Here is a 72089-nt window from a genome sequence, read left to right as displayed (position 1 = left end):
CACACATAGAGACACTAGGATTGGTCGGAGACCAAGGCAAAACCCACTGTGGGGAAAACTCTTTCAAATTCTTCTTCTTATTAGATTGTCATTAAATGATTCAGCAAAGAAAGAGTACAATTATCCATACCTTCAACCATAAAAAAATCAACTAAACAATATCTATGAGATGAAACCAACCATGCCAATAATCAAAACCATGATTTAGGAGCTTGTAATCAACTACCATTGTCTATGGTCAACTGTCAAACTCTGTAGTCAACTCACAAAGACTTTGATCAACTGAAACATCAAACTTTAGATTCCAGTTGCATGGAGGAAGAGATATGCGTGTGACTGAGAGAGTCAAGTTGTTACCTTGAGCTTGTAGGCATGTGACTATAGTAAAAAATTACTTTTGACAAGCCTGTGACTATGTCCCAAAACCCTAGAAACAGGCATGAGCTTCGGACCCTGTAATCTCGAACCTGTACCAACCAATATCCATGAACTTTCCTTAGACCAGTGTGATCCAAAACAAAGAAGAGAATAAAATAATGTCTCATGATGTTATCCAAATGAGGTTGAGGTCACTTGTATTTATAGCCTTCCAAGGGTGTCCAATTTTCTTTAGGGCCAACTTGATCAAATATGCACATGTGGGATTTTAATTCAAAAATACACTTTCCCTTATCCAAATTGAGTGCTTCAATAGTCAAAATTGGTCCTCTAAAAAAGAGGAATATAGTCCCATGATGGAATTTATCACTCAAATGCCAAATTAACACTCCCTATCAACTAGGGAGAAATTCCAACTACAACATGTAATTATCACAAGTATCCTATCATCAAATCATATCTAATATCAAGTATCTAAATTTCGTCACTTTTCATCTCTGCTCATATTTTGCTTATTCTTGCTTATCTCTTGATTGTCCCTACACATATGTTGAAAATTCTCAAATCTAAAAGAATACTAATTCGATATTGGATGGGAGTTGATTCTACGACCTTTTATTCATCGGGGAGACACTACCAGTGGGGAGCCCAATGGTACTACCTAGGAAACATCATTGGGGAGCCAATTCTATGACCTGCATCAACATTGGAGAGCCTAGCTCAAGTTAGAACAACATAAGGGAGCACATATCAACATAAAACCACATCAAGGAGCTTAGTCTCAACCCGAAACTGAATAGGGGAGAAAATATCAACCCAAAAATTACATCGGGGAGCACATCTCAACCCATCCTACTGCCCACTGATATTGCAAACAACAACCCTCAAGATTCATGTGGTAGAACACCTGCATCATAATCAGCTTGGGTTGTACACCCCCAAGTACACTCTCAACTCGTTGGCCAGATGGGGAGAAATATTCCCAACAAACCCAACATGTGGGTATGATGCCAACTGGGGTATACTCTACAAAGGCCAATATAGGGGAGCAACATCTCCAACCATATGGGTAACAGATAGGGGAGCAACATCTATGACCCTATTTTCCAGAGATCCCTCAACCCTAGGATCCCTCCATATTAATTCCTCACGCTGGTAGATTAGACAGGGGGGAAATGCTAACATAGTGTTCTCGATCAGTCTTGTTCTCTGTAGATTAGAAACATATTATCGTGTTGATATATGGTAATCATCATGTCTCAATAACAGTGTCCTATTCATGCAGGTCAACAAATCAAATATCATATTAGGACAAATATATATATATATATATATATATATATATATATATATATATATATATATATATATATATATATATATATATATATGATCTAGGTGGATATTGGTGGAAACCCGTCTATTCCACTTGGACCCCCATCATTGTTTCTTTTAGTTTCCTTAATTGTAGCACAATTTACTATTTTTGGCATTGTTTTGAGTCGTGAACTTCCAGAGGCGTTTTGAGGCCCTAAAACGACATGTTTTTAGAAAATGGGAAAATTTAAGACTTAGATTGATGTTTGTAGTCGAAAGTTGTATTCCTCAGATAGATATTTCTAATGAGGCATTGTTCATGTCAAATGTAGATCATATGTGAAATTTACGACCCCTGGAAGTTGATGTACCAATTTACCCCAACGACGCCAACAATTTTGGCGCTTCATCTCCTAAGGTTAGGTTTTTGGATGTTTAGGGTTTTCCCTTGTTTCTCAATAATAAGTAGGCCTTCGAGCCTCATTATAACATAGTTCAAAAGGCATGTAGCCACCACATTTCTTCTTAGAGATAATTTATCATTGCCTGAGCTACTTTATTTCCAGTCTCCATGTAAACAATTTTCAATATTTTTTATTAATGAATTGAAGTTTTGTTTTCACTGTATCTTTGTGTTCCTATTTATATATGTATTTAATTTTGTTACATCATAAATCTGGATCACTGGTATCAGAGGTCTTCTATTTCTTTGTCTTTCTATGCATGTCCCCATCAAGTTCAGGCTATAAAGAGTTAGGGCTCAAACTGGTTGAACCTTTCCAAGACGGGCCTTACTGACCTTGATGGCCTCCCATGGTGGAAGAAAATAAATATGAGGGAGCATGAGATCCTTTCAAATTACTGATCGAAGTCAAGAAAAATGGGATGCAATGATTGACAAATTTACCCAGATCCTTCGGCAAATTCCCACAGACGATGCATCTTCATATGGCAGTCACTCTAAAGGTGCCACTCCCTTTAAGGTATAAATCAACTTTTACATTCCCATATTTGAAGGGTATATATATGTAGATATCATAGATAGATGGTTAAATATGTTGGAAGGATATTTTTTGGTTCATGATTTTTTCAATAGGGAAAATACTACTTTTTCACTCCTCAAAGCCGCCTCCCATGTCAAGGACTGGTAGGAAACCTATTGTGAGAAGAAGGAAAAGAAGGAACCCTCACTATTTTTAGCTGCACCCACTTGGAATTATTTTCGAGATTCCATCAAGGAACATTATTACCCTATCAAGAGTTATGAATATAAGTACATAAAGTGGACCACACTGTGGCAAGGAAGGGACTAAGATGTTCTAGAGTTCACAATTATTTTTCATACGCTTCACACAAAGTTGGGTATCAAGGATTCTGAGTGGCATATGTTACTCAAATAGCATGACTGTCTACACTAATACGTCAAGGAAAAGATGGAATTCTTGGGCATATTCTCACCTAGCCCCGCATATAGATACATTGTCAAGATCGAGTAGAAATTTAAACAGAAGAAGATAGACTTTGCATCTGTGAATCCGAAGCAAGGGAAAGGTGCCCCCAAACCACAAAAGAAAATACAAAGCCAAGGTGTGGTGACCCATGATAACACACCAAAGCTGAAATCAAATATTAACACCATGAAGACAAAGAAGGACATAAGAAAGTGGTGTTAGTTCTATAAGAGCCCCACTCAAAACACAAGTGAGTGTCAAGCCAAGTAATCGTTGGTGGTCGTGTTGGAGGCTTCAGAGTCAAATGCATGTTTTGAAATTGATTTGGAACCTGAAAAGGTGAATGACAAAGGAATTAAAATTATTTATGTGGATCCTACTGCCATTGTTGCCACCACCAAGGTCCAAAATATTGAGCCTAAAGATCCAGAGGAGGGGGCGCATATCTTCCACTCACAGATGTAGGTGAAGGGTTCTCTATTTCAATTCATTTTCAATAGAGGAAACCAAAAGAAACTCATTTAAGCAGAGGTCATGAAGTGGTTAGGACTACTAACCACACCACACCCACAGTCGTACACCATTGGGTGGCTTCACCAAGGATGAGATCTTCGCGTTAGCCAATAGTTTCACCTTCTCTACAACATCAAGCCCTTCATAGATGAGGTACTGTGTGATGTTTCTCCTCTTGAAGTTTGTGATGTATTATTAGGCCAACCATACTTGTGGAAGCATCATGTTGTGTATGAGTCTAGGCCTCGCATTGTTATTATTACTTTAGGCAATAAGTTATACAAAATACTGGAGGTAGCCCCACCTACCACCATCTCTTTGATATCTGCTAAGAAATGCATTAAGATCATCTCCCAGATCAGGAAATTGGTTTTCTTTTTTATTCGCTCTCAAAGTAAGGGGAAGATCGTGGCCGCATCCATGGAACTTAGGAAGGGTTCCTCCATGCAACAAAAGTAGGTGGATAAGGTCATGGAATATTACAGGGACATCTTCCCCTCACCCATAGGGGTACCCTTGCACTATCAGGTCAAGCATTCAAACGATCTGACTCCTAGAGCACCTTTACCCAATTTGTTGATATACCACCACTCTTTTCTAGAAAATGAAGAGATCAAGCGACATATCTAGGATTTGCTACAAAAAGGGCACATCTAACCAAGTTCCTCACTTTGTGGGAGCCTAATTTTACTGGTATAGAATAAGGATGAGCCTTGGAGGCTATACATTGATTATAGGGAACTAAAAAAAATCAATGTTAGGAATAGGTGCCCAATCCCATGTATTGATGAACTTCTAGACCAACTCAAGGGGCAAAGCATTTTGGCAAGATCGATCTAAAGTCTGGCTATCACCAGGTTTGAATAGAACCCATTGATGTATGGAAGACTGTATTCAAATCCAAGGAAGGCCTTTTTGAATGGCTAGTCGTTCCCTTGAGGTTAAAAACTTCCCTTGATACTTTTATGAGGTTGATGGATGACATATTGCAGCCCTTCACCAACTCGTTCATGGTTTTTTATCTAGACAACATCCTCATCTTGAGCAAGAGTCGGGACGAGCACTTGCAACACATTTGGCAGGCCCTTTAGACCATGCGACAACACAAAATGTGTGCCAACTTAAATAAGAACACTTTTGGAATGAGCCAGATCTAGTATATGGGTTACATCATATATGAGCAAGGCATGCATGTGGATCCGGCTAAGATCCAAATCATTTAGGATTGGCCAACCTCGACCACTCTAACAGAGTTTTGTAACTTTCTCGGCCTTGTAAATTTTTATCAGAGGTCTGTGTTGGTATTCTCCCATATCACTTGGTATTTGAGTCATATTACCAAGGGTGGAGTGAAAGAAAAGTTTTCCTGGTTCAAATCCCAACAGAAGGAATTCATTAAACTAAAGCACCACCTCTACTCTACACCTATACTCACATTTCTAGACCTTCAACAACCATTTGAAATTGAGACAGATTCCTCTGACTATGCTCTTGGTGTAGTCCTCACCAAGCATGGGCATCCAGTGGCCTATCATAGTGATACACTTTCTGATACAATTTAGAAGTACCCCACCTATGATAAAGAGATGTATTGTATCATGTAGGCTTATCGACAATGGAAATAGTACATTCTGGGGAAGGAGACAGACATTCACACCAATCATTGACCTCTTCATTTTATACAGACACAAGGGAAGTTGAAAAATGATTTCCATCAAAAGTGGTCCACATATCTGCAACAATTTGACTTAAAACAGAAAACACCAACTGTGTTGTTGATTCCCTTAGTTGGCCCCCATTTGTAGCACTGACTATTATTCTCAACTCCTATGGCTACGAGATCTCTGGGTGGTCGCAACCTTATGAAAATGGTCCATGTTTTGCCACTGCATAATAGATGCTAGTGGATGGAAATCATCTTCTCGATTTCCACCTCTAGGATGCATTACTATGCTACCTGGGCCATGTATGTGTTCCTGCAAGTGAGTGTGCCAAGATTATTTTGGATGTTTGTTGAGATTTTTAGCTTGGGAGGTACTCCAAACCCTAGTCTTGAGGGTTGTGGGCTTGAAACCCAAGCTTGGGTTTTTGTACCCATCAATGTTGGGGCAAAAACGATGAGGCAGTTTCTACATGTGAAGGATGGAGATGATAGAGGACACCAAGACAAATCATACATAATGAAAATATTCAAAATCTGAGTTGTAGAAATGAAGATATTAATTTTGGAAGTTAATACGTGCGTTTGGTTAAGGTTGGATAGGTGTTTAGAGACCTTGTGACAAGTTGTCAAGCCCACACATGTGACTTGATGGAGCCCTTGTATTATGTATAAATATAAGGTGGAGGAGAGTCATTTAACACTTTCAAGAAGAACATTTAATAGTCTACACATCAAGAAAGGAATGCGTGAGTGCGGGAACATGTGAATTTAGGAATGTGCTAATGCAAGAACACACAAGTGGAGGAACATGTGAGTGAAGGAATGCACGGGTGCAGGAACATGTGAGTGCAGGAATGCATGAGTGGAGGAATGCATGAGTGCATGAACGAACCAATGTAGGGACATGCGAGTCACAGGGGCTTCACTCAATGAACCTTCGTCCTATCACGTGCATTCATGGCATATTAAACAATACCCTTAATTTGACTACACATTGGAAAATGCTCTTAAAAATCACATTATTTAACCCCCTACCAATACGGACCCAATACACCTTTCGAATTTAAAATACCCCTACTTCCACTAGATATTGTATGTATCCATTTTTTCATTAACATTTTTTATACCCCTTTATATTTTTTCATTAACTTTAAACTCCATTTTTAATCCATGCCAATATAAAAACCCTTTACCCCTTATATATCCCCCAATATATTATGTCATTTTTTCCTCAATATATATCCCCCAATATGAACCCACGTGGTATCCCCCAGTGAAGCCCCCCATGGTGCGAGTGCAGGAATGCAAGTGCAGGAACGTGAGTTCCAGAGGCACAGGTGCACACAATGTGAGTGACGGTTGAACGTGTAGTAGAATGCACCAAGGTGACGCAGAAGCTGAGCAGGGCTAGGTATGTATTGTATTGATGTGTTAAGGTTGAATTGATGCTAGTGGATGGTGTCCTAGGAGATGACAGTTTGGAATTCGGTTAGGAGCAGATGCTATGGGACCCTCCTTAAATTTACTCTCCAACTTTTAGTTTTCACGTTTGGATCTTACTTTATATAACTAGAATGGTTTTGACGTGCAATTTTCTTTTAATTTTAAAATTGTGATATGGCATATACTTGGTTGTTTTGACTAGTGTGTTATTAAACTTTACTACATTTGAAAGACCTACTTTTGATGGTTTCTTGATGAAACTTTCTCCCATTCAGTAGCAATATAAAAACCTTATCTCTTTGTGATATTCCAATAATTTATTGAGAGGTTATGACTCTATACAACATATGAATGTCAAAGTGAAAAAGGGTCGCTACAGAATCCCTGATTCTATAGCAAACTTATCTTATTTCTATTTTTATATTATAAGGTCTTCATAAGACTCTATTCATATGCTAGATTGAATTATATATAATCCCTAATATCTGCGTGCGGTTTAAGTCGATGAATAGTTATTACCTAATGTATTATAAACTATGTGATAATCTAAGCAGATTGAGAGGGACAATGAGTGAGAGGTAAAGGTAGAGGGAAGGATAAGATGAGAGGGAGATAGAGGGAGGGAGGTACAGGGAAAGTGAGAGAGAGGATGAGGGATATAAAAATATAGATACTTAAAGTGAGATAAGAAGTTGGCAATAGAGAAAGAGGAAAATGCGGGGAGGGAGATGGAGATGGATGTAGGGAGGTAGAGAGAGAGAGAGAGGGAGATGGACTGGGAGAGGGAGAGGGAGAGGGAGAGGGAAGGGGATGGTAGGTGGGAGAAGGGTAGAGAGAGTGGGATAGGAAGAGGGAGAGGTAGAAACAGTGAGAGAGCAAGGGAAGGATAGAAGGTATGGAGGGAGAGGTAGGGAGGGAGGAGAAAGAGCGAGATATATGTGGGGAGAGATATGGAGATGGAGGATGAGAGAGAGAGAGAGAGAGAGAGAGAGAGAGAGAGAACGATAGGGTAGATAAATAGAGGGAGAGGGGAGGAGAGGTAGAATAGAGAGAGGGAGTGAGTGAGAGGGAAAGAAAAAGAGGGAGAGGTAGAGTAATGGACAAAGGGAGGGAGAAGAGAAATGGATGGATGAAGAGGTGGCGAGGGTGGGATGAATAAGGACTAGGAGAGGAAAAGGGACAAGGAGAGGGACGGAGTGAGAGATCATGGGAAGGAGGGAGACAAGGAAAGTGAGCAAGATAGAGAGAGAATGAGAGGAGCATAGAGTGAAATGGGGATAGGGAGAGATGAAGCAAGAGCAAAGAGGGGAGAGGCAGCAAGGGAGGGGAGAGATAGAGTAAGACCCAAAGAAAGGGAGACAGACAGGTAGAGATATGGATAGATAGAGAGGGATAGAGATATGGAGGAAGTGAGGGAGGAATATGGTGGGAGGATGGGATCTAGTGGGATATGGAGAGGAATACAAAGACTGGAAGAAAGAGAGAGGGATAAGAAGGGTAGGAGGGAGAGGGCGAACGAGACAAAGAGCTCTAGTGAGGGAGAGGGATAGAGAGAGAGAGGGAAAGGGATAGAGAGAGAGGAAGTAGAAGTGAAGGATGGGGAGAAGTCATGGTGGGGAGAGAGAGTAGATACAAATAGAGGGAGAGGGAGAAGGAGAGGGTAATGAAGAGAGAGAGGGTGGGGTAGAGAGCTAACAAGGTGTGAGGGGGAGAAAAGCAGAGGAAGAGAAGAGGGAGGGGAAAATAGATACAAATATAGAGAGGGAGAGGGAGGGAGAGAGTGAGTAAGTGGGGAAAGGGTGGGAGGAAGTGAGTAAGAGGGGAGAAGGTTGGAGGAAGTGGGAGAGGAAGAGGGGGAGAGAGATGAAAATACAGAGAGAGATAGAGTGATAGTAAGGGAGGAAAGGAAATGGGGACAAAGAGAGAGAGAGAGAGAGACCTAGAGAACGGGAGAGTGATAGGGGAGAGAGAGGAATAATGAGGGAAAGAGGTAGAGGTAGAAAATGAAGGGAGAGGGAGAGAGGGATATGGGAAATGAGAGGGTGGAGAGAGAGTGGGAGAGATAGAGATAGGGAGGGATGGAGCGTGGGATGGAGAGAGAGATATATATGGAGAGGGAGAGAGGGAGAAATAATGAAAAGATAGAGTGGGAGAGAGAGAGGTGGGAAGAGAGATGGATAAAGAGGGAGTGAGGGAGAGGGTGAGAGAGAGGGGGAAGAGGTAAGAGGGGAATCAAGGGGAATCAATGGTGACATACAGAGCAAGGAGAGAGTGGGAGAGTGATAGGCAGAGGGAAAGGGTTGGGAGGAGAGAGAGAGAGAGGGAGAGAGAGTGTGATGTAGATTGAGGGTGGGAGGGAGTCGGAGATAGAGAGATATAAAGAGAAAGAGAAAGATATATGGATGGAGAGTGTGAGAGAAAGGAAGAGGTATAAATAGGGAGAGATATATGGATAGAGAGAGAGAGAGAGAGGAAGGGACAAAGATAGGAAGAGGGAGAGGGAGAGAGTGATATGGGGGAGAGAGAGAGAAGTGTTTCTAGGAAAACTAGTGTCTTTTCGATTGACTAGCCCTCTAGGTTTGGCAACTACCCTAGAAACAACAGTTTAAAGCAATTCACGATTTCTTCTATGCACAATAGATAAGGGAAAGACGAGTGGACCAACTTGGAACTTCCTCTTAATCCTTTGTTCGATCTTTCTCCCCATTGACAGAGGTTGCAACTCCTCTCCATACTTATCCCACTTGAAGAGTACTTGTAGAAACACAATAGCAAAGAACCATCAAAGAATCTCGATCTATTGTAACATAAACACTACAAAATCAGATATATAATGAACATACAATGGCATTCACAAATAATAACATTCACGAGTGCACAATTATATGGAAGAAAACTTGAATAACTTTATTAAATAGAAGGGAGAATTACAACCCAGTTGTCTGATCCAACATCATCCTCCCAGCATCAATCCCTCTTCACCTCATGAAATAGCAATATCACACCAACAACATAATGCTCTTATCTCAAATACAAACTATCAGCACTTCCTTGCAATTCACGATATTCCAGCCTCTGGATCTCTTAGATGAGTGATCCATTTATAGATGTGTGCAAGGGTGTGAGTCATCTCTGGGGTTTTGATTAGTGTCATTTCACTTGTTGCATTTGGTTCCACTTGGAGATTTCTTGAATCTCTTACTCATCGCTCGGTGAGTTCAGATAGGCAAGTGTCATAAGAGAAGTTTCTAGAAGATTCCATGAGCATCCACTTAGCAAATTGTCTCGGACATTTGTCCATCCTCGCCCATTGCACCCTGCAGAAGGCCTAATCAGTATGCATCTCACCTAAGCAGTGTACCACTCAGTATGGATCGCACCTGGCCAGTGTAGTAGTCAGTATGGTTCAGTTTGGGCCATTTCTGGATTGTTTTTCAGGTGGAACTTTTGGGAAATGATGTAATCAGATGACCATGTTCCTTTAGGGTGTGAAAAAACTCTTTTTGGGGTTGATGATTCCTAGTTTATCGACATATAAGATTGGGGTTGAAGTGCCCAAATATGTCTATAACAGTTGCCCCCTAAAGTATGAAGTTGTAAATCTTGATGTCGAGTGAAATGATTTATCATGAGGATCCGAGGTTTCGAACTAGAAGGTGACCTGTCTAAGATACAACACAATACATCATCATAATATAGTTTTTCATGATCTAGCTGAGGTGGGCATTCCCATGCTTAGCGTTATAAATTCATTTCATGTACATAGATCAAATAGTCGTGTGATGATTCTTCAGATGTAGAGTCATCATCCTTGGTTCAGATGACCGTCTGTGCAGCTTCTTAGTACATTTGATGTATTTATATCCCTGAATATATCGCGGCCTGGATGGATGAAACTAGATCCGGGGTCTTCAAACTCATTCAATGTTCACCCGATGTACAAGTCAATCCATGTGAAGAGATGTTCTGAAGTCAAACATGGAAAGATATCGCCTGATTATCAACCAATAATGTGAGTTGTTAACAGGCGAGAGGAATCATGGATAATGATAATGACCCTCAAGTTACTGTAGTACAATTCACGTGGTGTGAATTTATGATCCAATGTCGAACAACACGCAAAATATTTCGGTCGAAGGCCATTCATGTCAACCTGTTGCCGGAAGTGAGAAACTTGCCATTGAGACATGCAAGCTTCAAAGCACTGAAAGGGGTGTCTCTATGTCAACTTCTTGGATAAAGAGTTGATGTCGACAATAAGCGACTTATCGTAGGACGGCCTTGATGTATCCCACATCTACGACACGAAACGAAGCAAATGATTTCTGGAGGTGAAAACGATCTGACGACACAAGGTTCAGGAATGGCGCTCATGAAAAGATGAAGGTTGGAGGTATTGCAATGGATAAGGCATTAACTGGATTGTGGTTTCTCAACTGAATGACTTCTCTTCAACATGTTTGCAACAATGAGATGGATTGGTAGCGTTAACCGTGAAAGATGGATGGTGTGGAAGATCAATGGTTAGATGATTGGTGAACGAAATAACCCAACCCGACTCAATAATGGTGATGGAGTGAAAGTGTCATGTTCAAGAGCGACTTGCTACCATAAATTTCTTCAAGTTTTTTCCCTTTTTCCCCAGTCATTGCTAACTAGTACCTATTTATTTTTTTCAAGCTTGAGGAGGATAACATATGCTTGTTGTATAATTTTCCCTTCAGGAAAACCTGTGGCTATGTTTTAACGAGTCTAGCGACAGTGGAACTTAGTCTTGTTTAGAATGGACAAGTTTGTCGCTATTGTTTTAACGAGTTTAACGACAAGGATAACTTGGTCCTTTTCATGTTTAGAGAGATTGAAAAGGGACGAAATAAAACTCCAGAAGTTATTTTTTGTATAATAATCCCTTAAGTCTGAAAAAGGATAAAATAATATAAAAGGGATGACTTTTCGATCACTTTAACGAGCCAAAAAAGACAAGCGCTTGAACTTTTTCGTGAGATAATCCCTCAAGTCCGAAAAATATTAAAATATACAGGAGGGATGACACTTCCAATCACTTTAACGAGCGGGAAAGGTCAATTGCTCGACAATCTTTTCATATTTAATGAGTCTGAAAATGGTTTAAAGGAGACTCGACTTTGAGGAACGAGTGGTGTTTGGGGTAGCAACTGGTTCTAGGTAATCTTGGAACTTCTCAAAACATGGTGATTTCTGTGAAGAGGTTGGCTAATAGGGCCACTCATCACAGACGTTCCTCAAAAATGGTAAACAACCAAGTGGAAGCATATGATCGACCAAAAGAATGGAGGTGGAGAGGTACACAAGCAAGGCTCAAAAGGCTGATAGAATGGCAGTCACAAAGGTTAATTACTGAAGGTGGGTTCATTTTTTAACGAGCTTGAACCATGGGGGAACTATGTGTTTCTGGGAAAACTAGTGTCTTTTCGATCTGCTAGTCCCACTAAGATTGGAAGCTATCTTAGAAACAAACAATCAAAGCAATTTGCGATTTCGTCAAAGGACCAACCTGGATCTTTCGCTTGACTCCCTGCTTGATTTCTCTCCCCCTTGATAGAGCTTGCAAGTCCTCTCCTACTTGTCCTGTTTAGAAAATACCTGTACAAACAAAGTAAGAAAACACCATCAAAGCATCTCGATCTATTATGTCATAAATAATGTTGAATCAGAAGTACATTGAACATACAATGGCATTCACAAATAACAAGATTCACAAGTACACGATTATATGGAGGAAAACTCAAAGAACTTTATTAAAATAGAAGGGAGAATTACAACCCCGTTGTCTGATCCAGCATCATCCTCCCAGCATCAAATCCCTCTTCACCTCATGAAAAGCAAGATCACCCAACAATGAAATGCTTCTTCTCAAAGACAAACTATCAGCACTTCCTTACAAATTACAAAATTCCAGCCTCCAGATCTCTCAGATGAGGGATCCATTTATAGATGTTTGCAAAGGTGTGAGTCATCTCTGGGTTTTTGATTAATGTCATTCCACTTGTAGTTCTTAGTTCCACTTTTATATTTATTGGATCTCTTACTCATCCCTAGGCGAATTCAGAGAGGCAAGTGTCCTAGGATAAGTTTCTAGAAGATTCCATGAGCATCCACTTAGCAAACTGTCTCAGACATTTGTCCATTCTCGCTCATCGCACCCTGACAGTGGAGCAGTCAGTATGGTCCAATTTTGGCTAGTTTTGAGTGGTTTTTCAAGTGGAACTTCTGGAGATTGATGTAATCAGTTGACTATGATCCTTTAGGGTATGAAGCAACACTTTTAGGGGTTAAAGAGTCCTTGGTTTATCGACATATAATATTGGGGTTGCAGTGCTCAAATATGTCTATAATAGTTGCCCCCTAAAGCATGAAGTCGTAAATCTTTTGATGTTAGGTGAAATGCTTTATCATGAGGATCTAAGGTATTCGAACTGGAAGTTGACCTGTATAAGATACAATACAATACATCATCATCATATTATTTTCATGATCTAGCTGAGGCAGGCATTCCCATGCTCAACTTTATAAATTCATTTTCATGTACTGTTGTGGTCACCAACAACCCCCCTCTTTGATTGGTATTAGCAATAACACCAAGCAAATGGGGACCCTTAACAAAAAATCCAAAAAAACATTTTATCAAAATTTTTGTATTTTGACTCCCTAAAGCTGTATCGCATCGCGAGAAGAGAGTGATACGTTTTCCTATGCGCATAATAAGTTGCGAACAAGCGACGCGAAATTCATCGCATCGCTTATATTGAGAAGCGCTCTTAAATGAAAAACTTAAGGAATCACCAACGGCCGATATGCGACGTCGCATATCGCAACATCACATAAGCAGCACACAATGATTGGATGATTAAGTGCGATCTGCGATTTGCGATCTGCGACGTTGTGATCTGCGATGAATGCGATCATCAATTCCTGCGATGACACATCTTGACGACGCAATCCTCGATACTGTGATGCGAGTCGCAGAAATCACTCATCGCAAAATTTCCTCGACACAGTGTTCAAGGAAAGCTGTCTGTAGACCAAAATTGGGCGCGCGCCTTAAAAGAATTTAATGATTGTATGCCAAAGTATCCGAGAAGGATTGTGTTGTGTTTTTCGAAGAGTCAGTTCATTATGAGTGTCATGATTATGCATTCATTAGAGCTAAAGCTTTCATGTCAATCTTTTCGTCATTACTCTTTTCCTTTGCGTAAACTGTAAGACAGCAACTAACATAAATCAATGTGCAGGAAACATCTAAGGAAAAGGGGAAAGCATCAATACTCGGAGAACAGAGAAGAGATGCCTTCGCAAACGGATGCCGCATGTAGCAGGACCGCGGATTCCAGAGTATCACTCAACAGATACTGATGGAAATAGACTATCCAAGACTCAGATTCAAAGGCGCACAAAAGCAACATGTTTACAAAATATCCTGAAGCTTAGACTGGGTAAAGCAAAAAGAAAAACGCTAAAGAGCGAAAATGCACCAGAAAAGCCTGGAACAAAGAACGGAAGCAGTTTTCAATACAGAGAATTGTTCAGAGAGCAAAGTCCCTAACTTATTCAGTCATTCGCAAGGCCGGAAACCTAAATAGCAACAACACAATCAGTTTGGGAGAAATTTGGGTTATTACCAAGTATACACATAGTGAATACACCAAGCCAGAGGAAAATATCTTCCAGTTTGTCAGAAAGCGGTGCCAGCTCTTGTTATTTCTATTTTCATAACTCAAACGAAAGGAGAAGACAACCAGCCGACTCTTCCCAGGCGAATGTTGCATTGCTTACAGCACTAAGGAGAAAATACAGAAACGGTTAGAAATTAGATTCAATTTTTAGAAATAAATTTGCTTTAGTAAAAGGGCGGTCATTTGAAACCGTGTCCTAAATTTATGTAATTAAGATTAATTAGTTAGCAGTATTTAAACCCTTCTCAGGCATTTGGAGAAGGGTCTGGAAATTTGTCAAAAAACTTGTCCTCAGAACATGCACTTTTGCACCCTCGGAGGGGGTTTTTGGTGAATGGATGGATCAAGATTTATCAATGTTTACATTTAATGTCTGCTACTAATGTTGCACTTTTGTACTCTTAGTAGATGTTAGAACAAGTAGAGATAAATCGTTATTGCTTGAAGCTTATGAGTGGAACCAGTCATAAATAGTACTTTTATCTCTTGACCAGTCTCTGCTTATATTCTTAAAGTGATATGCATTTTTCAGTTGTTTATATGTTAATGCATGAATGTGTGGGTTACCATTTGGAACTTCTGTATGGTGGAGTCATTTATTTGTGCTTGATATATGAATAACTTATTATGCGATATGCTGTTCACGATTGTTTTGTTTAACTTTTTATGCAGAATGATTTATCTTAATTGATTTCTATTCTTATGATAGCTGAATGATATTTATTACCAGTTATTGTTCGAAATCTCTTTAGATCGCATAATAGAAGAAATACACCCCGGGTTAGCGTAGATTAGGTGTGTTGTTTTTTTTATTAGATTACAATAGCATAGAGTTAGTTTAGAAGTTTGAATTAAATTAGATTAAAATACTCCTAGATCAACATCATCCAACTCTACACACACACACACCCCTTAGATTGGGAAACTGGTCCCATTATCCCCAGCCAGACCCGCTATACCAAACGGATAAGGAGCTGCCAACCAAGGTCCGGACCGGGTGGTTATCCCCCTTGTTGTCGACCCGATTTTTGGGGCTTCAACATATTTGGCGCTAGAAGGAGGGCCCGAACTATGAATGGCACCTAAATCAAAATCTAAATACCATTCTGAGAGTAAATCGCCCTCATCAACTCCCCCAACTTCTCCAGTACATTTAAATCCAGAGTCAGAAGTCGCTCGAGTATCAACCACTGCTACATACCCTAATATTTCAGACCAACTTATCATTGAACCCCCTAAAGTTCAAACTTTGATTCGCAAAATCCAGGGATTTTCTATTTTTACTCAGAGATCTGATAAATCTCAAAGCAGCGTGACTTCGCAGTACAATTCTGCTCATCCCTTGACCAGATTAAAGAGTGAAAAATTTGACATCCAGCCAACTGAATTCCCTCTCCCCACCAGGAAAAGAGCAAGGAAAACACCACCAGAGTCTGACATTGAGACTCTTTCATCTACGTCGTCCATCTCAACTCCCTCACCGTGAAGTTAGCCACCCACATCTTCATTCCAAACCACTCATCCATCTTCCACAACCCCTCCTCTTCAATCATCAAATATCATAATATCTTCATCTTCCCAGCATCAGGGATCATCCTCTGCACTTTCATTTACTAGCAGCACAATGATGGCCCAGTCTCCATGGAAAAATCCTGGGGCAGTTTTAATGCCTCCACCCCTGAGCCCAATACCGGCCCATCCTGAGAAATGGCTACCCAAATTCAATCCAGAAGCAGGCATGCTAGCTAAAGAGCATATTAATAATTTCATGCTTTCTGTTAATCTCAACGGAGTTACCAACGAGGATGCTGTCGTCCGGCTTTTTCCCTACACAATGCAAGGAACAGCCGGGTCATGGTACTTTTCATTACCTTCCGGGTCTATCACAAGTTGGGACATTTTTCAAAGTCAATTCCTTACCAAATTTGGTGATGACAGATCAACGATGACGTTAATCAATGACCTATCCAATCTTAAAGCCGAGGCTAGAGAACCCATCAAATATTTCAATTTACGATTAAATAAAATCCTCAACAAAATTCTTGTTGCTTCCTATCCCAGTGAAGAAGTGAGATGTGAATGGTATATTACGGCCTTACCATCGAACTTGGCAATCTTCGTGGATAGGGAAAATAAGACAACCATAGTTGAAAACTTGACAGAGGCGATAGCAGTAGAGAAACGCGTCGTAGCCCTGGAAAAAAGATCTGCGATAGAGGAACGCAAATCTAAGAAAGTCTCCTACAAGGAAGACCCCAAGAAGAAACAATCGAAAGATCCTTTCGATTTGGAAGGATTACAAAAAGTGTTAAAAGCCATGTCCAATGAGATGACTGACATAAAAAAACAAGTAGAAGAAACTTCTTCGAAAAAGCCCTACAGAGCTTTTAAAAGAAATCCTTTAATGGAGGTGAAACCACCCAACGCTATCTCAAACGTCGAATCCGAAGAAGAAGAAGAAGAAGAGAATACCACTGAAGGGCAGACCGATGACGAAGAAGTTGTGGAACTACAAGGAATGTGGGATTTCATCCTCCCGCAAGAAGAAGATCAAGAAGCATTTTCGGTTAGCACACGAAGAAAAAATCAACTTGATCCTCCCCAAACTACCCCTAAGCAGAAGGGCGCAAGCCCTGCAGCAAAAGATAAAGTCGCAACAAAGAAAAAAACTGCTAAAGCGACTCAATCTAGCCCAGTCCAATCAGATCAAACACCTCCATCAAGAACACTGATTGTGTCGGATGAAATGGAGTACAACATTATTGATGACATGAAAAAGACTAGGGCTAATATCACTCTTTATGAGTTGAGCAAATTGAAACATCAACAGAAGATAATGATGAAAGAATTACATGCCGTGCCTACTACATCTTTGCCTACAGCTGTAGCTTCCCACAACATGGGAAAACCTCCAACCAACACGATCAATAAGGTTGACCCAAATGACATCGCCTTGATTGGAGGAAGATCAAGGTCTCACACTCCCCCTTTTATTCTCACTTATGAAATTTTCAACAAAAACGTGCACAACTGTTTGGTAGATTCTGGTGCTTCAACGAATATTTTACCCAGATCAATATGTGCCAAGTTGAATGTTCAACCGCAAAAATCCGCAGTGCGCATAGTTCAGCTTGATCGATCCCAAGTCGAAGTGATTGGTGAACTTAATCAAGTGACCATAAGATTGTCGTCTAACCCGAAGGTATGTCAGGTTATTGACATTCTATTAGCTGATATCCCTGAATTCTATGGCTTAATACTTAGCAGGGATTGGTCCGAAAAACTCCAAGGATACTTCTCAACTGACTGGTCGCACATGTGGTTACCCTACAATGGTAAACCGAATCAAATAAAGGTTGAACGAGAGCTACACCAGAAGTACATAGTGACGGAATTGGAGGGAGAAAATGAAGCAATAGCATACAACAGCAGTATCATAGGCAATTGCTCGGTAGATTCTTTCCTCGGAAATTTCAATGCTCATACCTCACCTTACTTAGAAAATTCAGTTTTGTCCCAAGTTGAAAATTTTTCCCAAACTGATAACTCGAAGCGTGTTAATTTTTTAGATAACCCTGTAAATACATCTTGGTTTTGGAAATTATATTTTGATGGCTCTAAATCTAATGAGGGAGCAGGAGCAGGATGCATTCTGATTAGTCCAGACGGAAATAAGACCATGCTTACGTGCAGACTTGAATTCGATTGCACAAACAATACAGCGGAATACGAGGCCTTGGTGCAAGGCCTATACAAAGCAATCGGGTTGAACGTTAAGTACCTTCAAGTCTTCATAGACTCTGAGATTGTTTTCAAACAGGTACGTAACACCATACATTGCCTATCAGGTCATTTGAAGCACTATCAATATTTAGTACAAGATCTGACTGCACATTTCATAGCATTCAATATTTCATCAATCCCAAGACTCCAAAATGCGAGCGCAGACCTATTAGCTAACGTGGCCTCTAGACTTATTCCCTCCGAAGATTTTAGTCTAGATAGATTCTCAATAGAATTAATTTTTAGACTGTCCATCCCTGACAACATTACAAACTGGAGAGTATTCAATGACGATCCAGACATTGTAAATTTCCTCACTTCTGAAGGATCCTACTCAAATCAAATAATTGACGAAGACCATCATGATCACCAAATACAACAAAATAGCACTGATAATGCTATACCTAAGTCGGTGGTTAAGTTAGAAGACTTATATGATTTTAAAAGTCGGTTTAAAAGGTCTACCAATTCTAAGCTCTACAGTTCTACTCTGAACTACGAATCAGTAAACCTAGGAACCAATGAGAAACCACAAAACGTTAATCTAGGCCACGGCCTAGCCCCTGATGAAAAATTAGCATATATCCATCTTTTGAGACAATACAAAAATGTTTTTGCCTGGAATTACGATGAGCTGAAGACATACGACACTGCTATCATTCAACACACTATCCCTATGATTGGCAATGAAAAACCTGTCCAACAGAAACTCAAAAAAATCCACCCCTATTTAGAAAATCAGATAAAAACTGAGCTAAATAAGTTATTGAGAGCCAAAATAATCTTCCCCGTCAGAAATTCCAAATGGGTCTCCAATATGGTACTCGTTAGAAAGAAAAACGGAGATATTAGAATTTGTATCGATTTCCGGAATCTCAACAAAGCCTGTCAAAAAGACAATTTTCCCCTCCCACCTATGGAGCAGATATTACAAGCAGTAGCAAGCTTAGAATTAATGTCTTTTTTGGATGGATTTTTAGGATACAATCAAGTGCTGGTACATCCCGATGACCAGTTAAAAACCACATTCCGAACTAAATGGGGCACATACGCATATCGGAAGATGCCATTTGGTTTGATCAATGCCGGCGCTACATTTCAGAGAGCCATGGACATCGCATTCAAAGGTTTAGTCAATAAATATGTAGTGATTTACCTGGATGATATAACAGTGTACTCCAAGAAGCGAAGCAACCATCTCAAAGACTTGAAACAAATCTTTCAACGATGTTTAAGGTATGGGATTTCACTTAACCCAAAGAAATATTTTTTCGCATTAAGTGAAGGAAAACTTCTAGGATTCATAGTGTCAAAATCTGGTATTCACATTGAACCTGACAGAATCAAAGAAATTTCTGAAATATCCATGCCTCATAACAAAAAATCCATGCAATCTTTCCTTGGTCAAATCAATTTTGTCAAGAGATTTGTCCCAGATTTCTCACGTATTTTTTCTCCTTTGCAAAATATGATTAAAAAGAATTCAAATTTTAAATGGGGTCAAGATGAGCATGAAGCATTCAACTTGATCAAACAAGCTATCATTAACGCTCCATCTTTAGCGACCCCGAATTTTTCAGAATCTTTTATCTTATACACGTTTTCCTCAGAGAAATCTTATGCCGCGATTCTAACTCAAGCAAATCAAGAGAAAGCGGAAGCTCCAATCGCATTTTTTAGCTCGAATTTACAAGGTGCTGAACTCAACTATTCAGACGTGGAGAAACAGGCATATGCTGTTTTCAAAGCGATCAAATATTTCAGACCTTTCTTACTTAAAGCCCATACTAAGGTCATAGTACCATTTCCAGCAGTAAGAAACCTTCTGATACAGAAGGATGTGGGCGAAAAAAGAGAAAATTGGATCACCATTTTACAAGAATACGATCTTGAGATCAAACCAGCAAACATTGTAAGAGGTCAAGGCTTCTGCAAAATGTTGCCTGGAGCATCGCAAATTCCTGAGAATTCATCTGAAGAAGTACATACGTATGAGGTAAGCCTAAACGATGCAGAATCATTATATTCTGACACCATTTATTATCTTAAGAACGGGTATGCTCCATCACACCTGGATCATACCAAGAAAAGAGCTCTGAGGTTGAAAGCTAAACAATACCAACTCATAAATGATGTTTTGTTTAAAAGGAATTACGATTCTGTGCTTCTTAGGTGTCTTGAGAAAACTGAAGCCAAAAAGGTTTTGCAGGAACTCCACGATGGACCAGCAGGCGGACACTATGCTGGAGATGCTACTGCACATAAAATCTTACGTGCAGGATATTATTGGCCCACGCTGTTCAAAGACTCACACAGTTACATGAGGAAATGCCAAGTCTGCCAGACTGCTGCAGGGAAACAAAAGAAACTGTCCATGCCACTACAGCCGGTAAACATCGAACAACCATTCAGCCAGTGGGGCTTGGACATAATAGGTGAGATCGTTCCTCACTCTTCTAAGCAGCATAGGTACATCTCTCACGGCAACAGATTATTTTACTAAATGGGTAGAAGCAGTTCCTCTCAAGACAGCTAATTCTGAAAACATTATTGAATTCATAGATCAATTTATAATCACTAGGTTGGATTTCCAACGGCCTTAATGTTTGATAATGCTTCATACTTTTCTGGAAATAAAATGACTGGGTTTGCACTTAAAATAGGGTTCAAACTGAAATATTCGGCCAACTACTATCTGGAAGGTAATGGATTGGCTGAATCAACAAACAAAAACCTGATCAGGATTATTAAAAGAATAGTCGACCAAAACCAAAAGAATTGGCACAAAGCATTGGTAAATGCTTTATGGGCAGATAGAATAATGAAGAAAGCTTCAATCGGCACTTCTCCCTTTAATTTAGTTTATGGGAAAGAAGTGGTTCTTCCAACTCACTTAGTCATCCCCTCTTTGTCTTTGGTACAACACATCGATGAGGTATCTACCTCCTCCATACAACTAAGACAAATGGAAATAATTAAATTAGAAGAATGACAAGAACAAGATAAGAAAACCCATGCTCATCACCAAGCGCTGATAAAATCCTCTTTTGACTCAAGCATAATGACCAGGAAGAATTTTCAGATGGGAGATTTAGTTTTGAAATGGGATAAGGCTCATGAAGAAAAGGGCAAACATATGAAATTTCAGAAACTGTGGCTTGGTCCTTTTCAGATTGTAGAAGTCATAGGCCCATCGACGTTTGTGTTGCAGGATTTAGCAGGTAGAAGAGATTCTTTGCCTGTTAGTGGACAGATTCTTAAAGTATATTTTCCATAGAAGATCACTCTTCTATTTTTGTAGGATAGTTTTAGTTTTTATTTGTTTTTCTCTTTCTTATAAATAAAACCAGTTGTAGATGGTCACTAAAAGGGTTCATGAAAAAGACACAAATTCTCTATCAGATTTTGAGCTTTTCGCTTGTACAAGTAGCAAAAATTTTCGAAAAATCTGATTTTTATTATTGACAGGTAGAGTTAACTTTAGCCTAGACATGATACTAGTTTCAACTTCAAAAATTTGATGAAAGCAACCTTTGGTAAAAAATTGTTTTATATCAGCACAATGAAAGGTATCAATAATAAAATAAATATTATCTGTAAAGCTACTATTTTCAAACTCTATTATTGTCATCCAGAGCTTTCTTAAGGAAAAACAATGACTTCCTCCCTGCTAAAGGAAATCGCAACATTCAGAGGAACAATATGAGAAAACACTGTATCTCAAAGAATAAGAGGTCTCATCACGAGCCGGCTTATCATGATCACAGATATTATAACTTGCTGACTTTGCCAATACTGTCTACCAAAACAGGGCAACGACTCAAGATTGTTGCAATCAAAAGACAAGGGGTCTCATCACGAGCCAGCTTTTTCAGCAAAAGTGTAAATCAAGTGAATGACTGTGTCATAATTTGGCCACCAAACCAAGACATTGTTCTTTAGAGAATAAAAAAGGAAAAAGTGTCAAAAAAGGGTTTTCCTCTGAAAAGGTTGTAAATAACCTCAAGCGGGATAAAGGATCATTGTTGGGTAACAGGTAACCCTGTCGAGGCTATGGATGCTTGCAGGCAGCAGAGGCTCTACCTACGACAAATGAGCATATTTTAAAAGCCAACACGCAGAGAAGACCTTATTTTATCTTTAAAAAACCAAGTAATGTCTGGAGTGAATACAAGAACTAATCCTGAGGAAACAAACAATTGGAATATGAAAAGGTTGAGATGAAGTATCAGTGATAGGATAAGGCGTAATATACTCTATCTGTCCATAACAAAATTTAGACATATGAAAATTTTTCTGCTTCGGAAGTTAAAATTCAATATAGAAAAACAGAGATAACTGGTTTTTCATTGTGAATCGCCATTGTTGTGGTCACCAACAACCCCCCTCTTTGATTGGTATTAGCAGTAACACCAAGCAAATGGGGACCCTTAACAAAAAATCCAAAAAAAAAACATTTTATCAAAATTTTTGTATTTTGACTCCCTAAAGCTGTATCGCATCACGAGAAGAGAGTGAGACGTTTTCCTATGCGCATAATAAGCTGCGAAGAAGCGACGCGAAATTCATCGCATCGCTTATATTGAGAAGCGCTCTTAAATGAAAAACTTAAGGAATCACCAACGGCCAATATGCGACGTCGCATATCGCAACATCACATAAGTAGCACATAATGATTGGATGATTAAGTGTGATCTGCGATATTGCGATCTGCGATCTGCGACGTTGTGATCTGCGATGAATGCGATCATCAATTCCTGCGATGACACATCTTGACGACGCAATCCTCGATACTGTGATGCGAGTCGCAGAAATCACTCATCGCAAAATTTCCTCGACATAGTGTTCAAGGAAAGTTGTCTGTAGACCAAAATTGGGTGCGCGCCTTAAAAGAATTTAATGAATGTATGCCAAAGTATCTAAGAAGGATTGTGTTGTGTTTTTCGAAGAGTCAGTTCATTATGAGTGTCATGATTATGCATTCATTAGAGCTAAAGCTTTCATGTCAATCTTTTCGTCATTACTCTTTTCCTTTGCGTAAACTGTAAGACAGCAACTAACATAAATCAATGTGCAGGAAACATCTAAGGAAAAGGGGAAAGCGTCAATACTCGGAGAAAAAATAAGAGATGCCTTCGCAAACGGATGCCGCATGCAGCAAGACCAAATATGTCTATAATAGTTGCCCCCTAAAGCATGAAGTCGTAAATCTTTTGATGTCAAGTGAAATGCTTTATCATGAGGATCTAAGGTATTCGAACTGGAAGTTGACCTGTATAAGATACAATAAAATACATCATCATCATATTATTTTCATGATCTAGCTGAGGCAAGCATTCCCATGCTCAACTTTATACATTCATTTTCATGTACATAGGACAAATAATCATCTGCAATTGCAGACTGGTGATTCTTTATATGTAGAGTCATCGTCCCTTAGCTCGGATGATTCGATTACGGAGGAATTACGGTATTTTGAACCACAGAGGTTGAGAATAGCCATACTAGCAGGCCAATTGTAATTCCCGGGAGGGACAATGTGGCCATATACGGAGCACCAATATTTCCCCAAGAAGAAAAAGCACTAGGATTCCCCTCAAAAGGGATACCTTGATTGGTGGATCCCAGATTTGTCTCCATATATCTCAACCTAAGATCGACTCAGGAACAAGGGATGTTATTCCAAATTCAATTAATTTTAATGATGCTTTGACACAACTTTGCTTTTTTAATTTTTAAGAGTCGAGAAAAAGCTAAAGATGACTCTAGTCCCCTTGGATTTTTAATGAGCCTGAAGTGACAAGTGCTCAGATGGTCCTTTTCTTTTAAAGAGTCGAAAAGGAATGAGTGACTACTCTAGAAAATCTAGACAGAGGGATTACCAAACCAATTGCAAAACTGCAATATACACCTTGGTGATAAATTAAAGAGAAATTACCAAGGACTTATGTATGGTAGTCAATCTTCCCGAATGTTGTGTTAAGTGCATTGTGATCAATAGGGTGGTAGACATGGCTTCCTATGGATAAAGGATATAAGCCTATTGTGGTCTCCCAATATATACACGACGGTACGGGGAGCACAAGTCTGTGCTAGCACTTTGTCGTATCAAGGAGGAGGAATCACCCAACCTTCGATGAAAACAATAGTTACTAGTATTTGTTTCTCATAATATTGCAAATGCATGTATTTGTTTCTCATTCCCCTTAATGTGAAAAATGCCAAAAACAAAAAACAAATGTAGTAAAGATCTGAAATATTTCTTTCAAAATGACATTTTGACAATTTTTTTTTCAAAATAGAAAGGAAGACTAAACGAAACTTTTCAATTTTGAATTAAAAAAATGCTTTTGACACTTTGAATAAAAAACAAATCAAACCAAATACATGACAAAAAGTTCAATCGACTATCCAGGGAAGGAATAATCCACGACACTTATCTTTTTTGATACAAAATGACAGTTATGACACTTTTCGTATCAAAGTGACAATTCGATTTAAGCAACTTTTCAATAAAGGATTGTAAATGATGGAAAAATACATAAAAAAAATTACTAATCCTAATCAATGGAGGTTGATCTATGTGATGCAAGCATGCTTCAGTAATGAGGTACTGTTCATAAGCAGCAAAAATAACTAAACAAAACTGAAAAGAAGGAAAAAAACCCCAAACTTCTAGAATGGAAATAGGTTCAGTCAGTCATCGCACCTGGGCTTCATAGAAACAGGGATGCATCGCACCTACTACACTCAGGAAGTGCAATGCATACTGGCTTATAGTGAAAGACAGTGTGATGGGCCAGGGAGCGCAACTGAAGTGGGTTTTGGCTTAAATTTGTAGCTGATTTTAGTGAGTTAAGCTGAGCTATGATGGACAACAAAGAGAAAAGTACAGAGGAAATTCTTGAGAGGTTACTGAGCTACCAAAAGGGCATCTAGAATGCTTGTAAGTCCAATGTTTAATTCATAAACTAAACTAGAGATTGACTGAAGCAGCATTCATCTACTATGCAATTGTAGAGCAAGAGCAGTTCTAAGGCTACCTAGCTGACTTCAAGCTCTGTCTATAGTTTATAAAATAAACAACAACAACAAACAAACATCTATTCACTCCCTAGTGGAGTCGCCATTTTGTTTCTGGGAAAACTAGTGTCCTTTCGATTGACTAGCCCTCTAGGTTTGGCAGCTACCCTAGAAACAACAGTTTAAAGAAATTTACGATTTATTCTATGCAAAATAGATAAGAGAAAGACGAGTGGACCAACCTGGAACTTCTACTTAATCCTTTGTTCGATCTTTCTCCCCCTTTATAGATCTTTCAACTCCTCTCCGTACTTATCCTGCTTGAAGAGTACATGTAGAAACATAGTAGAAAATAACCATCAAAGCATCTTGATCTATTGTAACATATACACTACAGAATTGGATATATAATGAACATACAATGGCATTCACAAATAATAACATTCACGAGCGCACAATTATATGGAAGAAAGTTTGAAGAACTTTACTAAATATAAGGGAGAATTACAACCCAATTTTCTGATCCAGCATCATCCTCCCAGCATCAATCCCTCTTCACCTCATGAAATAGCAAGATCACACCAACAATACAATGCTCTTACCTCAAATACAAACTATCAACACTTCCTTGTAATTCACAATATTCCATCCTCTGGATCTCTTAGATGAGTGATCCATTTATAGATGTGTGCAAGGGTGTGAGTCATCTCTGGGGTTTTGATTAGTGTCGTTCCACTTGTTGCATTTGGTTCCACTTGGAGATTTTATTGAATCTCTTACTCATCCCAGGGTGAATTCAGAGAGGCAAGTGTCATAAGAGAAGTTTCTAGAAGATTCCATGAGCATCCACTTAGCAAACTGTCTCGGACATTTGTCCATCCTCGCCCATCACACCCTGCAGAAGGCCTAATCAGTATGCATCACACCTTAGCAGTGTACCACTCATTATGCATCACACATGGCTAGTGTAGCAGTCAGTATCGTTCAGTTTGGGCCATTTCTGGATGGTTTTTCAGGTGGAACTTTTGGGAAATGATGTAATTAGATGACCATGTTCCTTTATGGCATGAAACAACTCTTTTAGGGGTTGATGAGTCCTAGTTTATCGACATATAAGATTGGGGTTGAAGTGCCCAAATATGTCTATAACAAGAAGGAGAGGTGGATATGGTTAGGGATAGTCGTAGGGAGTGAGAGAGATAGAACAAAGAGATAAGTATATGAATAAGGAGGGAGACATAGAGATAAGGGTAGAGAATAGAGATAGAGAAATTCCTAACCCATCCTACTCTAGCCTAGATTACTATAACATACTCTATCCTACACTACTCTACCCTAACCTAGCGTAACCTACTCTCACCTAGCTTGACCTACTCTCCCATAGCTTAGTGTAAAGTAACCTAATCTACTCTATCCCAGCCTAACCTAATGTTGCCAAGCCTAGCCTGGCATAGCTAAACCTAACTTAGCCTAGCGTACCCTAACCTAACCTACTCTACCATAGCCTAGCCTAGACTAGCTTAACCTACTCTATTATTGCCTAGCCTAGCCAATCTAGCCTTGATCCAGGTGGATATTGGTGGCCACCTGCCAAGTCCACCTGGACCCCCACCATTGTTTCTCTCATCATTTTCAGTTTCCTTAATTGTAGCACAACTTACTATTTTTAGCAGTTTTTCGGGTCCTGAACTTCCGGAGACGTTTTGAGGCCCTAAACGACATTTTTTGGAAAATCTGGGGCAACATGGGTCCATTGATGAATGTTGCCTCCCAAAGTGGTAGTGCTCAGATAGATCTTTCTAACGAGCTATTGTACGCGTCAAACGGAGATCGTATGCCAAAGTTACGACCCCGGGAAGTTGGTGTACCAATTTACCCAAACGGGGCCCACAGTTTGGCGTTTCATCTTCTAGGGTTAGGTTTTGGAATGTTAAGGGTTTTCCATTATTTCTCAACAATAAATAGGCCTTCAAGCCTCATTGTAACACAGTTCAGAGGCATGTAGCCACCACATCTCTTCTCATAGATAAGTTACCATCGCCCTCGCTGGTTTATTTCCATTACTGTTTGTAAGCATATTTCAGTATTTTACATTAATGAAATGAAGTATTATTTCCGCTGCAAATTTGTGTTTATGGTTATCTCTGTAATTTGTTGTGTTCCTATTTAAATCTGGATCAGTGGTATCAGAGCGGTCTGCCTTTTTCTTTGTTTTTCTTTGCATGTCCCCAACAAGGTCGGGATATAAGGAGTTAGGGCTTGAACTGGTCGAACCTTTGCAAGACCAGCCATGCATATCCCGATGGCCTCCCATGGCAGATGAGAAGAACAGAGAGGGGGTAGGAGATCCTATCAAAATCTTGCTTGAAGAAGCCTTCGAGCGACAATGGAACACGATGATGGATAGTTTTGCCCAGATCCTTCAGCAGCTACCGAGAAGTGACGCATCGTCTTCCAACAGCTACTCGGGAAACGCAACACCCTTTAAGGTACAAGTTAATTTTGAAATCCCCATATTTGAGGGTCAGATAGACGCAAATGTCGTAGATAAATTGTTAAATCTACTAGAGGGTTATTTTTCTGTTCATGAATTTTTGAGTCGGGAAAATATTTTTTTTGCTCTTCTCAAAGCAGCCCCCCATGTCAAGGACTGGTGGGAAACCTACTGCGAGCAGAAGGATGAAAGTACCGGCTCACTATTTTCAGCCGCACCCACTTGGAATTCATTCTGGGATGCCATCAAGGAGTAGTACTACCCTGTCGGAAGCTATGATGATGAATACATAAAGTGGACCACGCTGCGGCAGGGAAGGGACCAAGATGTGCCGGAGTTCACCAATCTTTTCCATAACCTTCGCACAAAATTGGGTATCAAGGATTCGGAGCAGCATTTGATACTCAAATACCGTGGCTGCCTGCACAAGTACATCCAAGAAGAAATACAATTCTTGAACATCTCCTCTCTCGGCACAACATACCGATATGCCGTCAAGGTTGAGCAGAAGTTTAAACAAAAGAAGCGAGACTTTGGATCTGCGAATCCAAAGCAAGGGAAAGGCACCCTTAAACCAGAGAACAAAGGACAAAGCCAAGGCGGGGCAGCCCAAGACAACCCGTCGAAGCTGCAAGCAAAGAACAGCACCGCGAAGCCAAAAAAGGACACAGGAAAATGGTGCGAATTCCATAAGAGCTCCACTCACAACACAAGTGAGTGTCGGGCCAAGCAGTCACTAGTGGATGAGCTAAAGGTTTCAGAATCAGATGCATGTTCTGACTCTGAGTCAGAACCTGACAAGGGGAATGACAAAGGGAAGCAAATCATTGATGCGGTTCCCAACGCCACTGTTGCTACCGCCAAGATCCAAAAAAATGAACCCGAAGATCCAGAGGAGGAGGAGCGTCTCTTCCACTCCCAGAAGTGGGTAAAGGGCTCCGCGTTGCAGTTCATTGTTGATAGCGGGAGCCAAAAGAACCTCATTTCAGCAAAGGTCGTGAAGCGGTTGGGCTTACCGACCACATCACATCCACAACCGTACACCATCGGGTGGCTTCACCAAGGATGAGATCTTCGCGTGAACCAGCAGTGTCGCCTTCCATACAACATCAAGCCCTTCACGGATGAGGTATTGTGTGACATTGCTCCCCTTGAAGTTTGTGATGTATTATTAGGACAACCATACTTGTGGAAGCGACATGCTGTGTATGAATCAAGGCCCTGTGCTGTTATTATTACATTGGGAAATAAGTTGTACAGGATACCAGAGGTAGCACCACCTACCGCCATCTCTTTGATTACTGCAAAAAAATGCAGTAAGATCATTTCCAAAACCAGGAAATTTGTTTTCCTGATGATACGCCCTCAAGGAAAGAAGAAGACGGTGGCTGCGGCCTCCAGACAGGGCCCCTCTGCACGACAACTACAGATGGACAAGGTCGTGGAGGAGTACGAGGACATCTTCACCTCCCCCGCAGGGGTTCCACTGCACTGTCAGGTCAAGCACTCCATCGATCTGACCCCAGGTGCGCCGCTACCCAATGGACCAATTTATCACCGCTTCGTTCTAGAGAACGATGAAATAAAGAGTCAGATTCGCGAGCTCCTGCAGAAAGGTCACCTCCATCCGAGGTCACATCCGTCCGAGTTCATCACCTTGTGGGAGCCCGATCGTACTGGTGCAGAAGAAGGATGGGACGTGGAGACTCTGTATTGACTATCGAGCGCTGAACAAGATCACTGTCCGTAATAGGTACCCGATCCCACGGATTGATGACCTCCTAGACCAACTAAAGGGGGCGAAATATTTCAGCAAGATTGATCTGAAGTCAGTATATCACCAGGTACCAATCGAACCCTCTGATGTGTGGAAGATTGCCTTCAAATCCAAGGAGGGCCTTTTCGAATGGTTGGTTATGCCTTTCGGATTGACGAATGCTCCTGCAACCTTCATGAGGCTAATGGATGACATATTGCGGCCATTCACCAACTCATTTGTAGTAGTATACTTGGATGAAATTCTGATCTTCAGCCAGAGTTGGGAAGAGCACCTCCACCACATCCGACAGGTTCTCCAAACACTACGGCAACACAAGCTATGTGCCAATTTTGAGAAATGCACTTTTGGCATGACCCAGGTTCAGTATCTGGGATACATCATTGATGAATAGGGGGTGCATGTGGATCCAACCAAGATCCAAGTCATTCGAGATTGGCCATCTCTAACCACTCTAACAGAGCTCCGCAACTTTCCAGGTCTTGCCAACTTCTACCGCAGGTTCGTGTTGGGGTTTTCTCATATTACTTGGCCCTTGAGTCAAGTCACCAAGGGAGGAGCGAAGGCAAAATTCTTTTGGTCTGAATCTCAACAAAAGGCATTCATAGAGTCGAAGGATCACCTCTGCATGGCACCAGTGCTCGCGTTACCATATTTACAACAACCATTTGAGGTCGAGACAGATGCCTCTGACTATGCGATTGGGGCAGTCCTTACTCAACATGGACATCCAGTGTCATATCACAGTGAAACACTTTCACAGTCCGAAAGTACCCCACTTATGATAAGGAGATGTATTCCATTGTGCAGGCCTGCCGACAATGGAGGCATTACATTTTGGGGAAGCAAACAATCATCCACACCGACCACCGACCCCTGGAGTTCATACAGACCCAAGGGAAATTGCAGAATGATCGCCATTAGAAGTGGTCTACATACCTGTAACAGTTCCACTTAAATATCAAGTATAAGAAGGGCAGCACAAATAATGTTGCAAATTGCCTCAGTCGACCACTGATCATGGCATTAACCACCGTGCTCAACTCTTGTGGGCACGAGACTTCTGATTGGCCACTTCTCTACAAAAGCGACCCTGAATTCGGCCACATATACCAGACACTCTTGGAGGGTCGACATGTTCCAGATTTTCACCTCCAGGATGCCCTGTTATGCCACCTGGGTCACCTTTTTGTTCCTTCAAGCGAGCGTGCCAAGATGATTTGGGAAGCACACTACAGTCGCGCTGTTGGGCATTTCGGGGTCGAGAAAACAGTGGCAGTACTACAAAATTATTTCTATTGGCCGAATCTTCGACAGGATGTTTGGAAGTACATCAGATCATGTACTACTTATGCCATCGACAAACCAACCATCAAGAAGCACGGCCTTTATACCCCATTTCCTACCCCTAGTCGACCTTGGGAATCTATCTCCATGGATTACATGTCAGGCCTTCCTTTTACTAAGCATGGAAAAGACTGTGTTTTTGTGGTCGTCAACAGGTTCTCGAAGATGGCCATTATGATGACCTGCAAAAAGAGTATCACTGCAGAAGCCACTGCTAAACTCTTCTTTGAACGAGTGTGGGTGCACTTTGGGATCCCACAGTCTATCATCTCAGATCGGGACAGTCGGTTCCTCAACACATTTTTGTCCAGTCTCTGGTCAATGCTGGACACCAAACTCACGAAGTCCACAACCTTCTATCCTCAAATTGATGGCCAGACAGAGGTTTTCAATAGGATGATTGTGCACATTCTGCACATGTATAACTCAAAGCATCCACGCACATGGGACGAGAGCCTCCCCTATGGTCAGCACAGCTACAACCGAGCCACAACTCCATTGGCCATAGTCCTTTTCAGGTGCGTTTAGGATTCCAGCCACTATGCCCCATTGATGTGGCCATGCCACTTGTAGCTACTCACATAAATTCAGCTCATGTCCAGTCCGAAACATATAAGGCCACTAGCTTCATTGAGCACATCCAACATATTCGCCAGCAGGTCCATGACATTCTGGAGAAATCAAATGCCAAGTACAAGCAGCGACATGATCAACATCGGGTGCCACACAAGTTTCAGGTGGGCAACAAAGTCTAGTTGCATTTGCAAAAGGAATGCCTTACTGGAGCCTATCGAAAACTGAGACCACATCTCTTCTCAAAGATAAGCTACCATCGCCCTCGCTGGTTTATTTCCATTACTGTTTGTAAGCATATTTCAGTATTTTACATTAATGAAATGAAGTATTATTTCAACTGCAAATCTGTGTTTATGGTTATCTCTGTAATTTGTTGCGTTCCTGTTTAAATCCAGATCAAGCCTACTCTGTCTTAGCCTAGCCTAGCTTACTCTAGCCTAGCCTACTCTACTCTAGCCTAGCCTAATCTAGCCTACTCTGTCTTAGCCTAGCCTAACCTACTCTAACTTAGCCTACTCTACTCTACCCTACTCTATCCTACTCTACCCTAGCCTATCCTACTCTACTTTGGCCTAATATAGCTCATCTTAGCCTAGCCTAGCCCTAAACTAGCCTAACCTACTCTAGCTTAGCATAACCTAACCTAACCTACTCTAGCATAACTTAGTCTAGCTTAGCCTAACCTAGCCTATCCTACCCTAGCCTAACCTACTCTAGCCTAGCCCTACCTAACCTACTCTAGCCTAGCCTAACCTACTCCAACCTAGCCTACTCCAACCTAGCCTAACCTACTATAGCCTAGCCTAACGTACTGTAGCCTAGCCTAACCTACTTTAGCCTAGCATATCCTAGCCTAACCTATCCTCGCGTAGTCCAACCTAGCCTAACCTACTCTAGCCTAGCCCAACCTAGCCTAACCTACTCTAGCCTAGCCTATCCTAGCCTAACCTACTCTAGCCTAGCCTATCCTAGCCTAACCTACTCTACTCTAGCCTATCCTAGCCTAACATACTCTAGCCTAGTCTAACTTAGCCTAACCTAATCTAGCATAGCCTAACCTAGCCTGACTTACTCTAGCCTAGCCTATCCTAGCCTGACCTACTCTAGCTTAGCCTATCCTAACCTAACCTACTCTATCCTATCCTAACTTATCCTAGCCTAGTCCAAACTAGCCTAACCTACTCTAGCCTAGCCTAACCTAGCCTAGCCTACCCTAGCCTAACCTACTCTAGGCTAGCCTATCCTAGCCTAACCAACTCTAGCACAGCCTATCCTAGCCTAACCTACTCTACTCTAGCCTATCCTAGCCTAACCTACTCTAGCTTAGTCCAACCTAGCCTATCCTAACCTATCGTAGACTACTCTAGCCTAGCCTAGCCTAACCTAACATACTCCAACCTAGCCTAATCTACTCTAGCCTCGCCTATACTAGCCTAACCTACTCTAGCCTAGCCTATCCTAGCCTAACCTACTCTAGCCTAGCATATCCTAGCCTAACCTATCCTAGCCTAGTCCAACCTAGCCTAACCTACTCTAGCCTAGCCCAACCTAGCCTAACCTACTCTAGCCTAGCCTATCCTAGCCTAACCTACTCTAACGTAGCCTATCCTAGCCTAACCTACTCTACTCTAGCCTATCCTAGTCTAACCTAATCTAGCCTAGTCCAACCTAGCCTACCCTACTCTAGCATAACCTACTCTAGCTTAGCCTATCCTAGCCTAACCTAGTCTAGCCTAGCCTATCCTAGCCTATCCTGGAATAACCTATCCTAGCCTAGTCCAACCTAGCCTAACCTACTATAGCCTAGTCGAACCTAGCCTAACCTACTCTATTCGAGCCTATCCTAGCCTAACCTACTCTACTCTAGCCTATCCTAGCCTAACTTACTCTAGCCTAGTCCATCTTAGCCTAGCCTAACCTACTCTAGCCTAGCCTATCCTATCCTATCCTAGCCTAGCCTAACATACTCTACTCTAGCGTAGCCTAGCCTACCTTACCCTACAGTGGCCTACCCTAACCTACCCTAACTGAATCTATTCTTACCTACCATAGCGTAGAGTACTATATCCTAGCCTAGACTAGTGCTACCCTACTATATCATAGCCTAGCCTAGCCTAACCTACTCTAGCCTAGCCTATCCTAGCCTAACCTATCCTAGCCTAGTCCAACCTAGCCTAACCTACTCTAGTCTAGCCCAACCTAGCCTAACTTACTCTAGCCTAGCCTATCCTAGCCTAACCTACTCTAGCCTAGCCTAACCTACTCTACTCTAGCCTATCCTAGCCTAACCTATGCTAGCCTAGTCCATCCTACCCTAACCTACTCTAGCGTAGCCTAACCTAGCGTAACCTACTCTAGCTTAGCCTATCCTCGCCTAACCTACTCTAGCATAGCCTATCCTAGCCTTGTCCAACCTAGCTTAATCTACTCTAGCCAAGCCGAACCTAGCCTAACCTACTCTAGCCTAGCCTATCCTAGCCTAACCTACTCTACTCTAGCGTATCCTAGCCTAACCTATGCTAGCCTAGTCCATCCTAGCATAACCTACTCTAGCATAGCCTATCCTATCCTAGCCTAACATACTCTACTCTAGCCTAGCCTAGCATACCTTTCCCTATAGTAGCGTATCCTAACCTACCCTAACCGAATCTATTCTTACCTACCCTAGCCTAGAGTCCTATAGCCTAGCCTAGACTAGCACTACCCTACTATATCATAGCCTAGCTTAGCCCTCCATTATTCTAGCAGAACCTAACCTACTCTAGCCTAGCCTATTCTAGCCTAACCTATCCTATCCTAGTCAAACCTAGCCTAACCTACTCTAGCCTAGCCTAACCTACTCTAGCCTAGCCTAGCCTAGCCTAGCCTACTCTAGCCTAGCCTATCCTAGCCTAGGCTACTCTACTCTAGCATATCCTATTCTAGCATACTCTAGCCTAGTCCAACCTAGCCTAACCTACTCTAGCCTAGCCTAACCTACTCTAGCCTAACCTACTCTTACCCAGCCTATCCTAGCCTAACTTACTCTAGCCTAGCCTAATCTATCCTAGCCTAGCCTATCCTATCCTAATCTATCCTAGCCTAGTCCAACCTAGCCTAACCTACTCTAGCCTAGCCGAACCTAGCCTAACCTATCCTAGCCTATCCTAGCCTAACCTACTCTACTCTAGCATATCCTAGCCTAACCTACTCTAGCCTAGCCTAACCTAGCCTAACCTACTCTAGCCTAGCTTATCCTATCCTATCCTATCCTATCCTAGCCTAACCAACTCTACTCTAGCCTAGCCTAACCTACCTTACCCTATGCTAGCCTATCGTAACCTACCCTAACCTACTTTATTCTTGCCCACCCTAGCCTAGCCTAGCCTACCTTACCCTATGCTAGCCTATCGTAACCTACCCTAACCTACTTTATTCTTGCCTACCCTACCCTAGCCTAGACTAGCACTACACTACTGTAGCATAGCCTAGCCTAGCCCTCGCCTACTCTAGCATATCCTAGCCTAAGCATAACCTAACCTACTCTAGTAGCCTAGGCTAGCCTATCCTAGCCTAGCCTAGCCTACTCTACTCTAGCCTACCCTACCCTACCTTAACCTATGCTAGCCTACCCTAACCTAGCCTAACCTACTCTATTCTTGCCTATCCTAGCCTAGCCTACTATAGCGTAGCCTAGACTAGCACTACCCAACTCTAGCATAGCCTAGCCTAGCCCTCCCCTACTCTAGCACAACCTAGCCTAAGCCTAACGTAACCTACTCTAGCCTAGCCTATCATATCCTACTCTACTCTACTCTAGCCTAGCCTACTGTACCTTACCCTATGCTAGCCTACCCGAACCTACCCTAACCTACTCTATTCTTGCCTATCCTAGCCTAGCCTACCATAACCTAGCCTAGACTAGCACTACCCTACTCTAGCATAGCCTAGCCTAGCCCTCCCCTACTGTAGCATAGCCTAGCCTAAGCCTAGACTAGCGCTACCCTATTCTAGAATAACCTAGCATACTCTAGTATAACACAACTTAGCCTATTTTAACCTTCTCTAACCCGCCCTAGCTTACCTTACCCTATTGTAGAGTAGCCTAGCCTAGCTTAGCCCATTCTATCCTTAAGTAGCCTGGTCTATTTTAGTCTATCCTAACCCACTCTAGCTTAGCCAAGCCTATTTTAACACAATCTAAATTTATAAAAATTTATTTATGAAACATTTAGTAGAAAAACATAGTAGCAAAGAACCATCAAAGCATCTTGATCTATTGTAACATAAACACTACAGAATCAGATATATAATGAACATACAATGGCATTCACAAATAACAACATTCACGAGTGCACAATTATATGGAAGAAAATTTGAAGAACTTTACTAAATAGAAGGGAGAATTACAACCCAATTTTCTAATCCAACATCATCCTCCCAACATAAATCCCTCTTCACCTCATGAAATAGCAAGATCACACTAACAATACAATGCTCTTACCTCAAATACAAACTATCAGGACTTCCTTGTAATTCACAATATTCCAGCCTTTGGATCTCTTAGATAAGTGATCCATTTATAGATGTGTGCAAGGGTGTAAGTCATCTCTAGGGTTTTGATTAGTGTCATTCCACTTGTTGCATTTGGTTCCACTTGGAGATTTTATTGAATCTCTTACTCATCCCTGGGCAAATTCAGAGAGGCAAGTGTCATAAGAGAAGTTTCTAGAAGATTCCATGAGCATCCACTTAGCAAACTATCTCGGACATTTGTCAATCCTCACCCATCACAACCTGCAGAAGGCCTAATCAGTATGCATCACACCTGAGCATTGTACCACTCAATATGCATCACACCTGGCCAGTGTAGCAGTTAGTATGGTTCAGTTTGGGCCATTTCTGGATGGTTTTTCAGGTGGAACTTTTGGTAAATGATGTAATCATATGACCATGTTCCTTTAGGGCGTGAAACAACTCTTTTATGGGTTGATGAGTCCTAGTTTATCAACATATAAGATTGGGGTTGAAGTGCCCAAATATGTCTATAACAAGAAGGAGAGGTGGAGATGGTTAGGGATACTCGTAGGGAGAGAGAGATAGAAAAAATAGATAAGTATATGAATAAGGAGGGAGACATAGAGATAAGGGTAGAGAATAGAGATAGAGAAATTCCTAACCCATCCTACTCTAGCCTAGATTATTGTAACATACTCTATCCTACACTACTCTACCCTAACCTAGCGTAACCTACTCTCACCTAGCTTGACCTACTCTCCCATAACTTAGCGTAAAGTAACCTAATCTACTCTATCCCAGCCTAACCTAATGTTGCCAAGCCTAGCCTGGCATAGCTAAACCTAACTTAGCCTAGCGTACCCTAACCTAACCTACTCTACCATAGCCTAGCCTAGACTAGCCTAACCTACTCTATTATTGCCTAGCCTAGCCAAGCCTAGCCTAATGTAGCCTACTCTATCTTAGCCTAGCCTAGCTTACTCTAGCCTAGCCTACTCTACTCTAGCCTAGCCTACTCTGTCTTAGCCTAGCCTAGCCTACTCTAGCCTAGCCTACTCTACTCTAGCCTATCCTACTCTACTTTGGCCTAATATAGCTCAGCTTAGCCTAGCCTAGCCCTAAACTAGCCTAACCTACTCTAGCTTAGCATAACCTAGCCTAACCTACTCTAGCATAACTTAGTCTAGCTTAGCCTAACCTAGCCTATCCTACCCTAGCCTAACCTACTCTAGCCTAGCCTTACCTAACCTACTCTAGCCTAGCCTAACCTACTCCAACCTAGCCTAACCTACTATAGCCTAGCCTATCCTAGCCTAATGTATTGTAGCCTAACCTATGCTAGCCTAACCTACTCTAGCCTAGCGTATCCTAGCCTAACCTATCCTAGCGTAGTCCAACCTAGCCTAACCTACTATGGCCTAGCCCAACCTAGCCTAACCTACTCTAGCCTATCCTAGCCGAACCTACTCTACTGTAGCCTATCCTAGCCTAACATACTCTAGCCTAGTCCAACTTAGCCTAACCTAATCTAACATACCCTAACCTACCCTGACCTACTCTAGCCTAGCCTATCCTAGCCTGACCTACTCTAGCTTAGCCTATCCTAACCTAACCTACTCTAGCCTAGCCTAACTTATCCTAGCCTAGTCCAAACTAGCCTAACCTACTCTAGCCTAGCCTAACCTAGCCTATCCTACCCTAGCCTAACCTACTCTAGGCTAGCCTATCCTAGCCTAACCAACTCTAGCATAGCCTATCCTAGCCTAACCTACTCTACTCTAGCCTATATTAGCCTAACCTACTCTAGCTTAGTCCAACCTAGCCTATCCTAACCTATCTTAGACTACTCTAGCCTAGCCTAACCTAACCTAACATACTCCAACCTAGCCTAACCTACTCTAGCCTCGCCTATACTAGCCTAACCTACTCTAGCCTAGCCTATCCTAGCCTAACCTACTCTAGCCTAGCCTATCCTAGCCAAACCTATCCTAGCCTAGTCCAACCTAGCCTAACCTACTCTAGCCTAGCCCAACCTAGCCTAACCTACTCTAGCCTAGCCTATCCTAGCCTAACCTACTCTAACCTAGCCTATCCTAGCCTAACCTACTCTACTCTAGCCTATCCTAGTCTAACCTACTCTAGCCTAGTCCAACCTAGCCTAACCTACTCTAGCGTAACCTACTCTAGCTTAGCCTATCCTGGCCTAACCTACTCTAGCCTAGCCTATCATAGCCTAACCTACTCTAGCCTATCCTATCCTAGAATAACCTATCCTAGCCTAGTCCAACCTAGCCTAACCTACTCTAGCCTAGTCGAACCTAACCTAACCTACTCTAACCGAGCCTATCCTAGCCTAACCTACTCTACTCTAGCCTATCCTAGCCTAACTTACTCTAGCCTAGTCCATCCTAGCGTAGCCTAACCTACTCTAGCCTAGCCTATCTTATCCTATCCTAGCCTAACTTAACGTACTCTACTCTAGCCTAGCCTAGCCTACCTTACCCTATAGTAGCCTACCCTAACCTACCCTAACTCAATCTATTCTTACCTACCCTAGCCTAGACTAGCGCTACCCTACTATATCATAGCCTAGCCTAGCCTAGCCTAACCTACTCTAGCCTAGCCTATCCTAGCCTAACCTATCCTAACCTAGTCCAACCTAGCCTAACCTACTCTAGCCTAGCCCAACCTAGCCTAATCTACTCTAGCCTAGCCTATCCTAGCCTAACCTACTCTAGCCTAGCCTTTCCTAGCCTAACCTACTCTACTCTAGCCTATCCTAGCCTAACCTATTCTAGCCTAGTCCATCCTAGCGTAACCTACTCTAGCTTAGCCTATCCTGGCCTAACCTACTCTAGCATAGCCTATCCTAGCCTAACATATCCTAGCCTAGTCAAACCTAGCTTAATCTACTCTAGCCTAGTCGAACCTAGCCTAACCTACTCTAGCCTAGCCTATCCTAGCCTAACCTACTCTACTCTAGCCTATCCTAGCCTAACCTATGCTAGCCTAGTCCATCCTAGCCTAACCTACTCTAGCGTAGCCTAACCTACTCCAGCCTAGCCTATCCTATCCTATCCTAGCCTAGCCTAACATACTCTACTCTAGCCTAGCCTAGCATACCTTACCCTATAGTAGCCTATCCTAACCTACCCTAACCGAATCTATTCTTACCTACCCTAGCCTAGAGTACTATATCCTAGCCTAGACTAGCGGTACCCTACTATATCATAGCCTAGCCTAGCCCTCCATTATTCTAGCATAACCTAACCTACTCTGCCTAGCCTAACCTACTCTATCCTAGCCTATCCTAGCCTAGCCTATCCTACTCTAGCCTAGCCTATCCTAGCCTAACCTTCTCTAGCCTATCTTATCCTACTCTATCCTAGCCTAGCCTATCCTAGCCTAACCTTCTCTAGCCTATCCTATCCTACTCTATCCTAGCCTATCCGAGCCTAACCTATCCTAGCCTAGTCCAACCTAGCCTAACCTACTCTAGCCTAGCCTAACCTAGCCTAACCTACTCTAACCTAGCCTAACCTACTCTAGCCTACCCTATCCTAGCCTAACCTACTCTAGCCTACCCTATCCTAGCCTAAACTACTCTACTCTAGCTTATGCTAGCCTAACCTACTCTAGTCTAGTCCAACCTAGCCTAAACTACTCTAGCCTAGCCTAACCTATCCTAACCAACTCTAGCCTAGCCTAACCTACTCCAACCTAGCCTAACCTACTCTAGCCTAGCCTATACTAGCCTAACCTACTCTAGCCTAGCCTATCCTAGCCTAACCTATCCTAGCCTAGCCTAGTCCAACCTAACATAACCTACTCTAGCCTAGCCTATCCTAGCCTAACCTACTCTAGCCTAGTCCAACCTAGCCTAACCTACTCTAGCCTAACCTACTCTAGCCTAGCCTAATCTATCCTAGCCTAGTCTAACCTAGCCTAACCTACTCTACTCTAGCCTACCCTAGCCTAACCTACTCTAGCCTAGCCTAACCTAGCCTAACCTACTCTAGCCTAGCCTATCCTATCCTATCCTAGCCTAGCCTAACCAACTCTACTCTAGCCTAGCCTAGCCTACCTTACCCTATGCTAGCCTATAGTAAAATACCCTAACCTACTCTATTCTTGCCTACCCTAGCCTAGCCTAGACTAGCGCTACACTACTGTAGCATAGCCTAGCCTAGCCCTCGCCTACTCTAGCATAGCCTAGCCTAAGCATAACCTTACCTACTCTACTAGCCTAGCCTAGCCTATCCTAGCCTAGCCTACCTACTCTACTCTAGCCTACCCTACCCTACCTTAACCTATGCTAGCCTACCCTAACCTAGCCTAACCTACTCTATTCTTGCCTACCCTAGCCTAGCCTACTATAGCCTAGCCTAGACTAGCACTACCCAACTCTAGCATAGCCTAGCCTAGCCCTCCCCTACTCTAGCACAGCCTAGCCTAAGCCTAACGTAACCTACTCTAGCCTAGCCTATCCTTTCCTAACCTACTCTACTCTAACCTAGCCTACTGTACCATACCCTATGCTAGCCTACACGAACCTACCCTAACCTACTCTATTCTTGCCTACCCCAACCTAGCCTACTATAACCTAGCCTAGACTAGCGCTACCCTACTCTAGCATAGCCTAGCCTAGCCCTCCCGTACTGTAGCATAGCCTAGCCTAAGCCTAGACTAGCGCTACCGTATTCTAGAATAACCTAGCCTACTCTAGTATAACACAACTTAACCTATTCTAACCTTCTCTAACCCGCCCTAGCTTACCTTACCCTATTGTAGAGTAGCCTAGCCTAGCTTAGCCCATTCTATCCTTAAGTAGCCTAGTCTATTTTAGTCTACCCTAACCCACTCTAGCTTAGCCAAGCCTATTTTAACACAATCTAAATTTATAAAAATTTATATATAAAACATTTAGTAGAAAAACATATTCGAAATCAATCTTAATAAACTTTTACATTAGATATATAAATTTAAATCAATTTAAATATAAAAAGATTATCACTTTATTATATATAAATTCAAATATTTTTCACTATACAATATATTCTAATTAAATGAATATACCACAATGCACACTGACAGAAATGAATTTCTCCTATCAGAATTAATAAAAAGTATATATAAATAGTGTGATTCATATGGTAAAAAAAGCACAATACAAATTTTGTGTCATTAAATTTCTAATACTCTAACCTGGATACATGTGACAAACATTATACCACCCTGTACCCTGTCTCAGTTTGAAATGGATGCAATTTCAGAACTTATAGGATGAGATCACCCTTTTTAACCAAAACACAACAAAAATCTCTACAATAAATTTTTCTATATTACTTTAAAAAAAATACAGTTCTGATGTACCAAATCTCAAACACTTATTTGACATTTTTTTACCAATTATTTTTTTCTAAGAGAATCAGGAAAACTAGGGTCAGATGCAAAAAGCCGAAACATAAATTAGCGATTAAAAAAATAGTAAGTAAATAAATGCAAATAAATGCATAATTACATTAAAATCTACCCAAAAAATCTGATAAATAAATACTAACCAAAAGATGACGCAGAACAAAAGATGATGCAGAATAAATACAGTGAAAATCTGCCCAGAAAAACAATGAATACTCCAGAAAACGATAAATTTTAGAAATACCTGTAAAGACGGTGAACTATGAAAGAGTATAGCCATGAAAGTAGTAATCCCTCCCAGTTAAGCGCGACATTCATTCATGCATCAAAGTGCCGGTAAATTTGTGACCTCTTAGGGGTCTTCTCTCTTCTTATCTGATAACAAGAGAAAATAAAACACTATAACAGAAAACATGAAGAAACGCAGAAACATTTACAAGATAACAGGAAGCAACAAAATATTTGCAGGCGCAGAAACATGCAACAAAATATTTGCAGGCGCAGTGAATGAAGACCGAGGCCAAGATTATATAAGGCTGGATAGCGGATTTTCTCTGGTATCGGATAGCTTTTAGCTTTCTTGAACTAAACTTTTAGCTTTTTTTAGCTTTTAGATTTTCCAATGATGAACTAACGGGCAACTTTTAGCTTTTTTTAGCTTTTCCAATGAAGGGCAGCGGAAAGGCTGCGCCCAACTGGTTTGCACGAACGTGGATAGATGACGTGGAGCTTTCTTGTTAAGAAAACCCAACAATTTCATGAAAAGCATCTCAGTTTCTTTTTATAGACGTTGTGGTAGGCTCCTTTAACGGTTGATCAAGCTTAAACTTCTTTGAGATTCTGAGGGAGGGAATCTTTAGGTGCCTCTGAACGACTAGTTCCAAGTTCTTTTGTTCACAACGTCTTCTTCTATTTGCAGCCAATTTTGTTCACATCCTCTTCTTCTATTTGGAAGTGTTTTCTCTTCTGTAAGTCAATGTTTGTGTGCCTGTGACTGTTCCTCTGTTTTACTCTGGATTGGGTGTCTATACTCTATAGCTTCTATAGCTTTTATAGATCAAGAAGAGCAGCAGGAAGGGATGAATGAAGAGCAGAGTTGTCTCATCATTTAAAATTGTAAGGAATTTCATTATCATTTAAAATTGTAAGGAATTTCATTATCATTATGAAGAGCAGTAAAATTTGTTTCTCTTGCGTTGGGAATTTCTGTTGTCGATGTCTATGTCACCGTGACTGTGGGTTTTTCTGGTTCGTGTGGGTCTATATGCTTATGCTTTTGATATTAGTTAAATCTGAATTTGATGAAGAGATCAGCGAAAAGGATGCATGGTTAAACCTGAATTTGTGGAAGAGGATCAGCGAGAAGGATGCATGGCGAAACCTGAATTTGTTCGATACCATCCATGGAAGTATTTCCAGTGGAGAGGAGGAAACCAGGGAGCTGTAACTATTAGTGATAGGTTTGTTTATTGTATTTATTTTATACTCTGATTTATTCTTCGGTTATGGAAATTTATATTCATATTCATATTCATGATTTATTTTTCGGTTTTGGTTCTCCCTTCTTTATCAAAGCCGATAACCCACCCAATCAATTTGTCATTCTTGTAATTGACCTGATTTTAGTCCCCTGATTTTAGTCCCCTGTTTTCCCTCACCTAAATCATTATATGTGACAGCATCGAATCCCAAGTTAATGTTATACCCAGAAAAACTAAAGAAGCAAAGCCCTCTCAGCGTCGAATCAACCCCAAACTAATGTTATACCCGGAGAAAACTAGGACTAAACCTTTCCCGCTTTCTATGTCGAATGGAGCTAAACCTGTATTTACATTTAAGTGATTTTATGGGTCCTCTGAAGGTACAGTAGTTGGTCTCCTCCTTCAGTGCCTGCCTAATGTTTTTAAATCTTTATGCTGTGTTATAATGCTCTATTATTAATCTCTTATCTACTGTCTTTTTAATCTTTTAGTTTTCTTTCCATGTGTTTGCTCTGTTCTTCGTCCTTAATCTCATTAATCACTTATTTATAATGTTTTTGGGTCTTTGTTTTCTGGTCTTGGTACCCCATTCAATTAATCCCCTAGAATCCTTCTGCCCAGTTAGACTGCTTTGATTTAAGTGATTTTATGAGTCTTCTAGAGTTCATCTCTAAAGGTACAGTAGCTTGTCTCCTCCTTCAGTGCGTGCCTTAGGCTAATTTTTTCCTGTTATAATATCTGATTAGGACCCTTTTCTTATTGCAGGAGGGATGTATTTAATGATGATAATACGCAGTGAGACAGAGCCTTATAGGCTTAGAGAAGGAAATGAGATCATTTAATCTTTTCTCTACTATGTCCTTTAATCTTTTAGTTTTCTTTCGATCGGTTTGCTCTGTTCTTGGTCCCTAATCACATTAATCACTTATTTATGATATTTTTGGATCTTTGTTCTCTGGAATCCTTCTGTTCAGTTACAATCCTATAGCATTATCACTCACCCATGTAACAACCGATCATAGTTACCTATAGCAGGTGGTTTCCATTCACCCATGTAACAACCGATCATAGTTACCTTATTTTGTTTGACTTGCGTTTCTAAAGACAGTAAAACAAAAACGCTTCATTATCTTCTCAGTAAAACAAGAAAGGCTCTCTATCTTCTCTCTCCTCTTAATTGTTAACTTTTCCTCATTTTCTTTTAACAGTAAAAAAAAACGCCTCATTATCTTCTCAGTAAAACAAGAAAGGCTCTCTATCTTCTCTCTCCTCTTAATTGTTAACTTTTCCTCATTTTCTTTTAATGGTTTATAATGGAGATCTTCTCCCTTCTCTGTATAAAAAGAGAGTTAAGTTTTCCTTGTCTTCTTTTAATTGTTTATAATGGAGATAGACAAGTTTATAATCTTAGAGTTATTAGAGAAAACCCCTAACTGAAAATAACAAAGTTATATTCAAGAACCATCTACCGAACCTTTAAACTAGGACTCACTATTTTTATCTATTTACACGTTTATCTGTGATACACTTTCTCTATGTCTAGGAATGTGCAGTTAAGCCATCATTATTCTATCTCTCATTTTCAAAAAGCTCATAGATATTCTCTCGCAAATCCAATACCCTCGTAGATAATTATAACAAGTGGCTCTCTATTTGTTTGACTTGCGTTTCTAATGACAGTAAAACAAAAACGCCTCATTATCTTCTCAGTAAAACAAGAAAGGCTCTCTATCTTCTCTCTCCTCTTAATTGTTAACTTTTCCTCATTTTCTTCTAACAGTAAAACAAAAACGCCTCATTATCTTCTCAATAAAACAAGAAAGGCTCTCTATCTTCTCTCTCCTCTTAATTGTTAACTTTTCCTCATTTTCTTTTAATAGTTTATAATGGAGATCTTCTCTCTTCTCTGTATAAAAAGAGAAAGTTAAGTTTTCCTTGTCTTCTTTTAATTGTTTATAATGGAGATAGACAAGTTTATATAATCTTAGAGTTATTAGAGAAAACCCCTAACTGAAAATAACAAAGTTATATTCAAGAACCATCTACCGAACCTTTAAACTAGAACACACTATTTTTATCTATTTACACGTTTATGTGTGATACACTTTCTCTATGTCTAGGAATGTGCAGTTAAGCCATCATTATGCTATCTCTCATTTTCAAAAAGCTCATAGATATTCTCTCACAAATCCAATACCCTCGTAGATAATTATAACAAGTGGCTCTCTATTTGTTTGACTTGAGTTTCTAAAGACAGTAAAACAAAAACGCCTCATTATCTTCTCAGTAAAACAAGAAAGGCTCTCTATCTTCTCTCTCCTCTTAATTGTTAACTTTTCCTCATTTTCTTTTAATGGTTTATAATGGAGATCTTCTCTCTTCTCTGTATAAAAAGAGAAAGTTAAGTTTTCCTTGTCTTCTTTTAATTGTTTATAATGGAGATAGACAAGTTTATATAATCTTAGAGTTATTACGGAAAACCCCTAACTGAAAATAACAAAGTTATATTCAAGAACCATCTACCGAACCTTTAAACTAGGACTCACTATTTTTATCTATTTACACGTTTATGTGTGATACACTTTCTCTATGTCTAGGAATGTGCAGTTAAGCCATCATTATGCTATCTCTCATTTTCAAAAAGCTCATAGATATTCTCTCGCAAATCCAATACCCTCGTACATAATTATAACAAGTGGCTCTGTATTTTTGATGTATTTATTGTTTATGTAGCTTTAGCATTTGCTTCTATTATTGCTCCAATATTTAGCGTTAGCTTTTGTTATTGTTCCAATATCTTTATTGGAGCAGCTTCGTTATTTTTATTGCTACAGTTCCAATTGGTGGATATATTTGGTCATTTTCCAAATCTGAAGCTTAAAAATGGAAATCTAGGTCTGATCAAATGATCCCAGTCTTTCCCGTTTATAAGATTATTTTCTTGGTGTACACCTACTTTTCCATGATTTTGTTTGATATCTTTAGAAATTAATATAATTTAACTTATTGGATTTGTTCAAGCACTTACCTTCCAGTTTATAAGGTTATTTTCTTGAGGTACACCTACTTTTCCATGATTTTATTCGGTATCTTTAGAAATTAAAATAATTTGACTTATTGGATTTGTTCAAGCACTTACCTGCCCGTTTATAAGATTATTTTCTTGATGTACACCTACTTTTCCAAGATTTTGTTTGATATCTTTAGAAGTTAAAATAATTTAACTTATTGGATTTGTTCAAGAAATTACCTTACCTTATTTATAGCTAACTAGTCAGCGAGCTCACTGAAAATTTGAGTGAATAGTTTTAACTCATAGCCTTTCAGTTTTTCTTTGTTATAGCCGGCAAAGTACCTTTATATAATTGGAGCCATTGTTCTCTGCAATTTGTGCGATATCATGTTGTAAGAAAACTGCAAGCTACCTTTATATAATTGGAGCCATTGTTCTCTGCAATTTGTGCAATATCATGTTGTAAGAAAACTGCAAGCTGTATTTATTTTTAAAAAGTCCATAAACCCAATTTCTCTTCTTTGATTTCTTCAAGTCAGTTGTCTCACATCCAATTGCCCTTACCCCCTCCTCCATTCACCATTGTTCTATTTCTATTTGGCATTTAACTTATTTGTAAATGTAGTAAGCTAAGAAAATTATATATTTTTATTTTTTATCCTTTTTTATAAATTTTATATGAAATTTTAATTTGTTTATAAAAACATCAATTATAAAACCATTTTCAATTTATTGAGAGAACAATTTTCAATTTTCAATTACAAAAACTATTTTCAATTTGTTTTTAAATCTTTATGCTAACCCAATACTTTCTTTTTTATCTATTCTCGATGGGCAGTCATCTTTATTTTTACTGTGTCTCCTCCTTCTATCCGCTTGATCTAAGATAGTGTTTCTAAATTTTTATGCTCTATCATCCTTATTTTTACTGTGTGTCATTTTTACTTTTAGTGTGTCTCCCCCTAGTCTGATCTAAGATAGTGTTTTTAAATTTTTATGCTATGTCATCTTATTTTTATTGTGTGTCATTTTTACTTTTATTGTGTCTCCTCCATGGTACCCGTCTGATCTATATTTTTACTGTGTGTCATCTTTATTTTTATTGTGTCTAAGATAGTTTTTTTTAATATTTATATTGTGTTCTTCATCCATAATCTTATTAATCTCTTCGTCTTGTTTTAAAATATTTTTATCCTGTTTTTGGTCATTTATTCTATTCTATATTACTTCAGAAAAAAACACACATTCTCTATGCCTGATACCAAATCTCATTAATCCCTCTTCGTATTTCTTGTCAAACCTTTCTTTTAAAGGTTTTCTTTTAATTAGTGAAGACTAATTTTACATAATCTAATGGCAATCATTAACATGCAGTCATACCATTATTGTACATTCTCACACTTTTCCTATTACATTTTATGATTTTTTTTTCTTTTGTAATTTTTAATATATAATTTTAATCTTTTGCATAAAAAATAGATAATTTATTACGGGTGCTACAAGAAATGTGAGCTAATTTTTTTTAGTGATTTATTATATTTGTATTATTGAGTTACATTCATTTGAAATTATATAATAAGAAATGAATATTGCTGTCAATTGAAATTTTTGTATTATACATGCCTGTTTATAATGTAAAATGATATGCATTATTCAATTATATATTTATTCTTTTTTTTTCAATTATATAATGTAAAACAAATTTATTCATAAACATAATTGTTTTATTTATTTAAAATATTGGAAATACATGTATTTGCTTATTTAACTATAAAAAACAGTGAAATTATCTTTCTTTAAAATTTCATAAATGTATGAATAATTGTGTTGTTGAAATAATATGATGATTTTTTTTTAATTGATAATATGTTTTTCTTTGTTACATGATGTAGATTGTACATGTTAAATGATAAGATAATGATAAAAATAGAGAGGGGGGGAGAGAGGGGAGGTGCAGAAAGCGGGGTGGACGAGAGAGGGGGAGAGAGAGCAAGGGGGATAGAGAAATTGAGGGGGAGAGAGAGAGAGAGGGAGAGAGAGAGTGGGGCGAGAGAGCGAGAGAGAGAGGGCGGGAAAGAGCGAGAGAGAGAGAGCAACGAGTAGATAGAGAGATTGAGGGTGGGGGGAGGGAGAGAGAGAGGGAGAGAGGGGGGGTGGTGGGGAGAGAGTGGAATAGAGAGAGAGAGGGTGGGAGAGAGTGGAATAGAGAGAGAGGGGGGTGGGGAGAGAGTGGAATATATATATATATATATAGAGAGAGAGAGAGAGAGAGAGAGAGAGAGATATGGGGGCAGAGAGAGGGGGAGAGGGAGAGGGGGAGAGGAGGGGGGGAGAGGGAGAGAGAGAGAGAGAGAGAGAGAGAGAAAGGGAGGGGGTACGGAGAGAGAGAGAGAGAGTGAGCAAGAGAGAGAGGAAGAGAGAGGGTGGGAGGGGGAGAGACAAAGAGAGAGAGTGAGAGAGAAGGGGGAGAGAGAGAGGGAGGTGTAGAGAGAGAGGGAGAGAGAGAGATAGAGATAGGGGGAGAGAGAGAGCGGGTGGAGGGAGACAAAGAGAGGGGAGAGATGGGGATAGAGAGAGGCGGGGAGAGGGAGGTAGAGATTGAGAGAGAGAGATCAAGCAAGCGAGGATGAGAGGGAGAGAGATCAAGGGGGGAGAGAGAGAGAGAAAGAGGAGGAGGTGGGGGAGGGAGAGAGAGAGAGAAAGAAGGGAGCGGAGAGAGTGAGGGGGGAGAGAGAGAAAGAGAGCGAGTGAGGGGAGGAGAGAGAGGGAGGAGAGGGGAGAGAGGGGGGAGAGGGAGAGAGAGGGGGGAGAGGGAGAGAGAGTGAAAGAGGAAAAAGAGGGAGGGAGAGAGGGAGGTAGGGTTTGAGAGAGAGGGTGGAGAGGAGAGGTGAGAAAGAGAGAGAGAGAGAAGAGAGAGAGAGAGTGGAGTGGGGGGGAGAGAGAGAGATGCAGAGGGCGAGTGGGGTGGAGGGAGGGAGAGAGAGGGAGAGCACAAGGGGAGGGGGAGAGGAGGGAGAGAGAGGTGGGGGGAGAGAGAGAGGGCAGGGGCGAGAGGGAGGGAGGGTGAGAGTGAGAGAGAGAGAGAGAGGGAGAAGGCGGAGAGAGAGAGAGAGAGAGAGAGAGAGAGAGAGAGAGAAGAGTGTGGAGAGAGAGCGAGTGCGAGAGGGTGGGGGGGGAGAGGGAGAGAGAGAGAGAGAGAGAATGGGGGAGAGAGAGGGGGACCAGATGGAGACACAAGTGGAAAGAGCGAGAGAGAGGGTGGAGGTGAGAGGGAGGTGGGAAGGGGGTGAGAGAGAGAGAGAGAGATGGAGCGAGGGAGACAGAGGGAGCGATGGGGAGAGAGGGAGTTTAGGAGAGAGTGGAATAGAGAGAGAGAGAGAGAGAGAGATGAGGTGTGGGGAGAGAGTGGAATAGAGAGAGAGAGAGAGGGGGAGAGGGACACGAAGGGAGAGGGGGTGGGGAGCGAGAGAGAGGGAGAGATAGGTTGGAGAGGGAGAGACAAAGAGAGAGAGTGAGAGAGAGAGGGAGAGAGAGAGGGAGAGAGAGATAGACAAATGGTGGGGGGGAGAGAGAGAGTAGGGAGGAGGGAGATAGAGATAGGGGAAGAGATGGGTGGAGAGAGAGAGTGGGGAGAGAGAGGGAGTGAGAGAGGGGGGATGATGGGAGAGAGGGGGTGGGGAGTGGGAGAGAGAGGCGAGGGTTGGGGAGAGAGAGAGCAGGAGAGAGGGCGAGGGTTGGGGGGAGAGAGAGAGAGGTGGGCGAGAGGAGAGAGAGAGAAAGAGAAATATGGGGGTAAATAGAGGGGGAGAGGGAGTGGGAGAGAGAGAGGGGGAGAGGGAGAGGGAGAGAGAGAGGGGGAGAGAGAGAGGGGGAGAGAGGGAGACAAAGAGGGAGGGAGGGTGAGAGCGAGAGTGGGGGGAGAGATAGGGAGAGGGGGGAGGGAGAGACGGGGAGAGGGGGACATAGGGAGGGAGGGGGAGAGAGGAGGGAGGGAGAGGGTAGAGAGAGGGAGGGAGGGGGTAGAGAGAGAGAGAGAGAGAGAGAGCAGGGGGGGGAGAGAGAGAGAGAGAGATGTGGGGGGAGGGGGAGAGGAGAGAGTGGGGGGGAGGGGAGAGAGAGAGATGGGGAGAGAGAGGGGGGGGAGAGATAAGGAGGAAGGGCAAGAGGGAGGGAGGATTTGTGAGAGGGAGAGAGGGAGCTATCGAGAGAGAGAGAGAGAGAGAGAGAGAGAGAGAGTGAGAGATTGGGGAGAGAGAGAGAGAGCGAGAGAGGGGGGGAGAGAGAGCAAGAGAGAGAGAGTGTGGGAGAGAAAATGTGGAGAGAGAGAGAGACAGAGAGAGAGAGAGAGAGAGAGAGAGGAGAGAGTGGGGAGGTGGGAGGTGGGAGGGAGAGAGACAGAGAGAGTGGGGAGGGCGAGAGAGAGAGACTGGAGAGAGAGAGATAGAGAGAGAGAGAGGTGGGGGGAGAGAGAGGGAGCGGGTGGAGAGAGTGGGGGAAGAGAGAGGGGAAGAGAGAGAGGAGGAGAGAGAGATGGGGGAGAGATATGGGGGAGAGAGAGATAGAGATATAGAGAGAGAGGAGAGTGAGCGAGAGAGAGGAAGAGAGACGGTGGGAGGGAGAGAGACAAAGAGAGAGAGTGAGAGAGCGAGGGGAGGAGAGAAAGCAGGGGGAGAGAGAGATATAGAGAGATGAGAGAGAGAGATGGGGGAGAGATAAAGGGAGAGAGCAGGGAGGATGGAGATGGAGAGAGGGGAAGAGATGGGTGGAGAGAGGGAGAGAGAGGGAGATAGAGAGATAGAGAGCGAGGGGGAGAGAGAGTGGGGGGTGAGGAGAGAGAGAGATAAATATGGGGCAAAGAGATGGGGACAGGGAGGGGGAGAGAGGGAGAGAGAGAGGGAGGGAGAGGGAGGGGGTGAGAGTGAGAGAGGGAGGAGAGAGAGAGGGAGAGGGAGAGGAGAGAGACAGGGTGAGGGGGCGTAGAGGGAGGGAGGGAGAGAGAGAGAGGAACAAGAGAGGGGGGGTAGAGGAGGGAGAGAGAGAGAGAGAGCAGGGTGTGGAGGAGAGAGGGGGGGAACGAAAGAGAGGGGGGAGGGAGAGAGAGAAAGAGAGAGGGGGGAGGGAGAGAGAGAAAAGAGAGAGGGGGGAGAGAGAGCGGAGGGGAAGAGAGAGAGGGGAGAGAGAGTGAGAGAGAGAGAGGGGGAGAGAAAGAGTGTGTGTGTGTGTGTGTGTGGTGTGTGTGGAGAGAGAGAGAGAGAGAGGGGGGGGAGGAGGGAGGGAGGGAGAGGTAGAGAGTGAGCGAGGGCGTGGGAGGAGAGAGAGAGAGCGGGGGGGAGGGGGAGAGAGAGAGAGTTGTGAGAGAGAGAGAGAAGGGGGGAGAGAGTGTGGGGGAGAGAGAGATAGATAGAGAGAGAGAGAGAGATAGGATAGTGTGTGAGAGAGAGAGGGAGAGAGACGGAGGGGTGAGAGAGAAGGGGTGGAGAGGGACAGACAAAGAGAGAGAGTGAGGGAGCAAAGGGGAGAGAGAGAGAGTCATGGAGAGGGAGAGTGGGATCCTCCACTGAAATATTATTGGTTGGCTCTTTACTTTCCTATCTTGGTGTCTTCTGCCCAATGCATTTCTTTTGTACTCTAAAACTATACTACTGGGGTACTACCTCTGGATGGGCTTCACTCGCTCTTTTCATCCCAGTTGCTTCGACCTATGCATCAAAAGGATTGTGTCATGGTAATATTGTTGGGCCAGGTTGTCAGGTGGGTTTTTTCTTCCCACTACTGTTGTGGCTTCCATGTGGGCCTGATCCATTCTTTGGTCACTTTGCCACTAGGTTTTTCACTTGTGCTAACTTTGGTTGCACTCTAAAGCTCATCGAACCACCTCTAACTATATCTTGATATTGGGGTCACCAAATTTGACTGCTCTATCTCTCGATCCAAGGTGCCATTTTCATACTTCCGCACATCGTTAGAAAGATCTCTCTCATGCCTCCCATGGTCGGACCATATTGTATTGGTCTGCCATTTTCTCATGTTTTTTTTGTTGCTCCCTCTGTTGATGTCTTTGCTACATGATTGACATATAAAATACATTAGCCTCATATATAAAACATTATTTTTTTATTAAATGAGAAATGTATTTATAAATATGGACATATAACTTTCAATCAAAAATAATCATCCTCGGTGTGCGAAGAAATAAAAAATTCACTCAAAATGGTGCGCCACAAAACATGAAAGCATTAGCCACAGTGCGTATATCCAGATGACACACTGCTTTTGGTTCACATACAGAGAAACAAATTGGTTAGTTTTACTTTCAACACAATGCATCGAGACAACATTGTGCACTGGTTTGTACATATAACCTTTTCGCACTGAAACGAAATGTTTTGGCTATCGAATGCAGTAAGCTATATTATTTTTATATTATGCATGTAGTGCTTTGTTAAATAAAAACACATTGGGAGTAACTTTTACCGTATGCACTGATGTAAAAATTATATCTTTTCTTGTCCCATTTTCATTTACCAAACGCATCGACATGCATAGTACACCCTATAAATTTAAAAGTCGCATCGCTACCGATGGGAGTCAAACCTGTTGAATGCACCTCGTAGGGGAAAAAATAAAAAACAGTGGATTTTTGGACCTAATTTACAATTCTAATCCACTAAAAATTTAAATTAGAGAGAAACATAGACATTACCTGAACATTTACTCATCGGGGAGGCATAGTTGACATGTAAATGAAAAAACCAAATTTCACCATCATTTGAGAAAATTCGAAATCCATGCACTGAGCACGGGGCAGAAGGATGGTGAGAAAGGGAAGCATCGACGATGGGGAACTTGAGTGAGGCAAGAGTAGCACCGATGCTTCAAATCTCTACAACACTGTAAATGGTAAAAATGAAATTTACGACCAATAAGTTTTTTTATTTAAACCTATTTGATGTGTTCTTGTAACAACATCAATGTGTACAATTTCCAAGTGCAACAATTTTTTTTTTAGTTAAAAACCTTGTAGTGATTCTATTGGTGAGTACGCACCAGGGAATTTGAATACACAAACAACACCAACGCTTTGTGTGAATATAAAACTAAAATGAAGAAAAGAATTTTAATATCGACATTTTTTAAATTTAACCTTTTTTTGGTGCTATTAAGTAGTATAAGCAGTGGTGCGTTCGTAGTTATGTACTGGGGTGTTTGAATACATTAAGAACACTGATACCTCATGGGAATATAACAACAAAATCGGTAAAAGAATTTTACAACCAAGATTTTTAAAATTTTAACCTTTGTCCATTGTTATCAACTAGTATAAGGATCGATGTGCCATATATAGGTGGTGCACTCTTGTTTCTATTTGCATTAAAAGTAATGCTTCAATGGTGCACCACTCTCTATTACACAGTAATTTTAGTTCAATTAACAACACCAATGCGTATAATTAATAAGTACATTATTATTTTAAAATTTAAAAGTCCATATTGGTGCACTATATCGTGTATGAATTAGGGTATAAATGTACTAGTTTAGCACCGGTTCATCATTACAGTATAGCATCGTATTGGGAAAAATGAATTTTATGACCAACAATTTTTATAATTGAACCCTTTTCTAGTTCTATCGAGTAGTATATGCACCAGTGCACATTTTGTACTTCTGGCATTGTTATATATATATATATATATATATATATATATATATATATATATAGATATATATATATATATATATATAATATATATATATATATCTATATAATATATATATATATATATATATATATATCTTCCAGGGTGCACCATATGCTATTAAGAACTAGTGTGTTAATGTATTAGGGTCTCATCATTAAAAAAAATCCACTAAAACATCTTTCCAGGCAAATCCACTAGCGGCCTCCACTAAAAATAGATTTTAGGCTATTTTAATAGGGGCTTCTACAAAAAACCTCCGCTAGAGGGTATTTTCCTTGTACGGTGGGAGGGGGAGAGAATGGTAGAGAGAGATTGAGGGAGAGAAAGAGAAAGAGAGATGGAGGTAAAGAGAGTGAAGGAGAGAGAAATCAAGGCAGGGAGAGGGAAATAGAGAAGGGGAGGGAGAGAGCGATGGGATGGGGAGGGAAAGAGCGAAGAAGAGGGGGAGGGAGAGGGAGAGGGAGAGGGAGAGAGATGATGGAGAGGGAGAGAGAGAGAGGGAGAGGGAGAGAGGGAGGAAGAGGTAGAGAGAGAGAGAGAGAGTGATAAAAATCAAGAGAAAAATAAGAGAGAAAGGGAGAGAGATAGGGGGAGAGTGAGGGAGAGGGATAGAAAATAGTGAGAAAGATGGATATAGAGATACATAGAGAGATAGAGAGAGAGAAGGGGGAGAGAGAGAGTGATAGATATTGTGAAAGGCAACATGAGAGATAGATAAGGGGAGAAAGAAAGAGAGAGAAAGGTAGAGCAAGAGAGAACGAAAAAGGAGAGAGTGAGAGAGATGGGGAGAGATGGATAGGGGGAGAAATAGATAGAGTAAGTGAGAGAAAGAGAGAAAGAGCATGGGAGAGTGATTGAGAGAGTGCAAGAGTAAGCGAGTAAGAGAGACAAAGAATAGGAGAAATTAGGAGAGAGAGGGAAATATAGGGAGAGCAAGAGAGCAGGACAAGGGGAGAGTAGAAGAGGGGAGATATAGAGAGGGGGATAAGGAGAGGGAGAGAGAGAAAGAGAGATGAAAAGTAGGAGAATGAGAGAGGGACAAAGAAAGGGAGTGTGGGAGAGGATGAGAGGGGGACAAAAAGAGAGGGAAAGAGAAAGAGAGCAAGAAATGGGGATAGAGAAAGGGAAAGGGATGGAGAGAGAGAGAGAGAGAGAGAGAGAGAGATAGAGAGTGTGAGAATGAGAAGAGAGAGAGAGAGAGAGAGAGAGAGAGAGGTGGAAGGAGAGGGAGAGAGTGAAACAGAGGGGGGGAGAGGGAGGGGAGGTGGTTCCATTCTATTTGAGGAAAAGAGGTTCCTTTCTATTTTAGTGCATTTTGTTAGAGAATTTGAGATTAGATAGAGAGGGAGAGAAGCAAAAAATGGTTTTCATTCCATAGTATCCCATGGGCCATAAATTTCCCTCCTTTATACTTGCATCCATTTCCATTCCGAGAAATAAAATAGAAGTGTAGCCTCACCTTCCAATCTCGTTTTCTACTACAAGGGTTTCCTATATCACACGGGAGCCTCAATGAACCTATGGCATATCACGTGTATTCGTGGCATACTAAACAATACCCCTAATTTGACTACATATTGGAAAATACCTCTAAAAATCGCATTATTTAACTCCCTACCAATACAAACCCAATACACCTTCCCAATTTAAACAACCCCTACTTTCACTACATATTGTAGGTATCCATTTTTTCATTAACATTTTTTATACCCCTTTATAGTTTTTCATTAACTTTGAGATCCATTTTTTATACCTGCCAATATAAAAACCCTTTACCCCCTATATATCCCCCAATATATTATGTCATTTTTTCCTCAATATATATCTCCTAATATGAACCCATGTGCTATGGTATTTCTCCCCTAATGAAGCCCCCATGCCTATATCATATCATATGTTATTATGGTTGTAAGTAATTGTATTTGTGTTTATTCTCTATTTTCCACATTTTATATATTGCATTCTAGAAAATGTAACTTAATAAATCCATAAGTCTAAGGAAAATAACCTTAATATTATAGATTTCGTATTTTAAGTATAATTTTATCTGATATATTGTGATGAACTCTCTAGTATAATATCCAAGATAGTTTATGAGCCATATTGGTATCAAAGCAAGTGGTTATGGATATTTTGTGGGATTTTTTAAGGGGTCTAGATTGGTTTAGGCATAAAGTTGTAAAACCCTAGATATGATCAATAAATCTATTAAAAAACCTCAATATGTGTCAGAGGAGAGGTTTTGAAGGCCAAAATTGTAGGTTGTAGATATCAACCACAACATGAGTCTCCTTATGGCGGCTCTAGAGAACAAGTTGGGAATCAGAGAAGATGTATGTTCCAACTTAGAGGTCATCTCAAAGGGTAAATTAGATGTAAGGGATAAACCAAACGGGTAAATAAGAAAGAACACAAAAAGGAACAATACAGTTCAAGTGTCATGAACCATTCATTGTCCCTATTGAAGATGGAGATAAAGTTTTACATCAAGCCATATAAGGTGATATTGATGCTTTGAGGTTGAATAACTAGTTACAATAGCTAGAGCATTATTTTAGTGTTCCCTACATGGAGGAAGGACATAAAATATGTGTTTCTCATCCAAAATTAGAGGTCCATGCCCTCACTTGGTCAGAAATCCATATGGAAAACTTTAGAGTGGAGGGAGATCCTCTAGTGACTAATTGGGAGGATTTCAAAAATCTAATAAACTCACATTTCTACCCTATCAGTTATGTAGAATACTAGTGGATTCAATGGCATTACTTAAAGCAAAGATAAGAGTTGAGTGTATAGGAGTACTTCGTGAAATTTAGGAAGATGGAAATAGTTTTTGATATCTCCTCAAAGAACCCAAATGTGCTCCTCAAGTATATGAGGGGTTCAAACAACCATCTGTAGAAGTGTTGGGGCCTTCATTTAGAATTTTGTAAGTTTTGAAGATATGAAGAGGGAAAAACATGTGGCAGGAGCAATGGTCAGGTTGTAGGGAAGACAACGGGGAAAGGAAGAAAGACCATGAAGTCATGGGGAAGTTGCGAAAATGTGTCACGAACAAGACAAAATAGTCGAGCGAACAAGGAGGGGGACGGGAAGCAGCTGAGGGGATAAACAGTCAAATGGAAGTTTGAGCAGCGAAGGAATAGATAAAAGGAGAGAACAACATGAAGAAGAGGGTTGGTATCTGAGGGATTCTGGGGTATAGAAGAACCTGATCAGAAGACTGGAGCAGTGGCAGGAAGACCAGAGCTGGGTTGGTCTGAGATCTGGAAAAATATGTGGTCACAATATTTTATGTATTTTTTCACGGATTTATGCCGAATGTATATTGTAATGAATCTTTTGTTGATTTAATATGAATGGGTACTTGGACCAGTTGCATAGTATTATTTGCGTGTAATGTTGTGATTTATGGGCCTGCTCAAAGGTTTTTAATGTTGAAGGTCTTTCCTCATATGAATGTGATCTATATAGTGATATAATGTTATGATGAGTGTATGCTTTAAGCTATATGTAGAGTAATGGTTAGGTCATCCTTGATATCCTTATGAACCCTTCTCAGTTTCGGTCACAACACACCTTGGGTGAGACTCCTTATCCTTAGGAAAGGGTTAGTGTTACTTGGGAGTGGGAGCAAAAGTGGGGAGCGGGAGTGAAAACGGGTGCGGGAGTGACATTTTCAAAAGCTCCCAGTTTGGGAGCGAATCTCGGAGTGTTTTATCTCTCTATCTCTCTCTCTCTCTCTCTCTGTATATATATATATATATATATATATATATATATATATATTGATACATATATGTCAACAAAAACATGTAGAATTATGAATTAGATGTAAAAAACATAAAAAAAACATAGATTGAACCATATAACAACAATCATTTAGAAGTTATAATCTTCATCAACCACGTGCAAAAGTTAGTAACATAGTAACATACAACATATTGAGTCTCATGATTCATCAACCTTAAAGTTTCAAGCTTTCAAAATTCAATATATAACATTTATCATCATTGATCACCAAAGTTGTAGTTGTAAGCTAAGTGTAACCATTACAACAAATAATACCTAACATGAAATGAAATGTTGTAAAATGAAATGAAACAACTTTCAACATTCATGAAGCATCATATTCATAATTCATTACTAATGAGTTATAATTTCCAACTTCAAACTTAAATTGTCATATATAGTTTAAAAAAAATATCATAATAAATATGAAAGAGTCAATAGTTATAAAAACTACTAGAAACTAGAAAAGACAGGTAAATCTATTATCTATTGTTTATGCTTGGGCCTCTTTCCACCATGAGAAATGTCTAATTTTTTAGTCTTGTTGGAAAATCAGGATATTTGTCATTAATATCACCCTCTAAGCGTTAATATCCAGAGGTATCTTTGTCATTACCTCTGTATTTGTATAGGGATCTTTGTCATTAATATCACCCTCTAAGCATTAACATAAGATAGAAAAAACATAGCATGTCAAGTCAAGATTTTGTTTGAGTGATGCATACATTTTTAGGAGGGTCATGATAGAGTAGTTCGACAACCAATGTCACTAACATCAAGGTACATAGAGGGATTGGTGTTCTTGATTAAATATGAGTTCCATACCCTAATACATGACAAAATTCAATGGAAACATTGCAATCCTGAAATCCTAAAAAACTGATAAGTCTGCTGGATTTTGAATGAAATATAAAATTCCACTTTCTCCATATGAAATCTTCATTTTCATCCATTTACTTTAAGAATTTAACATTACCATGAATCGCATATCAATACTAGGGCCATAGGCTTGATCATTAAGTTGCCCCACTCAAAACTTATTTGTTTCTTTGAAAAATAATTGCATTTGGAACATTACTGCATAAAAAATTTTGCAAAAAAGGCTAAACGCTCCTGAAAATGTAGGGAGCATTTTTTTTCTAGGGAGCGTGCTCCCGACCCGTCTCGAGTCGCGCTCGCTCGGAGCACGGATTGGGGGCGGGATCGGGGGGGTGGGAGGTGCTCCCCACAACACTGGGTAGGGTGAAAATGTCAGTGTTGTCCTAGACTACAACAGACCATTGTTGGCCCCTTGTGCCTAAACCCAAGGTCTTTCCCAGATGACATTTTTGTGCCAACAAACGGTTCCGTTGTCGGGACCTGAAATCACAAGAACCAATTTGGAATATGGTGACAACGATATTTAAGAAGGAGATTCAGGATTGGTGGGATACTAGAGTAGATCGATTCACATAAGAGCAAGCTACTTGTCAAAGCCAATCTATCGCTAAGGTGAGTGGAGAGATTTTGTACTCTTAGGCTGTGGGTGATCAGTACGAGATCTTCTGGTGTAAGTTTCTAGATGACTTGTATAACTCGTTGAGGAGGCTAAAATTAAAGAGTATGCTAGAAGGAGCTACATCAGCTTGTCACGAATGGGTTCCCGCAGACCTCGCAACACTTCTGTTATCACTCTATAATTTCGAGGCTAAAAACAAAATCACAGAGGTAACATCAAAACTGCTTTTGGAGCTAGGATCTAGCCCTGCCAGCTTCATAGAGGGCTCTCTCTTTGAGATTTAGCATTGTTGGCTGAATGGATATTAGGCTAGTTAATGAGCACAGGCTTGGTTTTTTTTTTTAAGTGGGTTTGGTAGGGAAATCAAGGGGAAAAGACCATTGGACAATGGAGTCAAAGGCTTAGGGTGATCAGCTTGCAAAAACAACAAATAGGAGTGAAACAGGGAAAGCTATATGCACTTCATGGATCTTTGAGAATAAAATGGATTGAGGAGATAGAAGGAGAGAGACAGTGAATAGAAACCTAGGAGCAATTAAGAATTCCTCGATTTTTCATCAGTTGAAAGCATGTAAATTGTAACATAACTAGAAATAAGGTGCTTAAATAGCAAATCTTAATCTTCACTTTTTGTTTTACAATTGAGGATTCATAAATATAGAGAAAGAAATACAATGGATAAAAACATAACAACAAGAGAAAATTTCACCATTTAGTACACCACTTGAATCCTGAACAGCTGATCTTTTATTCCTTTGCAAACCATCACTTGAAACACAGTGAGGACCGTTACAGAATGGGACTCTTCCCTTCTTATGAATTTTTCCCCTCTTCTTTTACAATTAGAATTCTTAAAATATATAGAACAGATCATCTCCTAGGATCAGGAGGTCTAATTCAACTACCTCAGCCAAAGATAAACATAAATCCCAGAAAATATTGGACTAATTTCCATAAAAAACGAGTCGAATTGCTGAAAATAGGGGTAAACTCAGAGATTCAATTCTCCCAACTGAAGACACCTGTGTAAATTCTGGGAGAGGTTGTTGTTCCTCAGCCCATGATGAACAAAAGCCTCTTTCATTTTTCCTTAATTCATCTCCAGTTTTCCAAAATATCTGTCGTAAAATCATGACCAAAATAGGCATGCCATAAAAAATGGAGCTGAACTACTGAAAATAGGGGTAAACTCGGAGATTCGATTCTCCCAAATGAAGATACTTGTGTAACTTTTGGGAGAATTTTTTGTCCGTTAGCCCGTTCTTCAAAAAATCCTCTTTCATTTTTCTTTATTTCATCTCCAGCTCGCCAAAATCTCTGCCGCAAAATCATTACCAAACTAGGAAGAAAAGGAAACATGAAACATCGGGCTCAAAGATGGCTTCGATTCTCCCAACTTCTGATACCTGTATAAATTTTGGGAGAGGTTTTTGTTCCTAATCCCGTGATAAACAAAAACCTCTTTCATTTTTTGAAAATTCCTTCCCATTTTCCCGGAATCCCTCTCGAAAACAGACTGGTAAAACTGTAGGAAAAAATGTGTTTTTTTTTGGGGGGAAGTGGTTTTTTAGCTGGTAAGTGGTAATTTTGGCCCCTGGAGTGGTAAGTGGTATTGGAGGGAGGGGTCCAAAATGCTGAGGTTGTGCCACGTGAGGGGGGCCTCCTCCTCAAAACCATTTACTTCACACCGACGTAGAGGGGGAGGGTCTGAAATGCATAAAGGGAGATAAGGTAAGCTTAAGGTAAGTTTTTTTATTTTATTTTATTTCTTTTTTGTGTTTTTTATTTTATAATGTTTTTATTTTTTTATATTTTTAATTGTATTATTTTGTCTTTAATGTTTTAATTTTTAGTTTTAACCTAAACACTAACCTAATTACTAACTTAATTAATTAATAATTAATTTATTATTAACAAATCTAACCTAGTTCTACACTAATTTATTCTAATTAATGTTAAAAAATGCCTCTAAACATTTTTAACCTAATATTTTTTATTTTATTTTATTTTTATCCTAAGCTTGTTTATGTGTGTAATGGATGGAAATGATGGAGGGGTGAAAAAAATGGAGGGCAGGGCATGAAGGGTGTAGCAGGGTGATGAAGGATTAGGCAAAATAAAATCATCGAGCCCAATCAAGCTAGATGTATTTGTCATAGGAGCAATGCCAAATAAACAGTTGAAGAATCAAGTTACCTATAATTATAGGATACTAACAGTGGCTCCAATCGGGGATGGTACTCTCCTTTAGGAGGTGTCAAGAACACCATAGACTAGTAGCCTAATCAATTGGGCTGGTCCCAAATATGCAAACTGATCTGTCACTGAAAATATTGAAGCTGAAATCAGAATTATCTGCAAATTGAAGCCCGAAACATACTTGAACTGAAAATTGAAAAGCAATCTGAAACTGAAACTGAAAAGATGCTCAGAGTATTGAGCTTATTTTCACTCACCTACCTACTCTAGTCTGATAAAAAGACTGTCGTATCAAGTAATAACAAACTTCCAATGCAACCAGTCAAGTAAATGGATACTTAACAAAATTTTGCATTCTACTTCTCTAGGTAGAAAAGTAAATTCAGAAAATGGCATCTTAACTTTTCCACTAGATTCAATAGCTCTATTGATGAACTTGGCAAATTCTTCTTCTACTGATGACTACAATAGATTGACCCAATGATCACGGTAATCCTGCCACATAAGATCTTCTGGATGATTTCTAATAGGAAAACAAACCTTGTTCCAAACTGCTGCTTGATTTAAGCGATTCTCTTGAAACAGAAAGGAAGCAAATTGTCTCTCCTCCTTGTTATCCACTGTAACCAAGTGCCCTGAATGCTCTTGATCTTCATCAAATATAACAACCATATCATATACAACACTGAAGTCCCTATGATTCTCTTTGTTACATAAAAGCTTGCAAGGAGCTGCAAACTCTCATTAATTTCACATGAAGGAGCGTGATCTATAAAAGTATGTTGTCTTATTTTATTTACATCCAAAGAGAGAAAATTTGAGAGATGGTTTTCATCAAATAAATTTGACTGGTCTTTAATTTTTGAAGAAACTACTACTTTCTGAAGATGCTCTTGTGGATCAATACCTTTAAGCTCTATCACCTCTATCTCCAGATCACCAGACTGCTATTGATTTTCACTGTTGTCCTCTACTTGAGCAATTTCAGGAAGCTAAATTTCTTCTTCACCCTTTGGTTGATTAGTTTGTTGTGCTGCACGAATTCTTTCCTGTGGGGAAACTTCATGGACCTCTAAACAACATACATCATATTTTTCTTCCTGAGGAGAAGATAATTCAAGCAAGGCTTCTACTTTTTGAAAAGATCTTTCTTCTAAAGCCTCTAATATTTCATCATCCATGAACTAATCATCATCATAGTAATCTTCCAGATATTGAATAAAACTTTCACAATTGTCACAACAATTTTGAATAAGCAACAGAGATGACTAAGTTTCCTTGTATTTGTCATGAAATACAATATGAAAATGCTTTAAAGAACATTAATTTTGCCAGAGGCTGGTAAATTTTCATACCAAGATCTAGCCTTTCCCTCCAAAGTTGCCATAAATATTTTCATAAGACAATATTCATGGAATTTGAATTTAAACTTTTGGATATGCATATGAAAACTCAATAAATGTAAAGGAACATCATCTCCTTTTTCATCTTTAAAGAATGGAAGATATTTTAACCAATCAATGTTGAGCATGGGATTTGGAAAACCTGGAATCTTTGATCTGTCCATAGGAGCATACCTACATTGTACTCTTGAATTCATCTTGAAAACACTCAACGCTAGAGTGTAGTCACCACAGGTTCTCAACAATTCTGGATTCTTTTACCAGTGGAGTCTTTAGATCACATAAATTGTGTGGAGTCGCCAGGTGTTGGCTTTCAACCTTTTTGCGTCTGGCTGTTTGTCCACCATCACCAACCAAATCTGAATCTTGAAAATTGTTACTGAAGAACTTCGTCCCCAGTATGTTCACCACTATGTTATCACTCTATAATTTCAAGGCTGAAAACAAAATCATAGAGGTAACATCAAAACCACTTTTGGAGCTGGGATCTAGCCCTGCCAGCTTCAATTTTTTTTTTTTTTTTTTTTAAATGGGTTTGGTAGGGAAAGCAAGGGGAAACAACCATTGGGAAATGGAGTCAAAGGCTTGGGGTGATCATCTTGCAAAAACAACAAATAGGAGTGAAACAGGGCAAGATAGGTGCACTGCATGGATCTCTGAGAATAAAATGGATTGAGGAGATAGAAGGAGAGAGAAAGTCACCAGAAACCCAGGAGCAACTAAGAATTCCTCGATTTCGCATCAGTAGAAAACATGTAAATTGTAACACAGCCAGAAATAAGCTGCTCAAATAGCAAATCTTAATCTTCACTTTCTTTTTTACAATTGAGGACTCAGAAATATAGAGAAAGAAATACAATGGATAAACACATAGAAACAGGAGAAAAATTCACCATTTACTACACCACTTGAATCCTGAACAACTAATCTTTTATTCCTTTGCAAACCATCACTTGAAACACAATGAGGACCATTACAGAATGGGACTCTTCCCTTCTCATGAATTTTTCACCTCTTATTTTACAATTAGAATTCTTACAATATATAGAAGAGATCCTCTCCTAGGATTAGGAGGTCGAATTCAACTACCTCAGCCAAAGATAGACATAAATCCTTGAAAATCTTGGACTGATTTCCACAAAAAACGGGTCGAAGTGCTGAAAATAGGGGTAAACTCGGAGATTCGATTCTCCCAACTAAAGACACCTGTGTAAATTATGGGAGAGGTTTTTGTTCCTTAGGCCGTGCTGAAAAAAAGCCTCTTTCAGTTTTCCTTAATTCATCTCCAGTTCGCCAAAATATCTGCCGCAAAATCATGGCCAAAATAGGCATGCCATAAAAAATGGAGTTGAACTGCTCAAAATAGGGGTAAACTCAGAGGTTCGATTCTCCCAAATGAAGACACCTGTGTAACTTCTGGGAGAGGTTTTTGTTCTTCAGAACATTTTGAACAAAAGCCTCTTTCATTTTTCCTTAATTCATCTCCAGCTCGCCAAAATATCTGCCGCGAAATCATGACCAAACTAGGAATAACAACAAACCTGAAAAAACGGGCTCAAAGATGAATTTGATTCTCCCAACTTCTGACACCTGTGTAAAATCTGGGAGACATTTTGTTCCTCAGCCCGTGCTAAACAAAAACCTCTTTCAGTTTTCCAAAATTCCTTCCCGTTTTCCTGTAATCCCTCTCGAAAACAGACTGGTAAAACTGCAGATAATTTTTTTTTTTTTGGAAGTGGTTTTTTAGGTGGTAAGTGGTAATTTTGGCCCTCCCTAGAGTGGTAAGTGGTATTGTCAGGGGGGTGGGTTGGATGGGTACGAAATGCTGAGGTTGTGCCATGTGAGGGGGCCCTCCTCCTCAAAACCATTTATTTCGCACCCCCCCATGGCTTGAGTGACGTAGAGAGGGGGGGGGGTTTGAAATGCATAAAGGGAGATAAGGTAAGTTTTTTTATTTTTTATTTTTTATTTTTATATATTTTTAATTGTATTATTTTTTTGTAATGTTTTAATTTTTAGTTTGTTTTTTATATATTTTTAATTGTAGTATTATTTTGTTTTTTAATATTTTAATATTTAGTTTTGACCTAAACACTAACCTAATTACTAACCTAACTAATAACTTAATTAATTATTAATTAATTAATTAATAATTAATTTATTATTAACAAATCTAACTTAGTTCTACACTAATTTATTCTAATTAATGTTAAAAAAATGTCTCTAAACATTTTTAATCTAATATTTTTTATTTTATTTTATTTTTATCCTAAGCTTGTTTATGTGTGTAATGGAGGGAAATGATGGAGGGGTGAAAAAAATGGACGGCAGGGCATGAAGGGTGTAGCAGGGTGATGAAGGATTAGGCAAAATGAAATCAACCAAGCTCAATCAAGCCAGATGTCTTCATCATAGGAGCAATGCAAAATAAACAGCTGAAGAATCAAGTTACCTATAATTATAGGATACTAACAACTTCGACACTTGAATAGTGAGATGATGAGGCCAATATATTTTTGGGTACAGACTACCATAGAAGGGTACATAGTCGAATTTGCAGTAGAAAACTATCGGTCCTTTTCAAAGGTGGACGCAGTGTTCAGATCGGGGTTAAGAGGGAAACTTGTGAACGAAGTGCCTTTCTGGATTAAGATGTTGATGGTGGAAGAAGGATTGTTACCTTTACCCAGAGCAACTATGGTAGAGTAAAACCCCAATACTAGGGGAAGGGCCTAAGGGGTGAATGCTACCATTTGGGGAAATGTAGATGTTGATTTTTTTTTTTTTTTCTAGTTAAGACTAACCTAAATACCCACGGGGATTTGAACCAGTGACCTATCGCAAGGAGTGCCTTAACATCGCACCCATTCACCGTCAATCCAAAGCCCCGTGAGCAAATGTAGATGTTGTTGAAGGAATGGACATAGAAGTATTGCGAAGAGCTAGAGATATTAGGGCAGCAAGGAGAGCACTACTAGCAGAGAAGTGGTAGGAAAGAGAAGTACAAGTGTTGAAGAAAAGATGTATGGGGCCCCACCAAGTAGGAGTGGTGTCAGGGATCCCGAAAGTAGGAAAGCATATGGAGAATGACGCATAATAAGAAATGGATGTCGCCTGGATAGATAGGAGCTAGGAGAATGACAAGGACCCTTCCTTACAGGTTGCGAGTAAGATGTCAGAAGGAAGCACTTGCGGAAACTACGAAGAGGAGACGGAAGGTGAGATGTGTGATGTGATGATAAGATTGTTTGTCAAAGATGATATGTCAGTTATAGTTTAGTAGAAGAATCCCAAAGAGTTTATTAAAGTAATACAAGTACACAATGTGCATGCAAAATACAAAGCTAGTTTTAATACATCTAATAGCAGTGTTAGTAATCTAGGGTTAAAAGGATCTCAGCAACTTGAAAACCAAGGATTTGTGCTCTTAGCACACACCTGAATCAACATGGCATGGGTCTTTTACCAGATATCCTGAATTTGCTAGTAGAGGGAATGAAGATGTAGAACAACATTGGTATCTGTGTGAAGCTATGTGGAGAGCATGCCAAACACCAGATAATGTAAAGTCGATTGAGTTCTAGAACACATTAAGAGAAATAGATTTAAGATGGTTTATCAAATAGGTAGAACATAATCAAAACCTTTAGTGGATGATATTAAGAGAGGCTTCATTCAAGAATTCAAGGTGCCACAAACATATCAACAGGGAGTGTCCGAACTATGGGAGATCAAGGAAGAAGAAGGAGAGACTACTTGGGAATTGATGTAGAGGTTTAAGGATGCTATTGGAAAGCTAATCTATATCATAGATCCTAATCACTAGAGGGAATTGTTCATCAAAGTGCTCCTACTCCTCACAAGAACACCATTGACGCAACAAAAGATTGAAACTCTCCAAGATGCTTTAGAACAAGCGTTGTGCATAGAAGCCATGGCAGGATACCCACATGATTATCGAGGAGGGATGGGATCACAAGACCCATCAATCATGGGCCTCCAAAATCAAATTTCCAATCTAACAAAGAAATTAAAGGACTTGCAACTAATTCAACCAGTGAGACCCAATGTGTAGTGTACTCACTGCCTAGTGGAAGACCATGTGGCGATTGAATGCCCGAGGCTGAGAGGCACAAATAGTCCAATATTAGAAAAGTATTCCAATGTACCTAACAATAGTTATTGTGAATTTTTCACATCCACAATGCACCACACTGACCAATTCTGAGCATTAGACACTTTAGCAGAGCGGCTAGATAGGTCCACCCTTAAAATCAATTAATCTGGTCATGGGGGACGAGGAGGAGGTATGAGAGGAGGAAGAATAGGGGGAAGAGGACCTGTAAGATGTTATAATTGTGATAAGGAGGGACATGATGCTAGAGATTGTCCACTCCCAAGAAGGCCTTGGTGCTCACAATGTAGGGTCAATGCACATGCCACCGAGGATTGTCCCGAGCTGATTGCAAAATGGGAAGAAAGAACCAGATAGAGGGGGGCTAATTTGATCAATGCAAAACCAATAATTATTGATTCGCTTCCAGTAACTAATATAAATGTAGTTACTAGAGGAGGTAAGAAGACAGAGAATGATTAGGGTATTGTAGATCAACCTTCAATTGTTCGGGTAGCATCACAAAAACGGTCATACAACCCCACCCAGCAAAAACAATACTATCAAGAAGTGGCCAAGTTATTTGATGGGTTAATAGAGATAAAGGAGACAAGAAACAGGACTCACACATAGCAGGTAACACTCAACCAATCGAAGAATGGTTTAGGATATTTTTGTAGATTGTTGATAATGAACAAACGCAAAAGGAGTTGTGTAGGAGTCTAAAAGTGGTATTGCCATAGGATGAAGAAAGTGGGAAACAATATCAACAAACCTACTGGAAAGACATTCAAGAAGGGTACAATGGAAAAAGAAGAGAACCAATAGAGAATTTCAAATTTAGCTCAAGTCGCAGGATTTCAAATTAAGGATACATTGTTAGATCTGGGGTCAGATGTAAATATTCTACCTAGAAAGACATGGGAAGCACTAGGGAAGATGCAACTTAAATATTCACCAATACAACTGCAGATGGAAAATCAGTTTTGCATCTTTCCCATTGGAAGGTTGGAAGATGTAGAAGAGGATGTAGTAGGTGTAAAAACTTATACTAAATTTGAAGTAATAAACATAATGGGCGATAAAGACCCGTACCCAACACTTCTTAGTATCAACTTAGCATACGAGAATTATGGTATCATTGAATTGAAGAAAGAGTTGATGATCTTTGAAGTAGAAGGGATGTGGGTAATACAACCACTAGATCCATATCAAGGACTAAGGTTCACCAAACCTGTGGACGATCGAGATAAGTCAGGAATGTTAGATCAACTGTACAAGCTAACAATAGGAAAAAGAGAAGACTACATAAATCCCACAGCAAGAGTATCGGTCAGTTGGAGGAGCATACAAAGTTCAGAAGCTGATTCAAAGCTACTTCAGATGCATGGAAACAAGGAGGATACAAGATTGATACTAGACGCTACGCCAAGATATGCAGAATAAACTAGATTGGGGCAGAGGTAAGCAATTATCCTACCCTCCATGGCATTGAATCGGTAGACACTTTTCTGAATAAAGTGGACAGAAACATAAGAGAATATCACAAAGTCCTACTATTATATATTACGTTACATGCCACCCCGACAAGGTGGTGGAAAGCACATCGCAACACTTTGCGTGAATGGGAGACTATCAAGCGAGCCATGAGAGAGAGGTTTAGACAAGAAGAAGACCGGTCACATGGCAGGGTGAAGTATAGAGGAAACTTAGATCCCAGAAAGCATTTAGAGGACTGCACAGAGAAATGGGAAAAATAGAAAGTACCGAAGGAACTCTGGGTGCATTTATTCATACATACCTTAGGTACGATTCCATAAGCATGGTATATATAGGAGGAATTTCATAGACAGACATCAGACTTGGATATCATGGCTAACCAATTCAGCAACAATTTCTCATTCAAAGATAGTGATTGACGCATGACTGTAACTTTGTATGTTTAAAAGGATCCTATTTACTCTAGGACAACTATGGGAAGGTTTCATTGACGAGAAATTCCTACAATATTTTTATGGAGAAGGGTAACCATAATATATGTCTTGTGGAAAAGTAAACGTAGATCCATAGGAGGATGATCGAGAAGGACTTATACACCTGACATTTCAAGAAACAGAAGGTGAACAGGATATTCAATAAAGCCCTCCAGGGGATGATGCACACTTTCTCCCAATGAAATTGCGGAAGGATAATATTGGCTCAAAGAATAAACCTAAGATGGTATCCATCAGAGATTATTGGAGGGAGAGAGAGATTGAGAGGAAGGGAGTAAGGGGCCAAGATAGGGATAGAGAGTGTGAAACAAAGTGAGAGAGAGAGAGAGAGAGAGAGAGAGAGAGAGAGAGAGAGAGAAGCGATGGGGAAGAGAGAGAGAGAGAGAGAGAGAGAGAGAGAGAGAAGCGATGGGAGAGAGAGAGAGGAGAGAGAGAAGCGAGGGGAGAGAGAGAGAGAGAGAGAGAAGCGATGGGGAGAGAGAGAGAGAGAGAGAGAGAGAGAGAGAGAGAGAGCGATGGGGGAGAGAGAGAGAGAGAGAGAGAGAGAGAGAGAGAGAGAGAGAGAGAGAGAGAGGGGAGAGAGAGATAGAGCAAGAGAGAGTGGAAAAGAGAGAGGGGGGGAGAGGGAAGAAAGAGAGACAGAGGGTGAGAGAAGAGAGGAGAGAGAGGGACAGATAGGGGAGAGAAAGAGAGAGAGGACAGATAGGGGAGAGAAAGAAGAGAGGGATGGAGGAGAGAGAGGGAGGGAGAGAGAGATCGAGCAAGCGAGCAATGGGACAGAGAGGGGATGATAGAGAGGGAGAGAAAGAAAGATAGAGGGAGTGTATGAGAGAGGGGGGGGGAATGAGTGAGTGAGTGTGAGAGAGAGAGGGAGAGGGGGTGGACTAGGAGAGAGAGAGAGAGAGAGAGAGAGAGAGAGAGAGAGAGAGAGATGGGGAGAGATAGTGAGAGACAATGAGGCAGGCAGATAGAGGAGGGAAAAGAGAGAGGGAGAGAGGGGGGAGTTGAGGCAAGTGATAGGGAGAGAAAGAGAGAGAGAGAGAGATCAGGGGAGGAGAGAGAGAGGGGGAGCGAGAGAAAAAGAGAGAGATAGGGGGCCGAGAGAGAGACAGGTAGATAGATAGAGAGCAAGGGGGATAGAGAGAAAGATAGGGGGGAGAGGGTAGAGAGAGGGGGAAGAGGGAATAAGATGAGGAAAGAGAAGGGGAAATCAGGGGAGAGAAAGAGATAGATAGAGAGAGAGAGAGGGAGGGAGTTAGAGGAAGAGAGAGAGTGGAGAATGGGGGGAGAGAGATAAGGGGCCAGATGGAGGATGTGAGAGAGAGAGGGAGGTAGCAAGAGAGAGACAAAGACATAGAAAGAGAGAGAGGGACACACAGGGGGATAGAGAGAGGGGGGCAGAGAGATGGGGGAGAGAGAGAGAGGGAGGATAGAGAGAGGGGGAGAGAGAGACAAGAGAGCAGAGAGAGAGAGAGACCATAAGAGAGAGAGTGAGGGAGAGAGATATAGAGGGAGGGTGAGAGAGATATAGAGAGAAGAGGGAGTGAGAGGAAGAGAGAGAAGGGGCAAGCGAGGGGTGGGGGGAGAGAGAGAGGGGGGTGAGAGGAAGAGAGAGTGGATAATGGTGGGAGAGAGAGAGAGAAGGGGAGGGAGGGAGGGAGAGAGATAGAAGGGGAGGGAGGGACAAAGTGAGGAGAGAAGGAGGGGAGGGGAGAGAGAGAGAGAGAAAGAATGGGGTGGGAGATAGGGGAATCATTGTATGCAAAAAACATAGTCATAATGGAAAATAAGTAAAATAAAAGTCCATGGTAGGTATGGAAAAAATGTAGATTTTTATAAAAGGAGAATCCAACTTCTAGAAATGACATTACATATAAAGGGAATCCATGTGAGTGATGAGTATGAATTTGGGAAGATTGAAGATAACTTGCAAACCTTCAAATATGTCACATATGACGTTGAGCCTAGAGAGAAAATGAAAAAAATGATATTCAGTTAAAGTACAAGGTTAGTAATGAGTACTTAAATAGTATCTTTTTTTTTCAAATTATGGTTTGATGCTAGTATTTTAACATGCAATTTTTATTTCTAAGAATGTATTTGTATATGTTTTTATTGCAGAGAAATACACCCTTAAACCACAAAATGGAATTCAAAGCCAATATTATCACATAGAGTATGTCAGAATTACAGTCCATATTACATATAGGCATGGGTCTGATACTGGAAATACATGTTTATGTTGAAGGAGTATCTCTTCTACATAATTGGTGTTAAGTGACATGACCTAACTTATGTACATCACTTCTTTCAATTGTTCTGCAATCACTTGACAAAGAATAATATGCAAATGGATCAAAATTTCATTTTTTCAAATGCTTGTGCCCACTAGTTCAAAAATGCATGTCTTTTTAATGGTTGTGTATGTTTCACGCAAAATATAAGGTGCCGCATATTTGGAACTATTTTGAGATCATGAAAAGAAAACAGGAGCGTGATGGAGTAGGTGTGTGCATTTAAACTACATTATACAAGTAAGAAATGAAGTTCACTACTACTTCCCTCATTTGAGATGGAAAATCCATTATTAAGTGGCCTTTTTCAGTTATGGTGAGGGAGCAAGACCACAAGAAGACCAATCAACCAAGAAATCATGTGTACATAGATTTTATTTGGGAGGTGTCAATGTCCATACATCACATTTATAAGAATGTAAAACAAGAGTATACCATAGTAGTGAAAGGACTAGAAATTCATATTAATAAAGAAGAAATTAACAAAGTAAATAGTATCCCTCAAGGTCTCCCTTGTGCCTAAATAAGAAAGGAATAAGACAACTCTTTCTGAAAAGAATGTTTTTCCTACCCAACAAAGATTTTATAGAAGACAAAAATGAGATTAAGAGGGAGAGCCTATCACCCCCTTTGAATGAGGTGAAATCTTACCACCTACTAATGTAAATTTCTTATGAGGGAATATTTAATATGGTATATGCCTACCAATTTAGGTTGTTATACCAACATAGACACCAGGGCCATTTGCAATCAAGGCTCAAACCCTAAGAATTCCCAACTTATTATCACAATCCTTGAATGAAATGAATGGAAAAATAAAAGGATATAAGAATGACTTCTAAGGCCATCAAAGGCTAATCAAGATAATTTTTTCTAACGTATTGGATAGTCTGAAGCAACCTATCCCTTGGATAAGATTTAGTGACACAGATAGTAAGACTTTATTTGGAACCCAGGAAGCCTTGAAAGACTCGAGGCCTACCATTGTAGAAAAAGGAAAAGAGAAAACAACCTTTGTATATTGGTATTCTAAACAAAAGGAAAGAATAATCTAGTTTTAAATCATATAAAAATAAATTATAGTAATTCAGTAAAAATGGGGGCAACAACCAAACCTAGAAAAAAGAACCAATAGTTAAATTAGAGCTTCAAAAATTAAGGAGACAAAGGCCTAGAGAAAAGGAAATATCTCAACAAAATAAATCCTCT

Source organism: Pinus tabuliformis, chromosome 2_1, assembly GCF_031772625.1.
Source record: "Pinus tabuliformis cultivar Carrire ecotype Pingquan chromosome 2_1, CPIR1, whole genome shotgun sequence".
NCBI lineage: Eukaryota > Viridiplantae > Streptophyta > Pinopsida > Pinales > Pinaceae > Pinus > Pinus tabuliformis.
The sequence above is the reverse complement of the archived record's forward strand: the minus strand, read 5'-3'. Positions refer to the sequence as shown.